The sequence below is a fragment of the Lotus japonicus genome, chromosome 4 (assembly GCF_012489685.1).
Source record: "Lotus japonicus ecotype B-129 chromosome 4, LjGifu_v1.2".
Lineage (NCBI taxonomy): Eukaryota > Viridiplantae > Streptophyta > Magnoliopsida > Fabales > Fabaceae > Lotus > Lotus japonicus.
This window is the reverse complement of record NC_080044.1, coordinates 65117294-65187974: the sequence shown is the minus strand read 5'-3', so window position 1 is coordinate 65187974 and position 70681 is coordinate 65117294. Positions and strand designations below refer to the sequence as shown.

Sequence of the window (70681 nt, the reverse complement as noted above, 5' to 3'; positions counted from 1 at the left end):
AGCTCGGTCTTGTTGGGTATTGGTTGTTCATGTTCTCCATCGCTCGCCCTCCCCTCCGACGGAGCGTTGGGCGAGATGGATTCCTCCTAGGTCAGGTTTCGTTTCGCTCAATACAGACGACAACTCTACAGGGAATCCGAGTCCCTCTGAGTTTGGTGGTGTTGTGCGCTCATCTCAAGGTACTTGGATGTTTGGTTTTGCTGGGTATGCGGGTCATGGTGATAGCCTTCGTGCAGAGCTTTTGACAATTCTTCGAGGCTTGAATCTGTGTTGGGAGCACAGCTATAGAAGCATGGAGTTATTCATGGATTCTATGCTTGCTTTGGGGCTTTTGACTTCTGACCATCCTCCGCTTCATCAGTATGCTTGCATTATTAATGGCATTAAGAGCCTTCTTCGCCGAAGTTGGGTAGTCCACTGCCACCATTTGCTTCGTGAAGGGAATGTTGTTGCTGACTACTTGGTGTGTCTACGACGAGAACAACCTGTTTTTGGGAGTCTCCTTTGGTTGGGGTCACATCCTTGTTGCACGCTTATGCCCATGGTGTTGCCTTTTTGAGGCAGTAATTTCTTCTTCTGTTTTGCTATTCTTTTGTTTCTTTTATAATAAAAAAACCAGTCCTTTAGTTTTTCAAGTGTAAACAAAAAAAAAATATTCAACATGTTTAATTTTAAATGTAGAATATTGACTGAACACTTATTTTCTCTTCTCAACTCTTCAATTATAAATGACAATTGAAAAAAATGTTAGAGTAATTTTGGAAAGCTAATAACACTAATTAAGGTCAGACTCAATGTAAATAACCAAAATAACCGAAGTAACGAATTGAAATAGTTGGTTATTACAACTCGTGAGACTCACTTTAGAGGGTATAATCTTGACAAAAAAAAATAAAGAATAAAGATTGGTGTACATTTAAGAAGTGTAGATCACTAGAGAAAGATAGGGAAAAAGAAGTGATAAGTGTGATATATAATGTTACTAGATATTATACCCGTGCGTTGCACGGGTTTCTTTACAACATTTTTAACATTAAATAATAATGATTATAGTTTAAATTATTACATAAATATTAAAATATTTTTCAATAAATATTAATAGAGTTCAACATTTCAATCATTTCAAAAAAAAAGACTTTTCAATAAATATTATTAGAGTTCTCTTTGTAAATAAATTAATATTACTCAAATTTAATAATTAATATTTAATAATCAGCATTGGATCATTTTAAAAATATAAGATATTTATTTATTTATTTAATAATGTGAAATATAATACAGTCCATTTGAAAAAAAAATAAGCAATAAGTTTTAAATGCCATCAAAAACGTTGTTTTACCATTTTTTGTACTTTTTACTCAGAAAGTCATTTTTTGGGAAGGGCAATCACAATTTCCCAAACAAATTTACACATATTAAAATTGAGAAAAATAAAGTAATATCATATTTTTCAACTATAATAAGATATAAATTAAATAGATTAAGTATTATGTACGTTGTAAATTTATATTTATTTAACTTTGGTCGTAATATATCTATTAACCTTGCTCAAAATTGTTATTACTAATATATTATAAGATCATAAAACTATATTGAGATTTGTTCGTCAAATAAAACACACATACATTATAGTTAATAGTAAATACATTATAGTGTCATTTTTCAATTTAAACAATTTAATTTAAATTATTTATTGATAACATTATTTTATCAATAATCAAGTTTAATTTTCGTTATTTTTCCCTGATGCAAAATTCAAGTCAATTTTTATGTTTATGAATATTATTATTCAATTTAGGTTGTTAAATTACTTTTGACAATACAATTTTTCACTTTTTTATTTTATTATTTAATATATTAATTACAAAGAAATTGCTTCCTTTATTTTAATGCAAAAGTAGGAAGATTTTACAGCTTAATATATTTAATTAAAATTTAATGATAATTAAATTAAAAAATAAATTACTATGGCTAATATATTTGTTAAAAAATATTTTTTTATCTAATTAAATATTTTATTAAATGATTATATTAATGTGTAGTTTTTGTATATTAGAGTGTCTTGTTTCATTTTTTTTCCGCTCTTTTTTAAAGAACTAAAGTGTTATATTTCAGGAGTCTTTTGTCATGTTCTATTCTAACTTATACAACAAACATGTAAATTTAGTTGGTAGTTGAATAAATAATTGATCTAAAAAATTTATTGATCAATTTTTAGTTTAGTTTAATGTATATAATACAAATAATTTTTTTTAGTTTTTTGGTGTATTTATAACAAAATTTCAATTGAGTTATACATTTTTGTAGGTAGTTGAATAGCTAATGACTTAGAAAAATTGATTCATTTTTTATATTTTAATTTAATTTATTTACTACAAAGGAAAATGTTAATACAAAGGTTAATTAAAAGTAACTTTTACATTTTAGTAGGTAGTGTAAAAAATAATAATAAGTTTTATTTGTTATTTTTTTAAAATTCCTCAACTTATGATGGATAATTATTATAAAATTATTTTTAATTTTAATATATAACAAATTATAAAGTCTTAAAATTAAAAAGAAGTATAAAAATTACTATTAACTATCTAATATTTTTTTTAGGAAGCAGAAATAAAATTTAATATTTTTGTTAATGTAAAGTTAGTCAATTTCAGTTAAATTTCCCTTATGTAGTAATTAATAATTAAAATTAAAATAATATTAATATTTAATTTAAAATATGAGAAATTGAAAAGTTTAACAATTACTAATTAATAATTACTAATAAGTGGATGTATATTGGAAGTTGAATAGAAATTTCTTTAACTTTCTTTCTTTATTGCATTTAATACTTTTAACTCAAGTGAGCTTTACATATATACTAGGTATTATACCCATGCGTTGCACGGGTTTTTTTAACATTTTTTAACATTATATAATAATGATTAGAGTTTAAATTATTACATAAATATTAAAATAGTTATTATTTTAAAATAAAAATAATAATTGTGTTCAATATTTCAATAATTTCAAAAAAAAGACTTTTCAATAGTATTGGAGTTCTCTTTGTAAATAATTAATATTACTTAAATTTAATTACTAATATTTAATAATCGGCATTAGATCATTTTATAAAATTAATTATTTATTTATTTAATAATGTGAAACATAATACAATCCATTTGAAAAAAAATAAGCAATAAGTTTTTAATACCATCAAAAAGTTGTTTTACCATTTTTTATACTTTTTACTGAGAAAGTCATTTTTTGGGAAGGGCAATCACAATTTCTCAAACAGGTTTACACATGTTAATATCGAGAAAAATAAAGTAATTTCATTTGTTCAACTATAATAAGATATAAATTAAATAGATTAAGAATTATGTAATAAATTTATATTTATTCAACTTTGGTTATAACTTTTTTCTACTAAGCTTGCTCAAAATCGTTTTTACTAATATATAATAAGATCATAAAATTTTATTGAGATTATTTCTTCAAATAAAACACACATACATTATAGTTCATGGTAAATACCTTATAACGTTATTTTTAAATTTAAACTATTTTATCTAAATTATTTATTGATAACATTATTTTGTCATTAATCAAGATTAATTTTTTGTTATTTTTCCCTTATGCAAAATTCAAGTCAATTTTTATGTTTACAACTGCTTGGAGGAGATTCTCTTTACTCCTATCTCACGACTGTCTCTCCGTGCTCTCCTTTGCTGTGTTCTCTTGGCTTGTGCACCTTGTCCTTGGTGGCTTTTTTATGTTCTTTTCAAGCTACTTTTGTTTCCTGCTTTCCTGGTGTAGGTTTCGTATGTTTTGTAGCTTCTAGGCAGCTTGCTTTCTTATGTTTTTTAGACTGCTCTGTTTCTGTTCATTTCAATTTCTTTGTTATATATGTTCATTTCCGTTTCTGTTTACCTCACTTGAGAGAGGGTGTTCTCAAGATATCTTTTTATCTAATATATTTCCATTTTCTAAAAGAATGAATATTATTATTCAATTTAGGTAGTTGAATTTATTTTGAAAATATTTAATTTTATTATTAATATATTAATTACAGAGAAATTTGTTATTGCTTCCTTTATATTAATACAAACGTAGGAAAATTTTACTGCTTAATTATTTAATTAAACTCTTTATGATAATTAAATTAAAAAATAAATGATTGTGACTAATATTTTTTTTGAAATATTTTGTATCTAATTAAATATTTTATTAAATTATTATATTAACTCGTATCAACTTTCTTACCTCAAATAAAAGTGTAGTTTTTGTTTATTTGAGTGTCTAGGTTCGTTTATTTTTTCACCATATTTTAGAGAACTAAAGTGTTATGTTTCAGGAGTCATTTGTCATGTTCTATTCTTCCTTATACAACAAACACGAAAATTAGTTGATAGTTGAACAACTAATTGATTTGAAAATTTTATTGATAAGTTTTTAGTTTAGTTTAATGTATATAATACATAGGTTTTTTTTTTTGTTTTTTGGTGTATTTATACCAAAATTTCAATTGAGTTGTACATTTTAGTAGGTAGTTGAATAGCTAATGATTTAGGCAATTTTATTCATTTTTAATGTTTTAATTTAATTTATTTAATACAAAGGAAAATTTTAATTCAAAGGTTCAAAGTAACTTTTACATTTTAGTAGGTAGTGTAAAAAATAGTAATAAGTTTTATTTATTGTTTTTTAAAAAATCCTCAACTTATGATGAATAATTATTATTAAATTAATTTTAATTTTAATTTTAATATATAACAAATTAGAAAGCTTTACAATTAGAAAGAAGTATAAAAGATTTTTTTTTGGTACAATAGAAGTATAAAAGATTAATATTAACTATCTAATATTGTTATTAATGTAAAGTTAGTCAATTTCAATTATTATTATTACTTTAAAATTTCCCTCATTTGTAATGAATAATTAAAATTTAAATAATATTAATATTTAATTTAAATATGAGAAATAAAAAAGTTTAACCATTACTAATTCATAATTAATAATAAGTGGATGTATATTGAAAGTTAAATAGAAAATTGTTTAACTTCATTGTTTAATCATTAATGCATTTAATACTTATAGCTCAAGTGAGCTTTACATATATATATAGATATAGATAGATGTGATAAAAAAAAAAAGATAGAGAGGAAAAAGGGTGTCCCGAGGTGTCTGCACTGTATAGTGATTTATAAACCATTGCTGAAAAATAAATGATTGAGATTGAAATTATAAACTTACACATATATAGAATGTTACGGTGTTCTTTATATTACAACCGTTAATTTTTCAATCAATAGTTTATCTTTTTCTTTTAAAAATGAGTCTTTGAGAAGAAATAGAAGAAAGAAATATAATAGATAATGTGATAAGAAAAAAGATATCATATCTTTTAATTGTTGGACGACAAATTAGCGCAAGAACCCAATTTTCATATTTTGGGAGACGACGGACAAAATTCATTTATTTTAAACAAAGTTGAGTCAATTTGCACATTCACAATAGACCAGGGGGACTAAAAGTAGCCAAAATAATTCAATAATGTTATCTTCACACCTCTCTTTGAGGTGGAGAGAGGTGGAATGAAGAGAGAGATAGAAAGAAAAGAAAAAGTAAAAGAGAGAAAGTATTAGATGTGATAGATGATAAGAGGAGAGAGATAGAAATAAAAAGAGGTGGAAATGAAGTGTTTCAAAAATGAGGTGTGTATATATCATTACTCAAAATAATTTTCCTTGTCAGACAAAAAAAATCACTAGTTAAACATAAGATATATTTAACTAATTTTAAATTTCCAATATGTTCAATAATTTTCATTGATGTGTTATTTATGTTTTTTTTTATAGGCTGATGTGTTATATATGTAGTATGTAATGATAATCAGTGGCGGACCTTTTAGGAGACAGGGAGGAGCTCTAGCTCCCCCAAAAATTCTAGAAAAAACTTTTAAAATGGATTGTAGTTAAGAAACTTATTCAATTAATTCAATATATACGTAAAAGAAGTATTTATAATGAAAATATTTCTGATGGTCTGGTGGTAGGAAATTTGCTTTTAACTTTGTTGTAAGGGGTTCGAACCCTGCCTTCCTCTATTTTTATGATATTTGGACATTTTTCCCTTTTTAACAACTAGTTTCAATAGCTTTTGACCAAAGTTTGGTTGACTTCTACAAATATTTAAGCTTATTTCTTTTATTGCTCTTTAAATATTTATTTAAGATTTCATCTACTTTTTTCCTCCTTATCATTAAATTTAATGATAAAATGAATTTCAATGATATTTTGTTTTTCTTTTCACAGACAAATGAGAGTTTGTGTTTGCGTGTGTGAGAGAGATTAATTTAATCAAAATAACATACAAATATGATAAATTTTTCTCATGAAACTACCCATTAGCGTAAAAAAAAACTTTTTTAAAAATAAAATATTTAATCATCTTATTTGAGCTCCCCCAAACTTTTTCTTCAAGTTCCGCCACTGATGATAATGTAGATAAAGATATGGGGCGCAGCAAGCTCGCTCAAATTCAATGGCTCTTTGAGAAATCAAATCACAACCACAGACCAACTTAGCAACTTACAATCTGAGTCAAACCACATATTCCCCGCTCCTTCCGTTGCATCTGAGTCAATGCCATATGCTGTGAATGAATAATAATCAATGTTCCATCCTTCTTCAACCCTTTCTCTTTAGTTACAACCTCAAATTCTACCTCCAACTCAATTGTATTGAGTGAGTAACATTGTATTTGTGTATGTATACGTACATGCATTCCTCTGTGCTTGTCTCTATACATACATTGTTTTCCTTGTTTCACAAATAAACCATAGCATGTTTTCTTATGGCAGAAGTATTCAACTGTGTCTACGGCATAACATAAGGCCGTTGTGCACCCAATCAAAACGCTCCACCACGCCGTCGTCATCTTCGTTGAGTTCCTTTGGTGGGTTCGGACATAATGGTGACAACAATTTGGAGTGGTTTCTTAGATCAATCACTTCTGGGGTTGTGGTTGTTGGCTCCACCTTAGGCTATTGGTATTGGTCTTCTTTATCTTCTCCAGCATTCGCTGATTATAATGCAACTGAGGAACAGCTCCAACAAAATTCCCAAAACAGATCCAAGTTCCTCTTTAATGGTAACTTAATGCACCTATTGCCAGTGGATTGAAACCATTTATGACACATGTTTGAATATGTACATTGATTAAAATTGCATTCACTTGAATTGATGATAAGTTACACTGATTATGTTATTTTCATGATCTTCAGTTGCAATGCCAAATATTTTCTTCCTAAATTGGCCTTTAATTCATGATCATAGGTATTATCATTGGATAAATAATAGACTCACTAGCCTGTTAGGATTGGACAAAACATGATGGATATATATATATATATATATATATATGTGAGATTGGTGTATTTTAATTGTTAAATTTATTTGCTTTGGCGCTAACACTTGGATTTCTTGTGTTTCTCTTATGCTGCAGATGGTTATAGAAGAAGAGTGTTCTTCAATTATGAGAAACGCATTCGCTTACAGAGCCCTCCTGAAAAGGTGATTAATCTTGTTAACATGAATTTGTATAATGGTCAGCTATGTTGTTTTTGTTTCTTTGGATTAAAAACCAGTATCATACTCCAGGTTTTCGAGTACTTTGCAACGGTTCGAACCCCTAGCGGTGAGGTTTTCATGACACCTGCAGATTTGATGCGTGCCATTGTTCCTGTCTTTCCTCCTTCTGAATCAAACCGAGTTAGAGAGGGTTTTCTAAGAGGGGAGCAGGTTCCTGGCCAGTTACAGTGTGAACCTTCAGATTTTTTCATGCTCTTTGACACCAACAGTGATGGACTCATTTCTTTTCCAGAGTGAGTAATGAATATTTATAGTCTCTTCTATTTGCTTTAACTATGAACCATATTTGTTCAGAGCTCAAGGGCTATGTAATGTTAAATAATATAACCTCCTCTTTCTTGACACCAGGTACATCTTTTTTGTAACACTCCTCAGCATCCCAGAGTCAAGCTTTTCAGTGGCTTTTAAAATGTTTGATATCGACAATAACGGGGAAATAGACAAGCAAGAATTCAAGAAAGTGATGGCGTTGATGCGATCTCAGAACAGACAAGGAGCTAACCACAGAGATGGACGGCGCCTAGGTGTGAAATCTTCAATAGAAAATGGGGGTCTCTTGGAGTATTTTTTTGGCAAAGATGGAAATGCTTGCTTGCAACATGGAAGATTTGTTGAGTTCTTAAGACACTTGCATGATGAGGTATGTCCTCCCAATCTAATGATTTTGCAGCACATCCTTCTATGATCAACAACATTTAGGTGACAAGATAATGTTTTAATTTGCAGATCTTGAGATTAGAGTTTTCCCATTATGATTACAATAAAAAAGGGACCATTTCAGCCAAAGATTTTGCCCTGTCCCTGGTTGCATCTGCAGACATCAATCACATAAACAAACTGTTAGATAGAGTTGAAGAATTAAGCAGTGACCAGCACCTAAGAGATATAAGAATTACATATGAGGAATTTCAAGCCTTTGCAGAACTGCGGAAGAAGTTGCAATCCTTCTCTCTGGCCTTATTCAGTTATGGAAAAATTAATGGGGTGTTGACAAAGAATGATTTTCAGAGAGCAGCATCTCAGGTACTAATAATATATCCATATGCTATAAAATAAATGTGCAGAAGTAAGCTATTCACTAATTTTAATTCAGTAAAAACATCTTATGGTATCATGTTATATTTAATGCAGGTATGTGGCATCTGTGTTACAGATAAAGTGGTTGACATAATATTTCATGTGTTTGATGCTAACCGTGATGGAAACTTAAGTGCAAGCGAGTTTGTGAGAGTGATACAGAGAAGAGAAAATAAGTCATCAGGTGTTGGCTTTGGAAGTTTGATATCTTGCTGTATGAATTGTGTCAGTAATTTGTCATCATCTAAACTTCAATTATGATGGGACACATTCAGAAGCATCCATCTTCACCACTCAGAAATTAAAGCGAGGGTGTGATATGCAGATTTTGGTTCCCAGCCGAGGCCAAACGGGTCATCCTACATTCACACAATCAAGGAATTTGATCCGTTCAATCAAAATCCGGCTCATATATTTCATCAAGATCGAACAACAGAAATAAGCTTAAAATGTGTGCCGTTCAATCAAATGACTTAAATTTCCTGTCTGCTTGAATTCCTTACATAAGGGAATCCAAATTCACATGCATCTTCAGCATGATGCGCCTGCTGTCTACTCAGATATGTACAGATTGTTGGGGTTAAATCTTCTTGTGAGGATACCTGTCATTCCGGCTGCCTTAAAAATATTCTTGCTTCCCATAATTTTTGGTTTCTTGGGCCATCTTACCCCAAGTGTTAATGTTTGTAATATAAAATTTAACCTATAGTGGCTAGATTAAGTCTGAAAATTCTAATTACATCTCATTCTTTGTAACTTGGGAACATTCTAAATATTTTAGCCCCAGATGAATGAGTGTGTAAGTGACATTAATTCATTGGACTTTTCGAAAAAAAAGTTGCAGAAAGAAGCTCAAAAGAAAGGTTTAATTATTCAAGGACAAAAATAGTATTAAGATCAGTTGGTAAAACATTCATGTTTCAAAATCCTAGTCGTTTGACAAAAAAAAAAAGGCTTTGACAATGATCTTATATCAACCCAGTGTCTAGATGGAAATGACCTTTCTAGTTCATCGCCAACCGCGACTTAGACATAAGCAATAATAATTTCAGCACTTAAGATTCTCAGGGAGTTCAAAAACTTCTCAAATTTGGTATCATTTCACCTTACCAATAATAAACTTGAAGGATCTATTCCGACATGATTAGTAGAGCTTACGAGCCCATTTGGATGCCCGTTAGAAAGAACGAAAACAAGAGAATAATACACCCCGGTGCACTTTTTGTTGAAGTAGCAACGATGTGTTACTTTCCCGTTTTCATACCTTCTAACAGGTATCCAAATGAGCTCTACATCACTAGCATATATAGACCTCTCAAAACAACTTGGGAGAGTCTATTCCAGCTCTAGTCAAAACTGCAAGAATAATACATTTGAGCAAGGACAGGATAAGAGACTTCAAGGACACCTCTTCAACAGTGATGCTCCTTCTAAGAAACAATGCACTAAGTGGCAGGCTGGCAGCACTTAAGATCTTGGTGATAACAGTTTTTTTTAGAATTCTCCTTTTGAGAAGGTAATGACTTTACAAGGAGACAGACATGATGAGACAACACTTGACACTGTTGTTGAAAATCTTATATCTTTCCAGTAAAATCATTCTGGATCCACTACCAGTTGTCTGGGTAAAATGCCTTTTGAAATCAGTGTTCCTTGAGGCGCTGTGTAGCAATGAAAGTACAAGGGATCATGTGCAAAAATCATGTGCATAGCTACTTATAGTAGTATTTTAACTCATCAGTACTAGAGGCAGATAATTTTTGTTATCACAGATTTTCTTTCCATTCATGAACTTTAGCCATGTGAATCCTTCAATCACTTAACTTTTGTTAATGAATAATAAAAGTACAAACACTTTCACCATTAAAAAAGATAATTTACACATCTTGCTACTAATCTCCTTAACTAGAAGCTTAGCCAGTTTTAGAAAAAAACTGAATGATTCGTACCAAAAGCTCCATGTAACAAAGACTTCCCAAACATGTTCACTAATCAAACAAGTAGATCATCCATTAGTTATGTAAACAGAGGAAGATTCGCACCGGATTCCACAGCATTCATCTTCTCATGTTCGCCCGACTCAAATGCAAAGCAAGCGCATCCCTTATCCTCAGTGCATTCTTATCCACCACACCATCAAAATCAACAAAATCCGCTTCCTTTTCCGCGCAATTCACGCCTTTATCCGGCATAGGCTCGTTACACTTAACAAGAAAATTATGCAACAAACTACCAGTAACAATCACAACAGGTAAATACTCAGCACACTCTTGTTTCCATCTCCTTGAAGCTGACAGAAGCTGCCACCGAGCCCGAAGCCTCTCAAACGCATCGCCAACCAACTCCATCGCGCGACTATGAGCACCGTTAAATGCCCTTTCAGCTGAACCAAAACTATCTTCCTCATTCACCCTGTTATATGGAGTTAACAGCCAAGGCAACAATGGGAAACAAGAATCTCCCAGAACATACTGAGGAATCAACCGACCGTCGCTGAGCTTATACGACGGCCCTCGCAACAACTCCTTCGATTCCTCTACCCCAAGATAAAGCCTACTCTGATGCAAAATGGTTTCAGGTTTCATACTACCAGGCCACCCAGCTGAAACATCTAAGAACCTCCCTTCAGAATCCACCAATGCTTGAACAATCAAGCTCCCATTGTTACCGAAAAACTCGCCATCAATCCCAAACCTAGCCAACCCCAGAACCCCAAAACAGTTGGGAAGTGAACTCCAACCGAAACCCACCACCACCCTCTCAGAATCCGTGCGAAGCTCGAAGAGATGCCCCAGGCTCTCAGTAACCGCCTTGCACACGGCAAAGAAGGCGCGGCAGGCCTCGGGCTGCGTAATCCCGAACCGCCGTGAAACCGCATTGTACCCGGCGCCGTGGGCCAATCGGAAAATTGCGGCGGCTAGGGCGCAATCAGGGGCGATTTGGGGGAACGCGGAGGCGAGGGAGGGAGTGAGGAGATTGACAAGGCGGAGGAAGGAGGGCTTTGACATGCGAAACGCGTCGACCCATCGGGAGTCCGGGGCGAGGAGGAAGCGGCGGAACCAGCTGTCGCGTTGCGGCGGAGGGAGGGGAGGAGGGTGGTGGAGGGGTTTGGGGAGGAGAGAGAGGATTCTAGAGAGAGAGTGAGAGGTGGAAGCGATGAGGGATTCGAGGGTGAGAGATTGGGAAGGGAGAAGAGCGAGATCGTTGTGAGAGAGGAAGGAATGTGCAGTGTGTGTGACTCTGGAGATTAGATCAACCAGGTTTTGAGGGTTTGATTGGTTCAGAGTTTGGGGCTGCTGCGGCTTCTTCTTCTTCTTTGCCTTGCGCTTTGCGGCGGCAACCATTCCGGAACTTGACGGTGTGATGAGAATGGTTAAAGTGGTGGAAATTGAAAATGAAAGTGAAAAAGCAATGTTTTAGGATAGCCATATATGTTTGATAATTAAATTAATTTATATTTGGTTTCAAAAAATTAATTTATATTTAAATTTTGGATTTGCATTTTAGATTTTAGAATGAAAAAAAAAAAAGCAAAAGAAAGAAACTATAGAACAAATTACTCTAAAGCATCTTGATACCGGAATGCAGCGATATCGACGAGCGGCAGCCTCCATATTCGAACGAAAGAGCTCTCCTGCGTTGCTTGTCAAGTCAAAGCATCTGTACCAAGTTCTTCTCCCTTGAGATGTGCATCAAATGAAGTTCAATCCAATATAACATTGCTCTAATCCGAATAATGAATGTAATACATTAGGGATATATAAGAAATAAGAAGAGAAAAAAGACAATCCCCGAACCTTGAGGAATGGAGAAACATTTGTTGGGAGAGATCTGCCCACTTAACGTGATCTCTTAGCCTCTAGGGATTAGTTTCATGACGATCTCAGAGCCTCGGAGGAGTAATAAGTGCTTGTGAGTCTTTATACTATTGAGTGTTCTATGAATTATGACTCTTTTAACTACTACTAGTACTTTTAGAACTAATTATTAGAACTAAAATAGATTTTTTTTTTTGAACTTAGAACTAAAATAGATATTTATCTTGATCGTCTTTTTTATAAGAACTAAATTGAACTTTGTGTCTTATTAATTACTCCCTCAGTTTCTAAATAATTGTCCACTTAGAAAGAAAATTTTTGTTTCATAATAACTGTCCACTTATAATTCCAATGAAGCATTAATCGGTGTTTTTCTATATAGTGCCCCCATAAGTAAAATAAATGATGAGAGATAATAGTGCATTTTAAAGGGTAAAATAGGAAATTACATATAATGTTTTAAAAAGTTAACAAAATTTATTGCATTCTTAATATGCGTGCATCTTCACTAAGTGGAAAGTTATATTGAAAGGGAGGGAGTATTTTCTGACACTATTGTCCTTAATAATTTTAAACTAGTAAAATGTGTTGCTCATTGATTATATTCTCTCTCATCCTACTCATGAAGACTAATTACACTTTCTTATGTTACTTACACATAATATGACAATGGTAATTTCGAAAATTTAACATTAATTTAGAATAAATTTATTACATTTAACTACTTTTCTTAAATTGTACTACTTTTAAGAGGCTCCTTTGGAAGTTTCCTCGAAAATCCAGGATGATGTTGTTGCCTCAATGACTTCTTCTTAATTGAATGAATCAATTTCAAAAAAAAAAAAAGGCTATTGGACCTAAAGAATCTTAAATTACTCGAGAAAAATGACTCTTAATTTTTTTTATCTAACGAGGTATAAAATTGTTAATAATTGCCTAAAAATGAAACTCCCTAAGAGCATCTTCAATGCAGGGTTCTTAGTTCTTATTTTGGAGTTAAGAACTAAGAACTTTACCATTGGAGGTGCTGACATGGACTCCTTAGTTCTTAAAAATAAAAACTCAATTCTTATATAAGGAGTTTTGCTTTTTGAGTTCTTAGCTTAAATATTAATTATTTCTCTCTCATTCAAATTACTTTATTACTTTATGAGTTTTGTTTTATTATTTTATGAAAATAAAAAGTATAAATAATGTGGTTGGTGTGACCAAATGAATAGTGGTAAGAACTAAGAACTAAGAACTCATGATTGGAGCAAAATTGCTTGAGAGTTGCTTAAACACATCACATGTGGCAATACGGGCCCACATGAATAGTGTTAAGAACTAAAAAATAAGAACTAGCATTGGAGATGCTCTAATATATGTGTATAAGGTATGTGCATTTACTCAAGTACATTAAGATTGAGTTCTTGACCCACGGGGGACTATTATGGAGGTGATAAAGATCAAGATACCATTCGTTTAAGACTGTGTTTGGGAAAATTTTAAGATGAAACCAAAACATGAAGCTAATGTCCTATATAGTTGTAAAAGAAAAAAAAACAGATAAGAGAAGCTGACAAAAAGGTGGCATAACAAGGTTGCACAGAAAATAGCCACATTAAATTGAATTACATAAACGTAACTAACCTACATGTGTGCCTATGGCACATTAGTACATTACAGGTAGGTACAACTTGACATGAAAATATCATAATCAGGGTGGAACAAATATAGTGAACAATGAACATGACCATGATGCATTTTGGAGTTGCTAATATTATTGGCATTCACATTGATAACAACATGGCCATTCCCTGCACACTCCTCAGCATGACCTAATTCTTCAACCACCTGTACATCTGTACTGCATCCATTGATCAAGAAAAAAGAACAGTTCTTCACTTCTTCATGATACCATGATCATATGGATTTCTGAATCCACCACCTGGACCTCTGAGGTAGCTAGCTATACCGCATTGCATTCCACTTTTCATTTGATGTGATATTGCATGAAATCTGGGGAAAGAAAGAAAATACAAGGGGGGGGGGGGGAACCATGCATGAGTCAGAACAGAGGAGAGAATTTTTTCTTTTGCCCTCATACTAAACCCACCCCCTAAATGAGGCTTCCATGACATACCTGATGAGCCTGAAGGGAGTAAGAGGAGAGAATCGGCAATGAGAAACGATATTGCACCGACGCGATTCATACCACCGTACTTAATCCATGCCCAAAATGAAGAAGGAGCAAGTGGATCAGTTAATAATCCTGTACTCAGAAATTTAGTTTCTATCAGCAATTTGAATTGTAGAGAAATTGACAACGCAACTCTCTATCTCAAGATATACATACTTGTAAGACAAACTCTATCGGTAACCAGCATTGTTGAAACTTGGAGAACAAGAAAAATAAAGAAATCCCATTTGTTCTTCTGTAATCATAAAGTGTAATAAATCATATCAAACTTGTCTACCAAGGACAAAAACTCACATTAATCTAAAGGACAATGATTATCAAATTGACAATTTATCCATAATTAATTAGTTAATTACCTTGCCGATGCAACTGGATAGATTAGGACAATGATGATCAAATTGTTCCACACAACGATCACAGGTGGAACAATGTTTCGCTCGGAGAGGCCTGACAATCTAAAGAAAAAACAACGTGAAATTGTGTACAAAATAATTTGAAGCAAGGATAGATAGACAATCTAAAGAAAGCTAGAAGAACCTTGCATGTTTCACAAAGCTGAGACCAATTTCCAGCTAGCAAAGCAGGATTATTTATCTCAATCTTCAAAAGGGAGAGTTTAGATATTAAGCTGCAGCTAGCCTTCGTGCATGGTTTGGAGTGTTACTTTTAATTGTTAGAGTCAAGTCCCACATCGGAGAAGTCAAGGTAAAAGGGAAAGTTTATAAGGAGATGAATCCATAAACCTAATGCCTTAAGGTTTTGGGTTAAGATGTGGCATCGATATCTCTTGGTGTCTTGCTCCTCGGCCCATGAGCTCCCCTGTCTCCCCCAACAAGTGGTATAAGAGCCGATGGAGTTGAAGTCCAACATTGTTTAAGTATGGGTAAGGAGAAGAGTTTATAAGGAGATGGACCCATAAACCTAATGCCTTAAGGTTTTGGGTTGCTCCTTGGTTGGTGTAGCCATTGTTACGACTCCTTTTGTCGAAAGTCTTCCTAGCGGTGTGGCTAGGCGGCAGGTTTCGTTGACGCGGTGAAGCGAACGACGGTGCAAGAGTGGATAAGCTTCCGCGGAGAGGGGCTATGATAATGTGGTGGTGGCTTGCACTTGAGAGAGAGATTGTTGAGAATTCAAGTGCGAAGTTGGAGTCTCACATTGGTTAAGTATGGGTGAGGAGAAGACCTAATGCCTTAAGGTTTTGGGTTAAGACATGGCGTCGAGATCTGTTGATGTCTTGCTCCTGTCGGCCCATAGGCTATTTTGGAAATTTTGTTGGGGCTGTTCCTCAGTTGCATTATAATCGGCGAATGCAGGAGATGATGAAGAAGACCAATACGTACCAATAGCCTAAGGTGGAGCCAACAACCACAACCCCAGAAGTGATTGATCTAAGAAACCATTCCAAGTCACCATGTGTGGACCGACTAAAGAAACTCAATGAAGATGATGATGGAGTAGAGCGTGGTGATTGAGTGGAGAATTGCCTTATGCTATGGCGTAGAAAACAACATGCTATGGCTTTGTTAAGTTTCAAAAACATGACAGACAACAGAGATAATAATGTATATAGATAGACATACACAAATACAATGTATGTGAGTCAGTTAATCAGGTTGGAGATGGAATTTGAGGTTGTAATAAAGAGAAAATGTTGAAGAAGGAACACAACTCAACACAACACTGATTATTATTATTCATCACACCACATGCATTGACCCGGATGTGGTCTAAACAGAATGCACGGTAAATGTGCATAATACTTTGACTCTGATTGTTAACTAAACGGAATACAGTGAAATTGATTAAACATTTTTTTTCTAGGACATGTACGGGAAAATTTACAATGGACTAGTTTTGTGTGGTGGAAACTTAGACCATTACCTGTTGACCCACAATAGTAGGTTTTTTAAAAAAAAAAAAAAAACATATTTTCTTAATCTTTTTAATTAATTGTTCATCATTCTGATTAATGGCATGACTAACCCTAGATCTCATTGAACTTCTCATCTTCCTCCCTCCTCTCCCACCATACCCACCCTCAGCCCCACCCCACCCCACCCCAACTCAACCCAACCCAACCGAAACCCCAACCACCACCCCACCTTCAACCTCGAATGGAGGCATCTCCGTCTCTACCGTGCTCTGTCGCCGGAGAAGACTTCCGGCCAAAACTCCGGGGAGCTTTTTTATGGAAAAAGGAGGGCATTTTCTTGAAGATCTTCACCCCCTCTCTTCGAATCTGAAGTCGAATCGGAGAAAAGAGGCGCGATCTGGGTACGGAGACCACAATGTTCGCGATCTGGGCTTCTTTCTTTCTTCATGCGATCTGTTTCTTTCTTTCTTCTCCCCTTTCTGGTGCTAGTGTTAAATTGGGGTTGAGGTTAAGGGTGGGGGTGGGGAGTAGGAGGTTTGGGTTTGGTTTCGGTTGGGGTGGGGGTGGGTTTGTTTGCTTCGGTGAGTGATGACGCTCCGGTGGGTTTGGGTTTCGGTTGGGATGGCGGTTGGGGTTGTTTCGTTTGTGCTGGTTGGTGTTTATTGAGAAATGAATTTTGTTTTTCTGGGTTATGTAGAACCATTGTCATGCAACTCCAAGAAGTTTCGATCTGGGTGGTTATAGAAGCTCCGATCTGGGTTCTCTAAGTTGGGATTTGTTTGTGGGTCTCGATTTGTTGTTTGGTTTTTTTTTTCCTGGGTCTCGACTTCACCATCAAAGTTTGTGGGTCTCGAATGTTCTTCAGTTTTCCAGGATTTGGTTTCATTTTAATCTGAACAATTTTTTTGGAATAATTTCAGGTTGTGATAATTTCTCATAAATTGTTGTAATATTGAATCTGACATTTCATTCAGGTCATGTTATACTTAGCTGTGTTAATTGTGTTTTACTGTTTTGCGTTTTGGAATTTGGTGGTTGAGGGGGTTTGATTTTGGAAACCTGGTTTCTGGAGGTTGATGATGAAGATAAGAAGGATTTTGGGAAGAAGGATCTAACCTAATTTTGTATTTTATCATTTTTAATTTTTGTGATTAATAAATATGTATTTTTTGTTTTTTTTTTTTAAACTGGGAAACCTACAGTAGCAAGTCAAAAAGGAGGTGGTGCAACTATAGACCACAAAAAAGTGGTCCATAGTAAACGCCCCCGACATGTACACTTACATTTTAAATTAGTATATATATGGGTAGGAATACAAATAAGAGTTGTCAAAAAAAAAAAGGAATACAAATAAGACGTGAAGAGGATCTTAAGAGAACTATTATGATTATATTTTAGGTGTCTCCTCTTCATCAAACATTCTGCAATTAGATCATAATGTTAAATTAAATACGTGCGTGCATGACATAAACAGTTGATGAACACATTCACTAATTAGGTAAAAACAGAGATTTTCGGCGGGGTGATTAAATTATATGAATGACTTCTACTATCAATGAACTGGGATTCTTGGATATTTAAAATAAAAAATCTTGAGCCATTAATATCATTCTTACTTATTACCAGGCCGGCCAAACACTAAACGAGACCTAAAGCAAATTTTAAAAGTGAGGTCTTTTTACCTCAAGAAATATTTATTTATTAAATTTTTTGGGGTCATTTTTACTTAGTAGAAAAATTGGAGGCCTTTTTTTTACTTGGTAAAATAAATAAAAAATTGAAGGCCTAAAGCCCTTGCTTGGGTGGGTGGCTTGGCCTTGAGCCGGCCCTCCTTATTACCCGTCTATTCATTTATGTAATCAACAATTTTAAGTTATTCAAGTTCAATAAACCATCTGTGTCCTTATCGGAAAAGAATTTGATTCTTTTTGTTTTATCAAAATTTATTTGTTCTTTTAGTCTTTTCTGACAATTTCTCTTTTACTGTAGTGGTGTAAACTGCAAACTATTCCAGACTGTAACACCTTGCAAATGTGGTGGTTCACAAAAACAGGATCCGTTAACAACACTAATTTAACCTATGTGAATTGAAATTGTGTGTCTATTTCTCTTCTTAAATATTTAAATAATTCACTTATTTAACAAGTATGAAAAAAATAAACATAAAATTTTAACTTAGGGAAGCTTCAAAAAAATTATAATTGAGAAGATCCTATGCCAGTTTTCATATTTTTCCAAAAATGAGGTGTGGCGACTACTAACTAATAGCATTTATAAAAAAGAAAATCGATTTTACCGAATTAGTTCTACAACATTAATTTTAACAATTGACTAGTAAAATTAATCTCATGTATCAAGAACTTGATCTACTTGCCACAACAAATACACACTTATGTGTTAACACATAATAATTTCAAGATTTTAGAACTGAATTCTATAATATTATCCTACAACATCATTGTTTTTATCTTATGAATTAAATGATTGTTTATGCTAACTCAACTACATATCTTGCCTAATGATTAATCATCTAAATCCAACGTGTGACAATATGAGGGTCACGTAAGATAGTTGGATGAGAACTACATGAAATTAAATCATTAATAATTATTTGTTGCTGATTAAATGTGGATATATAGGAACAATTTTACACTTTACAAGAAACGCCAAAATTCAGCATCTACTACAAACCAACACCGAAGAACGTACAAAAAGATGGAGTTTGCATCTGGCTTACTGGGTGCGTTTTGTTTGCAATAATGATAAAACAAAACTACAAACGTGGAAAAAATGTTGGAAATGAAAATTACAATACACAAAGGTTAAGTATGTTTTAAGTCCATGTAATATATGATCGCATCTAATTCAGTTTTTAGAAATTTTATTCACAACTATAAAATCCACTTTTTCTTACTTAATTAAATGACATTACATATGAACTTTTCACATCAATTTTGATCCCTCTAAATTTCATTCATTAGCTTTGGTCGTCTCTAATTACCCCTTCTCCCCCTCCCTCCTCCCCACCCACAACTTCTTTTCGTCGTCACCATTGTTTTCAGCGAACGAAACATTCATCACTCTCCACTTATCCTTAATTCAAATAAAAAATAATAATTTTAGGGATTATTATGAAAAAACTTTCACGGACTAATTAAGACGCCCCCCATATTAAAGAGACATGAAACATATTTAAACTTAATTAATAAATATTTATATTAAAAAATTTATTTTTATTCCTTAATTAGTGATGTAAAATGTGAGAGAGACTTGTATAAAGAAGAGAAAGCAAAGAAAGAAAAAGATGATAGTGTATTAGATTTAAGATTCTGAGCTGAGTTGTTGAGTTGAGAAACAAGCTTACGTTATCTATCTGGATTCTGTGCTGTGCTTTTTGTGGCGTTAACGTCAAGATTGTGAAAACACAACACATTCTATTCTATTCTATGTCTTGTCTTTCTTCTGCATTACAAAAGGACAACGCCGCAAGACTTGTCTTTGGAGTTTCCTTCCAAAGTTTGCAGCTTTTTCATTTTCCCATCAATTTCCACCCAGATAAGTAACTCTCTTCTCCCAAGTTTTGATTTTTCCTCTAGTTTTGCACACAACCAGTCTGGAATTTCCTTCTCTGAGCTGGGATTCGTATTAGCAGAAAAAAAAATCCCATTTTGGAGACAAGGGTATTTTTGTATTGAATTGACTCTTTTCAAGCCATTGTGGTAAGAGGGTAACCCAAGTCAATCTTCATAATCATAGCACTGCTTTGAGATTTTCAACTTGTTTCCTAATAGCTACCCATTTGTTTGTTGTATATTATGCATCATTTTCTTTGTTTTTGGATCCTGTCAAGTTGATTATATTTGAAGTTCTTTGTAATTGGTTTTCTTGTGTGTGTATTGGACTGAACCTTGAGTATTGTAGTAGATAAGAGAAGTGATTACTTGGTGTTGGATTGAAAATGGGGAACAAAAAGAAGCAAGTAGGAGAAGCAAATGAAGATAGAGGATATGACAATGATACTATGGTATTTATATCCATGTCTCAAGAGTTGAAGGATGAGGGGAACAAGCTGTTCCAAAAGAGGGATCTCGAGGGAGCTATGCTAAAATATGAGAAAGCCCTCAAATTGCTTCCGAGGAATCACGCTGATGTGTCCTATCTACGGAGTAACATGGCTGCGTGTTACATGCAGATGGGGATCACGGAGTATCCGAGGGCGATTCATGAGTGCAATCTGGCTCTTGAAGTGACACCGAAATACAGTAAAGCTCTGTTGAAGAGGGCAAGGTGCTATGAGGCTTTGAATAGACTGGATTTAGCTCTGAGAGATGTGAGTGCTGTTTTGAAGACAGAGCCGAATAATGTCATGGCATTGGAGGTCTCAGAAAAGGTGAAAAATGCACTTGAGGAGAAAGGATTAAGAGTGAATGATACAGTAATTGAGTTACCTCCAGATTATGTTGAACCTCCTAATGCTTTGCCTCCAGAAAAGGTTGTGAAAGAGAAGACACGAAAGAAGAAGAGCAATAAAGAGGAAGAGAAGCCACGTGATAAAAAAGTTCTAGAAAAGCAGGCTGAGGAGAAACTTGAAGAGAAGAAGTCTGAGGATCGTATAAATGTAGTAGAGAGGAAGACCAACACGTCCAAAAAGAAGAAGGCCAAGGAAAAATTTTATGAGAAGAAGGCTGATATTAAGGAAGTTGTAGAGGAGAAAAGTAAGGGTAGAAAGGAAGATGTACCTAAGAAAACAGCAAAACTGATTTTTGGTGAAGATATAAGATGCGCTGAATTGCCTGCTAATTTTAGCCTCTTGCAGTTAAGAGAAGTTATTCATGACCGATTCCCAGGCCTAGGAGCTTTTCTTGTCAAATACAGGGACCACGAAAGTGATTTGGTCACAATCACTTCTGACGAAGAATTAAAATGGGCTGAAACAGGATCTCATGGTTCTATTCGCGTGTACGTAGTAGAAGTTACTCCTCAGCAGCAGGATCCATTTTTTGAGAACCACAAAGTAAAGGAGGCGAAAATGGTTGGCATTAACAACGTACCTGAGAATGGTTGTGTGGTAAAGGCAAAGGAAGTTATTAGCTCATCTTGTATTGAGGATTGGATACTTCAGTTTGCCAAACTGTTCAAGAACCATGTTGGGTTTGAATCTGACAGATACTTGGATTTTCATGAACTTGGGATGAAGCTCTATTCTGAGGCTTTGGAGGAGACAGTTACAAGTGAAGAAGCTCAATGCCTATTTGACATGGCAGGAGATAAGTTTCAAGAGATGACTGCTCTGGCATTGTTCAACTGGGGAAATGTGCATATGTCCAGAGCAAGGAAGAAAGTATATTTCACAGAAGATTCTTCTAAAGAGAATCTATGTGAACAAATCAAAAGTTCATATGACTGGGCACAGAAAGAATACGCGAAAGCAGGAGAACAATATGAAGCAGCCATTAAAATAAAGGCAGATTTTTATGAAGGGTTTCTTGCACTAGGACAGCAGAAGTTTGAGCTAGCAAAACTTTCTTGGTATCATGCACTCAGTAGTAATGTGGATTTAGTAACATGGCCTGCCACTGAGGTTCTTCAGCTTTACAATAGCGCTGAGGAAAATATGGAGAAAGGAATGCAGATATTGGAAAAATCAAAAGACCAACACTTGAGTAAAATCTCCGATTCGAAGGATGTTGGATTAAATTTACAGAGCATGGAGTTGGATGGCCTTTTTAAAATTATATCCTCAGATGAAATTGCTGCACAGGAGGCAAATATGAGGTCTCAAGTAAATCTTCAATGGGGTACCATGCTGTATGAACGCTCAATTGTAGAGTTCAAATTAGGGATACCAATATGGCATGAATCTCTAGAAGCTGCGTTTGAGAAGTTTGAACTTGCTGGAGCTTCTCCTACTGATATAGCTGTGATGTTGAAGAACCACTGTTCAAATAATACTGCAGTAGATGGTATGTTTTCATGACAATTAGAAACTTTGAGCTTAGTAGATATAATGATAGATATTTACATATACTTACTTTCTCTCTAACAGGTCTAGCATTCCAAATCGATGAAATAGTACAAGCATGGAATGAGATGTACAAAGCAAAGAAGTGGCAGAGTGGAGTTCCTTCATTTCGATTGGAACCCTTATTCAGAAGGCGAGTTTCAAAAATTTGTCATGACTTTGATCTTGCATGAGTTGTGTCTCTTTCTTCAAGTATTTGAAGAATAACAGTGGCAACAGTCACATGGGATGCTTCTGTGCCAGAAATACTATTGTCATCAGAAGGTAACCGGGAGTCTGACACCCATGATAATGTTCTTTTGATTGATTTTATCAAAGTAGAAGCACTTGAATGAAATATTCTGATTGATTATTCCATGAAGCTGAGTACATATATATATACAAGAGTTTAGGGATAGCTAAATAAGGAAAAGATCTATCCTAATAAAAGATAAAATATACTAAATATATTTATTCCCTATTTATTTTATCTACATATCTCAACACTCCCCCTCAAGTTGGAGCATATAAATCGTATGCATCCAGTTTGTCACATATATATTTTATCCGGGGACCTCGTAAAGACTTGGTAAAAATATCAGCCAGCTGATCTTGAGAGCAAACAGAAGAAGTCTTGATAGTACCACAAAGAATCTTCTCCCTAATAAAATGACAATCAACTTCTATATGTTTTGTTCGTTCATGAAAAACCGGATTAGAAGAAAGATGTAAAGCTGACTGATTGTCACATACTAAGTTCATAGGAGTAATCGCACAAAACTTCAACTCCTGAAGTAAGTGCTTCAACCACAAGAGCTCACACGTAGTATGAGCCATAGCACGATACTCAGCTTCGGTGCTTGATCTAGCAACAACAGTTTCTTACTCTTCCAAGAGATGAGATTTCCACCAATAAAAACACAATAACCAGAGGTGGATCTCCTATCACCTGCATCACCTGCCCAATCCGCATCTGAATATCCAGTAATACTAGTATGACCTCTATCAGTATAAACAAGACCTTTTCCAGGCGACCCTTTTATGTATTGAAGTATCCGAATAACAGCCTGCCAATGACTCTTACAAGGAGAGTTTAAAAACTGACTGACAACACTAACAGAGAATGATATATCAGGCCTGGTCATTGTGAGATAATTCAACTTTCCTACTAACCTCCTATATCTTCCTGGATCAGAATAAGGCTCCCCCTGGTTAGGCAGAAGCTTCACATTAGGGTCCATAGGAGTATCCGCAGGCTTGCAGTTAAGAAGGCCTGTTTCTTCCAAAATATCAAGCGCATACTTTCTTTGACAAATAGCAATGCCAGACTTTGACTGAGCTACCTCAATCCCAAGAAAGTAATGCAAAGATCCAAGATCCTTAGTCTGAAAATGCTGAAACAGGTGCTGCTTAAGAGCTTGTATGCCCTCTTGGTCATCACCGGTGATTACAATATCATCCACATAGACAACAAGATAAATGAACGTCTTTGAGGATGAACACCTAAAGAAGACTGAGTGATCCGCTTCACAACGAACTAACCCAAACTGCTGAATAACATTGCTGAAACGGCCAAACCAAGCTCGGGGTGATTGTTTCAGACCATACAGAGACTTTTGCAATTTACAAACTAGTCCTGACTCCCCCTGAGCAATAAACCCCGGTGGTTGCTCCATATAGATCTCTTCTTCCAAATCACCATGTAAGAAAGCATTTTTAATATCCAGCTGAAACAAGGGCCAATGTCGCATAGCAGCCATGGCCAAAAATAAATGGACAGATGCCATCTTTGCAACTGGTGAAAAAGTATCACTATAATCCAAGCCATAAACCTGAGTGTACCCTTTGGCAACAAGACGAGCCTTCAATCGATCAATATGTCCATCAGGGCCTACTTTAACATTAAAGACCCAACGACACCCAACAATAGATTTCCCTGCAGGAAGAGGAACAAGCTCCCATGTATTATTAGACTCTAAAGCTGTCATCTCGTCAATCATCGCTTGACGCCAACCTTTGTGAGATAGGGCCTCCTGTATAGTCTTAGGTACAATAATGGAAGATATGGTAGAAACAAAAGCGTAGTATGCAGGGGACAAGCGATGATATGAGAGAAAATTATAAATAGGATGGGGATTACGAGTAGAACGACTACCTTTCCGAAGGGCAATGGGCAAGTCAACAGGATCCGAAGCAGGAGAGGAGGCTGGATGAGGAACCAAATCACATGTCTCATTTCCTGCAGAAACTGAGTCGTGGGGCTCATCCGTTACAGTACGTCATGGGCGACGCTCATAAGTAATGCGATAACGAGACATATCAGGAGCTGGCGCTGATGGAGTGGAAGTGTCTGCTTGAGGAGTAACGACCGAAGATGGTGACATAGACACTTGAGGAACAGGTAAAACCACAGGAAAGATATCTAGATCAGATTGTTGACCAGTTGTAACAAAGTAAGGTGTATCTTCAAAGAACGTGACATCTGCAGAAGTGTAGAACTTATGTGTGGATGGAGAGTAACACTTATACCCTTTTTGAACACGAGAGTAACCTAAAAAGACACATTTGACAGCCCGAGCAGACATCTTATCACGACCTGGTGAAAGATCATGAACAAAGCAAGTACAACCAAAGACACGAGGCAGAACACAAAATGAAGATTCCCTAGGATACAACATGGAATGAGGAATCTGATTACCCAAAACAGATGATGGCATCCGATTTATCAAATATCCTGCAGTCAAAACAGCTTCACCCCAAAACTTTAAAGGTGCATTAGCATTGATCAATAAAGTACGAGCCGTATCCACAATATGTCTATGTTTTCTCTCAGCTACCCCATTTTGTTGGGGTGTATGTGGACAACTAGACTGATGTATAATGCCATGAGACTTCATAAAAGAGTTAAAGGAATCAGAAAAATACTCTTTAGCATTATCACTTCGCAGAACACGAATTTTCTTATCAAATTGAGTTTCAATTTCATGACAAAAATTTTGAAAGATACTAAACAACTCAGATCTATCTTTCATTAAAAATATCCAAGTACACCTGGAGAAATCATCAATAAAACTGACATAATACCTATATCCTAAGATAGAAGAAACACGACTTGGACCCCAAACATCAGAATGAATGACATCAAATGGATGTAGGGCCCTTTTATTGACACTACTAGGAAAAGACGACCTAACATGCTTCCCAAGCTGACATGACTCGCATTCCAAAGACTCTAACTGCGACAAGTAAGGCACCATCTTCTTTAATTTGTCCAAACTCGGATGTCCCAGACGACGATGAAGTAAACTCGGAGACTCAGCAGCAGCCGCACAAATTGCAGAAGATGGTTGTTGTAGATAATAGAGACCATGTGATTCAGATCCTGCTCCAATCATCCGTCCCGTACTCCGGTCCTGTATAAAGAAGGAATCAGAGGTAAAAGTTATGGCACAACCTAATGATTTGGTTAATTTACTGATAGAAATAAGATTAAAAGCACATCCCGGAACTAATAGAACAGAACTCAAAGGTAGTGTAGGAAGAGGAGATGTCTGCCCAACACCGGTGGCTTGTACTTTCGAGCCATTTGCAAGGGTAACATGGTGTGTAGTTTTGGGTGAAGATAAGTTAGAGAAAAAGGAAGGATTACCAGTGAGATGATCTGAGGCACCGGAATCCAAAACCCAGGATCCAACAGGTGTAGAATGAGAGTAACAAACTGTAGAATTACCGGTTTGAGCAACAGTTGCTGACGAAGATGATCGTTGAGCGCCCTTCAGCTGGAGATATTCCTTGTACTCATCAGCTGAGAATGAGTGGTTCTTTGCACCATCAGATTCAACCTTGGACTCCATAGACTGTGCGACATTAGCAGTTTTGTCTGGAAACCCAACTAGAGAGTAACAACGATCCTGTGTGTGTCCATCCCTCTTACAGTAAGAACAATGGAGATTTCCTCTACCTCCTCTTCCACGTCCACCACCTTTACGACCACGACCTCGACCCCCTGACTCAAAAGAATTTGATATGAGAGCAGAGGAATCAGAGGCTGTATGAGATTCAAGTCTAGCTGAAGTGGCAGATGAAGGAACACGAAGTAAACGATTAATAAGCTCCTCCGCTGTAGGAATATTGGGATTAGTAAGGGTCTGGTTTCGAACAGATTCCAGATCCTTATGGAGACCATGCAAAACAAACACCATGAACATATTGTCAAGTTTCTCCAGCACCTTCTTCAAATCGTCATTAACCAGCATTGACTTCAGCTCCACAATGGTAGATTGTGCCTTATTCAGGTAAGACGGCAAATTAAGATCAGTCATCTGGAGATTTGCCAAATTACGTACTGAATCATACAACCGCTGAATATCATTAGCATAGATGTCCTGTGCCTTTTTCCACACATCATAACATGTTTTGTAGGGACGAAAGTCAACAATCAGTCTAGGTTCAATTGCCTGGTATAATAAAGAAACAAGTTGATAATCAGCCTTCTCCCATTCCTTCTTCTCAGAAGCATCAATATCAGCACACTTTTTAGTAAGGTGCTCGGACAAACCTTGACCCAAAAACCAGATCTCAACAGCATTGGACCAATCTAGATAATTTGCCTCATTCAACTTCTCAGAAGTGATAACAGGAGTCCCAGAAAAAGCAAATGAGATGAGACTCTTCTTCTCACCCTTGGGAGACTTATCCTTCAGCAAATCCTCCATGAAGAAAAAGAACAAACAGAGACAGGGAAAACAACCGCAACCAAACAAATCCAAACACACTTCAAACGAAAGGCTCACTGACTGGAACAGGCCAAAAAACAGAAACAAGAGACCTCAAACACAGAAACGAACCACAGAAGAGGAATCCTGGAATAAAAACAAGCAAACCCAGAAAAATTGTCAGCGGCGACCGGCGGCGACGGCAGCGGCTGGCGGTGGCGGCTGATCACGACACAGTGGTGGCAGCAGCGGACTATGGTAGCAGCAGCCAACAGAAGTGGTGGCGGCCGGTGGTTGCTTCCGGAATTCTAACTGGTAAAAATAAGGGTTAGCCTACGATGGCTGAAACCCTAAACTAAACTAGTAAACCAGAGGGAGACTTGAATCAGAAAGCTCTGGTACCAACTTGAATGAAATATTCTGATTGATTATTCCATGAAGCTGAGTACATATATATATACAAGAGTTTAGGGATAGCTAAATAAGGAAAAGATCTATCCTAATAAAAGATAAAATATACTAAATATATTTATTCCCTATTTATTTTATCTACATATCTCAACAGAAGCTTTGGTTGTCTACAACATTTAATAGTCTTCTTGATCTTTTTTTATATATCAAATTCTATGACTGCATCTTGCAATCTTAAATGTTTTGGCATTAAGGATTCCACTATTTTCTTGCTTAAAATTTTGTAAAACAGTTGCTTCTGCAAAACTATTTTGCAACACTGAAGTTGCTCAGTGTATCCCCTGACTGCAGTGTTGACTTAGTGTCTAAGATGGTTTGAGATGATAAGATGATATTTCTAATATGTTGTTCATGTAAAATATATATATATCTTTATGATTTTTCATTTAGGTTGCTGATTCTGACCATGAACGTGAAATAAAATGCTATTTCAGCAAAACTTTTATTTGGTAAATATAACAGCCTTTCTAATAGAAGTATAGAACTACTACTAAGAGCTATTAAATATGTTTATAGCCCAAAGTCAACTCTTCTTTGTGGATATTTACAAAATAATATTTCAGAGAACTTATCATTCAATTGAGTTAATTTGCTCAAATGAGTTAGTTGAATGTATTGGAGCCAACAAGTTAGTATAGATGAGTATTTTTCTAATCTTTTCTTCAATGTGATAGAGTGAAGATTAGTTGCAAAAAAGATATTTTTAAATATATATAGCTTGTGAAGGAATTCATTGCATTACAATGTAGATAATTATATGTTGATAGAGGTTGATCATTGTGAAATAGGACTACAGCCCTAGACAAACTTGACCTTCCATTATGAAAGCTCATATCTTGGAGTCACTCAGCTGAAGGTTTTAATAAAGATTAATCTCAGCTCTAGGGCTAATCTCAACACTATACCTGTGGTGATATCTGTTCAAAGATCAAAAAAGATAATAATTTGTTGGCTAGGCTGGGCTAGGCTTTCTAAGGCCTGAACCTTACTTTCCAAACTTAAGGCCGAGTCTAGCCCGTAGATCTTATGTAGGCTATATAGTATTTACAAGGCTTCACCTGACCTTTTTAAAAGTCTCACTTGATCTGGACTGAAATTCTATTTAACAGTCTATTGTTAGTATTAGGCCTAAAGACTTTTCAAATGGCTTACGGTCTGGCTTCTTTAGTTAAAAGAGCTTTTAAAAAAACACTGGCTGGATTTATTTAGTAAACAGGCCTAGTGAGGAATTGGGCTCCAATTTTAGGAGAGTCTATGAGAGTAGAAGTAGGAGAGATATAGAGGATCATGACATTGATAGAGGCTGCTTTACTGTTAATTTAACTAAGTAGTTGATAGTTTTCATGGTTAGTTAGTTAGTTAGGACTAAGAGGGTCTGTTATAGGAATAAAAGGAGAGCAAAGAGAGTAAAAGGGATCCGAATTGTAATTTGGGAATTGTGGAATGGGACTAGACTCTCGAATTACTCAGTAACGTTTTGCACTTATTCTTGCCTTGTTCCTGGGATTTTGTATACTGGAGCAGATTGGAGAAATTAGGGGTTCTACACCCTAAACATCAAATCCTTGTGGCACCAATCCTATCACCATGCTTGGTGTATAGGCTAGACTATAGGTCCCTTACAAGCAATATGACATATTTCAGCTCCTGGTTGGCAACCATGTCTAGTTGCATGGTAGTTGTAATAGCGATGATGTATGTTACCCTGTCTTGAAAAATTGAAGATAATTGAGAAGAATCATAGATCAGAGAACTGCATTTTGGTGTATTGCATTATTTATATGGTTAATTTTCAAATTTTTCATGATACTGAAATTTATTTCTACACTTGGACCTATCAATCTCATCTTAACTACATAATCTTGCAATTGCATGCTATATTGTTAATATATACTATCAAACTGATAGGCATTGTTAATACTTAATCATCATATACTAATAATGCCTATCAGTTTATCAATTTATCATAATGACTGCAGTCTGTAGGCCGTCCATTTTTACATTTAAGACCCTGAACTCTTTAAAATTTTAGGCATTTGTAGTGAAGATATATAGAAGCACATGTAAGGAGGGTTGACCGGATGGAAGAGACTCAAGTAGTTAAGGGTAGAGGCAGACCTAGGAAAACTATTCTACTGCAACTTATATAATGCTCTCAGAAACCTTTTGTTTTCTACATGTCTTATGTATACCATTGCTTAGTCATATTATTTAACCCTTCTTATTCCTTCCTATCTGCAGGTTATGCTTTCTACTTGTATATTTTGATTCAACAGTATACTCAAAAGAAACTATTCTTTCATTGTGCTTACATGTTCCAAGAACACATAGGTCTACAAGTTCTTCACAAGCTGGGAAGATGGCGTTGCAGGAATGACCTTTTACTCAGTTTCTGCATTTGCTCAAGTTGACTTCCCTTCAATTATTGGATATCTAGTGGTTTGTAGGATATTGAATTTGTACCAAAAACAGTGAAAACGATATGTTGTTCATTTTTGTTGTTTTCCTTCTTGTTTCATTTATTATCCATTTGAAACTAATCTATATTGAGTCAGTCTTTCTGAATGAGATCTCCTTGTACTGAAGTATTAAACGTACCAGTTGCAACTCATACTCAAAGGCAAAACATGTGTGAAGTTTTTCAAGAGTGTTATGGAAGTGTTCATTCAAACTGCAGCTTATCTGAATAATGCATATTGAACATAAAGTTATTTATGCATTTTGCAAGAAATTTCAGTACGTTTGCTGACCCTGCATTTTATATTATGCGCTTCAGAATACATCCCCATATGTATAGTTGTGCATTCATTGTTAAAGTGGCTGCACCAAAACTCAACCGGTCATGTATTTAATTTACAATTATGCTCGTAGGCTACTCACTATGTACACCATAAGCTTTATTATTACATTTTTTCAATTGGCAATCAAATTGTGATTGTTATTATAATATAAAGAGAAAGAATTCAAGTTCTAGATATGATCAAATATTCTGATTTTTTAGATCAATTTCATTTGCTATTTTATAAGATTTCATACATCAAAATTTAAGAAGTGTAGGAAAATTGCATTAAATTCCCCTTTTCTTAATTACAATATGAGTCCCACTGGCTCTGCTAGGGTTTCGACGAAGGTTTGGCCGGAAGAGTTCAGAAGGCATGGAGGCAAAGGAGTGCGGTCTTTAGAGAGGGGGGAAGACAAGCGTCAGGGTGGATTTAATTTATTTGTTGACGGTATTGATGATTCAATGACGTACCATCAACTTAGGCAGGTTTTTGCTCAGTATGGAGCGATTCAGAGACTGTTTTTGCAGCTCAGACGGCGGCTAGGTCGAAGAAACCGGTTTGCATTTGTACGGTTTAGAGAGGAGCACGCAGCGAGGGAGGCAATCAAGGTCGTCAATGGTGCTTTTATCAATCAGTCATTGTTATCTGTAAAGATGGCTATGTATGAGTCTCGCTCGGGAATGAAGGGGAGTTGGAAGAGGAAGGCGTTAAGGTCCGGGAGCCCGAAGATGGTTTGGACGGAGAAACATGGGATGCAAAAACAGGGGTCAGGATCTCACAGTAGACATGAAGTTATGTACAGTTCAAAGGAAGAAGATTGTCCCAGTTTGGAAACTTTAGCTGAAGCTACTACCTTTGGAGTTTGTTCTGTTGAGATGATACAAGATTTTCTTGATAGGAATGGCTTTGATATGATACGAGTCAAGCCATTGGGGGCGAGGCAGGTGATACTAGAATTTCCAACGAAGGAAGACATGGCGTCAATTTTGAGCGACGGTAAGGACTTTTTGCAGCAGAAGTTCTCTTCTGTTGAGCCATGCACCAATTTGACAAGAGCACGCAGCCATTTGGTTTGGGTGGTGATAAGGAATGTGCCTGTTTATGTTTGGAGTTACGATTTCTTTGAGACTGTAGTGGCGCCATTTGGAACGGTGATTTGTGTCGACAGCCCTGTGTCGGCACGGAATCGTTATGATATGGCACGTGTTCTCATCGAATCCTCTACTCCTTTGAAAGCTTGCTGCGATGTATGTGTTTTTCAGGATGGGGAGGAAGTCATGATTACTGTGGAGCCAGACGTGGGGTTGAGTTCACCTTCTTTTGTGGCATGTTCAAAAGGGAAGCCACCGGTGAATTCAACGACGAAGATGGTGCCTGATGAGGGTGACAACGGAGCGGAGGAGCGTTTCAGATCGAATGATGATGGGGATGCGTTACAAAAAACTCTTGATGATTTGCGTGAAGCAGGCTATGAGGAGGAGGAGTTACGTGAGATGGCACTTTTCAAAAAGTATTTTGAAAATGAGGAGTTACAGATGCCAGTTAAGCAAATTAACTTGGAATCAAGGGATCAGTTAGTTTTAACAAACAAGGAGAAGGTGGAGGCTGTTTATGATGGTAATTCTGATAATCTATTCAATTTAATTGAAGGGTTAGATGTCAACAATTTGGAGGGCGACAAAATTGGAACGGTACAAGATTTAATGGGGGTCGGTTACTCAATTGAAGAGTTTGCAGAGGTGGAGGCTTTGGAAAAATCACAAATGGGGGAGAGATTTCAGGAGGAATATTCTACTCCATTAAATGCTATTGTTCCATTTTCAAATGTTTGGTAAAGGAATCATAACATGGGGCCTAGAATGGAATTTAAAGAAGGTCAACCATTATATAAAATGGGGGAGGCGTTTCCAAATTGGTCATGACATTATAATGGGAATTAGATTTCCCACCCCCTGGTTTAGAATTCCCACCCCATTTAAAAGTGGGGAAAAACCAATATTTCCCCTCCGTGTTTTAGTCCGAATGTTATAAATTCGGACTCCTCCGAATGTTCAAATGTCGGACGCAGTTAATAATAGAACAAAACTATCAATTCAGATTCACATTTGGCACGGGACAGAACATCAACTATCGGAGGTCTCAAGAGAAGCGACCCAGAGGCACCCAAATCGACCCACACATCACGACCAAAAGCGACCAAGAATCATCTGTGTTTCAAAACCGACCACACTGAGGTAATTTGTTGGAACCCACGACCAAGAATCATTTGTATTTTGATGAGTTGGTGTTGTGATTTCAAATTTAGGGTTTCAAATTTAGGTATTTCAGATTAGGTTAGGTTTCGAATCCCTTTTTATGAGTTGATTTTGTGAAATTTCATTTGTATTGTGATTTCTGGGGTTTTTGGGGTTCTGAGGTGCGAATTTGGGGATATTTGCACTCCGAATCTTGAAGATTCGGAATGGTTCAGGACTTCAAGATTCGGAATGGTTCAGGACTTCAAGATTCGGACTTGAGAGATTCAGTACTGTCTCTATGACAGTAACTCCTATTGCTTCTGTTATTGTTTTTCATGATAAGATGAATGGGGTGAAGATAATTTCCATGCTTTTGGCTATCTTAGGGTAGTGGTTAAGGACATAACCAACTTGAGATTTCACATTTGAATTTCATAACATTATTTGAATTGTATTGAAATTTCATAACATTAGTTTACTGTGTATACTTGTGGATTGCTTCAACTAGTTAGTTACTCATTACATAGCTATTAATCTGTTTTCCTTATTTTTTCTGATAGATTATGGCGAGGACAAAGCAAACTAAGAGGGTATCGTCTGAAGAGTTGGCCGATCGTCGTGCCTATCTCCACGCTTCTCATAGGCGAGGTGATCATGATACAGATGTGTCGACTTCTCAGAAGGGGGCTAGGAAGGGGGCTCCGAAGGCGACCACTGAGGTTCCTGCCCCTGCCACTGAGGTTCCTGCCCCTGCTACTGAGGTTCCTGCTACTCAGGTTCCTGCTACTCAGGTTCCTGCTACTGAGGTTCCTGCTCTCTCGACGCCTGAGGTTACTGCTACTGAGGTTTCTCCTCAGTCGACGCCTGAGGTTACTGCCAACGATACTGTTGAGCCTTCCACCTCTTCACTTGATATTGATGCAGTTGAGGAGCCGGAGTCGGAGTCGGGGTCTGAGTCTGAGATTGAGGGTGAGGATGTAGAGGTAGAGGATCCGAATATGCCGCCGCTCCAGAGAGATCCACCGTTTCCTGGTGGGCCGGTTGAGTTGTCACTTCTGCAGCATTACCCGGATCACATAGCGCCGTGGACGTGGCATACCCTACTAGGCACCACTGACCCCCGTTATTCTAAGCGAGGTGATTTGAGGCTTGCCACTGCTGGTACGAAGCTCGGGCTGATGACGTGTGAGGGGGACAATTACAGGGAGGTCCGCTTGATTGTGGAGAGGAGCGGACTGTATCCACTGGTCAGGTGCAGCTATGTAGAGACGGATCCAGGGCTTATATCGGCCCTTGTGGAGAGGTGGCACGAGGAGACTAGTAGTTTCCACATGCCATTTGGGGAGATGACTGTCACCCTTGACGACGTCTCCGCTCTTCTTCACATCCCGGTTGGTGGGAGATTCTACACTCCAGGAGTGGCCTCGAGATATGATGTGGCAGAGACCTGCGCTTTGCTGTTAGGGGGGATGCAGATTTGTACATGGCTGAGTTTGATGTGAAGAGGGGTCCGACTATGAGGTTCAGCTTCTTGCGAGACCTTTACCCGACAACTGTTGCAGGTTTGTTTCATTCATTATCTGAACTTTTTCCAACTATTATTTATATTTACTTAATCATAATTCGTATTACATTGTAATGTAGAGGGGCGGTACGAGCATGCAGCCAGGATGTACCTGATGCATCTTGTTGGCGCGACATTGTTCGCCGACAAGAGTGGGGGGCACTCATTCTCCGCCCGTTGGATCGGCATGCTACAGGATCTTGAGCGGGTGTCGGAGTTCGCGTGGGGCGCCATGGCCCTTGCCACGTTGTACAACCAGCTTGGACAGTCTTCTCGCAGCGGGGTCAAACAGATGGGCGGTTACACTTCCCTGTTGATGGCCTGGGTCTTTGAGCACTTTCCAGACAGGCTCGTTCGCCGGTATGCGAACCCGGCTTACACAGAGGACCAGCCCAGAGCTCGTAGGTGGACAGAGTCACGGTCGGGGCATGCTAGGCTTGACGAGAGGCGAGTACTACTTGATGAGTTGACGGCCGACGACGTCACTTGGACTCTATATGAGGTCCACAGGGAATGGCGACAGCGGGATGAGAGGGCTTTGTTTTCAGGCTACATTCGGTGTCCCTATCCCCCTGCTGTGCGACCTCATCTTCCGGAGCGGGTCATGCGACAGTTTGGGTTATACAGACGATCCCGCGCCACCCTAGTGAGATGGATAGATCTCCCGCAGCTGAGGCTGTTGATGCGGCATTCGCAGATTATGTGCAGTACTTGTTCCCTGAGGGCGACCCTGCTATAGAGGAGGGACAGGCTGTGGGCGGTTACATGGATTGGTACGCTAGAGTGTCTCATTGTTTCATCATACCGGATGAGAGGAGGATTGATCTCAGTGCCGTGGTAAATTTGAAATTTTATTTCTATTTTCTTTATGCACTTGTGGTTTTCTGTATGTGATTTACTAACAGCGTTTTTTTTATTATATACTTTCAGGCTGCTTTGCGTAGGGCTTTAGAAGTCCTTGAGTTGTCACTTGAGGTGGATGATGCTTTGCTGCCAGGCACACAGGCCCGCGCTTTAACGGAGAGAGCACTTCGCATCCTCCAGGACTTGGCTGGGACACAGGGCATTGCTTACGCTGCTGGGAGAGGAGGTCTGGGAGCAGGTGGCCGAGCAGGTGGCCGAGCAGGTGGCCGAGCCGGTGGCCGAGAGGGCGGCAGGGCAGCAGGTGGCCGGGAGGGCGGCAGGGCAGGAGCCAGGGGAGGTCGTCGGGGTAGGGGAGGTCGTCGGGGTAGGGGACAGTAGGGGACATTAGTTGTATGAGCATTTTGTTGACATTACTATTACGATATTAGGGGACTATGTATTTTGCACTACTATTTCGGATTAGTATGAGTTTTATGTTTACTTTAACGTATATTTTTTTTTTATTTTTCACTTTTACCCTAAACCCTAATAATTTGTGAGCTTTATGTTCACTTTAACATTTTTTTTTTCTTTTTCACTTTTATAATCAACCCTAATAATTTTTAAAATCTATTACTTTTATAATCAACCCTAATAATCAACCCTTGTAATGGAAGCCAAAACCTGGCACTCAACAACACAAACCCTTGTAATGAAGTTTAATCTTTAAGATATAATCCGAAACTTCAACCTTCGGATCAGTATGAAACTTCATCCTTCGGATTAGTATGAAACTTCAACTTCCGGACACCTCTGACAGATTCTACCACCTTTTTCAGCACCATTACTCCATAGCTTCACCTACCTCACCACCATTATGGCCTGCATAAACTCCTCAACCACCAAACCACCCCCCATTACATTTCACTTCTGATCACCCTCACTCCCTCACTTCCTATTTTCTTACTACCTCTCAACCCCCCACCACCATCATTGCACCACCAACAACAACCTTCATGCACCACCAACAACAACCTTCATCAACCAGCACCACCTTGGTATGTATCATTGCATCCATTATAATATACATATATACGTTTGTTCATATTTTCTACTATTTAAATTTCTCTTCATTTTTTGCCACCACCATCACTTCAACTTTTCTGCCTCGACATAAATCCGAATGTTCAAGTCTCGGATTAGTACGAAAGTTATAGTCTCGGATTAGTACGAAAGTTACAGTCTCGGATTAGTACGAATGTTCATTATACGGACTGTTAACCAGTGGCAGATTGGTTTATGCAGGCAGTATGACGAGCACATTTTTCTATGATGATGAAATGCTGCTTCTAAAACAAGATAATGATGTCAGTGAAGGAATGTTGCTTCAACAACAAGATAATGTTCAGCCTATAAGTGTGGATACCACTCATTTATGGTTGACCGATCAGGTATTCATTGCGTATACCATAATGACATTATTGTTTAGTGATGCTTGAATTGATTACTAATTTTAAAATGATATGTTACCACTGTACAGATATTTGAAACTGTTGATGACCTTAAACAATGGGCTAAGAATGTTGGGAAGGACAATGGATATGCGATTGTGACTGGAAGGTCTGATTATTCCAGAAAAGGTGGAAATATGTATATTGTTCTGCGGTGCTCGAAGCATGGTGTGTATACCCCGTACAAGGACCCTAAGTCCTTCAAGTACAACTCCACCGGATCACAAAAATGTAATTGTCCTTTTAAACTTAAAGGACGACCTACGGAGGGTGATAGAAATTGGTGGCTGAAAGTGTTGGAAGGGGTACACAACCATGAACCAGCTAGATCTTTGGTTGGCCATTCCTATGCTGGTCGACTAACAGAAGAAGAGAAGGTTCAAGTCGACAACATGAATAACAATTGGGTCCCACCGAGACACATGTTGGCCACTTTGAAGGAAAATAATCCGGGTAACTTGTCTACCATCACTCAAGTGTATAATCGCATCAAAAAAGTTAAAGAACTAGACCGCGGGCCACTTACAGAGATGCAATATTTGCTGAAGAAGTTGGCAGAAGCCAACTATGTTCACTTTGAAAGACATGAAGAAGATTCGGGTGTCATTATGGAACATTTCTGGGCTCATCCTAATGCTATTAAACTCTTCAACACATTCCCTCACGTGGTAATCATGGATTGCACATACAAGACAAACAAATTTCAAATTCCATTGCTTGAAATGGTTGGCCTCACTTCTACTGGTCTGACTTACTCCATTGCATTTTGCTACATGACTCGTGAGCGCACACCTGACTATGTTTGGGCCTTGGAGTGCATGAAATCTCTACTTGCTGACCCTGCCCGATTACCTGGAGTGATTGTGACTGATAGGGAATTGGCTTTACTCAGTGCTGTTCGGAATATTTTTCCTGAGGCTACCCATTTACTATGCCTATTCCACATAAACAAGAATGTTGAGGCAAAGTGCAAATTGTGGGTTGACACCAAGGATTTTAAAGCCTTAGTGATGCAAAAGTGGAATGAAGTGGTATATGCGGAAACAGCTACACAATTTCAGGAGGAATGGAGCGACATGTGTGATATGTGTAAGGATCATCCAAGGTTCACCACGTGACCAATCACTTTGTACAGGTATATCCTCAATTAAATACATATCTTCTTTTTTATTAATACACTCTCTTGTCACGTTAAACAATTTATATTGAAATATATCTAATTTTACTATTATACTCTTAAATGTAGCTGAAGTTGGTGTCTGGACATCCTATGCCGCCAATTGCTCCCCAATGGGAATACAACGTTGAAGAACCCGAGTCCGAATGGTGTAAACCGTATAAAGAGCGTTTGGATAGATTTATGGCTGAACACACTGTTTGGATTGGTCCTCGTGTTATTACCAACTTTGATTTAACAGACATAACAGAAGATTGATAATATGATTCATGTTTGTAATGTTGTAACCATGTCTGTAACCATATTATTAGCAAGAATATTTTCCTACATGTATTAAGACAATGCTCCAGTATTGTAACGAGGTCTGTTTGTCCCATATTATTGTCACTGCATTTTCACGTTTCTGTTTGTGACAGTATCTGGTTTGAGAGGTACGAATCTTGAAGTTTCATATTAATCTGGGTTTTCAACTCTCGGACGTCTTAAAAGGGGGGGTGGTAAATTTAATTATGAATCAGTCCGGAACTTATAGTCCTGGATTGATCCGAAACTTAAAGTCCTGGATTGATCCGAAACTTATAGTCCTGGATCACCCTTACCAAGCAGCAGAATGCCTACACAACCAACTCTGACCACCATCAATTACAATCTCAACCACCATCACTGCCTACACAACCAACACTGACCACCATTAATCTTCACCACCAACCCCATTACTCATTCATCCTACACCATAAATCCCTTTACTTCCTATATTAGTCCCCTATGCACCAAAGGCATCCTACACCATTACATTACTTCCCTTCTTCCCTTGTTGCAGGAAATAACCAAAAGAAATGGAACAAGATCCACCATCAACCTTCATCCGCCCTTGCAAACGCCAAGACAACCTTGCCTCCAGCTCTCGTCCTCTCATTCCCGGCCCAGCTGGCGCCGTCCAGGCCGCCATGATTCACCGCAGATCCACCGACGACAAACCAAACATTTCAACCCAACAATTCGTTAGGCAAGTCCTCCAAGACGGCCACGACACCGATCCCGATTTCCAATCCAATGCTTGGCTTTCAGCCCTGCAATTAAACGGATCTGCCACTCCTCTGGGCGCAATCACTCACCATCATGAAAGAGTAGATCACGTCATCGGTGTTATCAAATCCTGCAATCCCAATGGGTTTGGAGATGCAACAGTTACACTCAAGGTATTTCCTTATTCCTCCTTATATTTCAGTGAAATGTTATATTCATGTTTCTCTCATGACATCTGAGATTGAGATTCAGGACCCTACGGGCACTGTTGGCGCTAGTATCCATCACAAGGTCTTCACTGAAAGCGTATTTGCGAAAGACATAACTGTTGGATCTGTTCTGCTTCTCCAAAAGGTTAATCTATAGGCAACTTTAACATTTTAAGCTTCTTTGGACAACTTGGACATCACATCGTTTCTTCACTTTGCTTTCAGGTCGCTGTGTTCTCTCCTAGAAAGTCTAATTGTTATCTGAATATAACCTTGTCCAATGTAGTCAAGGTATGATAATCTTCTTCCACATCTAAAATAAAGCATTTGAATCTTTTCCACATCTACAACAAAGCATTTGAATCTGTTTTCATTATACAGGTATTTCCAAAGGACAGTGCACCTCTGAAGGTATGAAAAACGGTAGAAAGGGGGGGTTTGAATAACGTTTTCAAGATAAAGCTTCCACCTTAAAGATTTTGACAAATCTTTCGAGAACTTAAGTGCTAAAGATAAGAGATAGAAAAGCACACAAGGATTTTATCCTGGTTCACTTGATAAATCACTCAAGCTACTCCAGTCCACCCGTTAAGGTGATTTCTTCCTTCTTAGAATGAAGGCAATCCACTAATCAGGTAAGAGTTACAACTGCACTTGAAACCTACAAGTGACTAACAATTACACTGACTTAGCTCACACTAAGATTCACTCTCTTAGTCTTCTCTAGGATCCGATCAACCTTGATCTCCTAAAGGAACTAAACAAACTGTTTATCAAAGAATTGTTTACAAGGGATTTTCTTCTAAAAAGCTAATAGTAAACTCAATGAATTTCAGATGAAAGAAAGCTTAGAAGAATTTGAATATGTCTTGCGCGTATGTGAATGCTTCTAGCCGCTTCTTTCAGTCTTCAGCCTCTTTATATACTCCAAGGATTAGGGTTGAGCGTTGCATGGAAAATGCTACCGTTGGAGGGCAGTTCTGGAAAATCCAGCTTCTGCTATGTCTGAGACTGTTAGGTAGGTCGTCAGGAAGGTACAGTTGCTTTTGTACTTGGATAGCGACTTGACCTTTAAACCTAGGAGACATCTGATCAGGGGAATGCTTCATATTGGAACTTGTGAAGCCGGTTGATCAGAGTCAGAGGGAAAGCCCAGATCCTCTGACCATTGTTTCTTCTGATTCTGAACTCAGAGGGAAGAACATGGTCTTCAGAGTATCTTGCTTCTGGACATCAGAATTTCACTAATCAGCTTCTGGATCTTCAGAGTCTTCTACACCATCAGAATATCTGAGCCTTCAGTGTTTCTTGGTTATCAGACTTTCTGGATCTTCAGAACTTCTAGTGACTGAGTCCACATCAGAGTTTGTATAACTTCAGAACTTCTGAAGCTTTTTCACTGTTCATACTGAACATGGTGAATGCGAAAGCGTTGCTTGGGTCGCTCTTTAACACAGTGCTTCTGATTTGTGTGAGATTGAGTTGAGGTCAGAGCCTGTAAATAGCACACTCAGAAAAACACGTTAGAGTACCACAATTGTTCATATCAAAAGGTTAACTTGTAATCATCAAAACATAGAGTTGTACTACTAGATCAAAACTTGATCTTACAACCTCCATCTGGAAGCTTCACAAACATAACAGAAGATTAATATTAGTTCTTTACTAATTCTATATTAAGGACTATTTGTCTAACTTTTGAAATGCTGAACTTAGATTATGTATTGTTATTTTGCTTTACTTTTCCAATGCTTAACTTGGATTATGTATTGTAATTTTGTTTAAATTGGATTATGTAACTTTTCAATTTTAAAGTCATGTTATATTTGCTGCAATTGGACTATAGTCATGTTATTTTAACTGTAACTAAAGAATCCGAACTTTTAACTCTCAGACTAGTCCAGAACATCAACCTCTGGACTGGTATGGAGGTTTAAGTCCCGGAGGGTATTCCCGGCATTTTTTTAAAAAGGCTAGGGTGGCAATTCTAAACCAGTGGGTGGGAAATCTAATTCCCCATTATAATGCTTGCTTTAATTGGGGTGAAGGATTTGTTTGGCCAGCTGGACAAAGCAATGTTTGGATTAATCCACAAAAAAAGGCTTCTAGTAGTGGACTGGGATTAAAACTTTTAACGGATGGAAAGGGCCCAGGGGATGTCGTGTGTGGCAGTATTCAGCAGGAGGAAATAAAATCAAATAATACCAAGAGAAGTTTTAGAGAAGTGAAGGCACTAGCTCGTAAAAGGGGTCAAGGAGGGCACCACAAAAAATTAATCACATGTGTGGATGTTGAAGAGGGCGAGAAAGATAAAGCAACATTCGTGGCACCCGATGTGGTGGAGAGTGTGTATTCAGATGATGAAATTTTGGCTAAAATAAAACAACGAAGAGGGCGAAAAAGGGTAGGAGGGCCCGGTGCTGCTGGGGGAGGTCGAAAAGTGGTCAAGCCTAAAGCAAAGAGAGGAAGACCGAGGGGAAGCAAGAACAAGTCAAAACAACAGGCGGCAGTGGATTTAATGTGTTCTGACGATGAGTTTGATTTTATGGACCTGGATTCAAGGGCTCGACAGACATGGAAGGTTGGGAAACAGGTGGGGGTGGTTTACAATGGTGATGAAGAGATGATGATTCAAAGACTTAAGAATCAGATCAAATTAAATCATCCTGAGTTGCAATGATGTTTATGGGGAAGGTTGTGTTTTTGTGACTGATGAAGGTCACTTGGTTTGTTTCCTCGAGATTTATTTGTGGTGGATGGGGGTTGCGGACATGTGATTTTGTTCTCTGTGGGTTTTCACCTATGAACTTGTTATATGCTTGGTTGGTGTGGTTTGGTTTCGAGGGTTCGTTGAAACTTATTGAATTGGTGACTAATGGGGAGCTGGTTTGCTTCTACTGTATGTTGAAGGATTGTCTTAAGCTTTATAACAGATTGGGCCACGTAATTGTTTTTTGGTAGATAAGGGTTTGTCTTTGTGTCAGTTCAATGGTGGGTGTAATGGTTTTTTTAGGGGGTTTTATTCACTTGATGATTTGAGTACTCTTTTTCCTTTACTAGGTTTTTTCCCACTGGGTTTTCCTAATAAAGGTTTTAATGAGGCTCTGTCCCAAGTGTGCTTCCCCAAAAGTAGTTTTTTATGTGGTTTGATTTTTAGCTCTCATGAGAGGCTTGTTCTCATGGTGCTTTTCAATCTCTTATCCAATAAAGTTTATTTTGCTGTCAAAAAAAAAAGAAGTGTAGGAAAATTGAACATGAGGAATAATTTCTTGAGAAGGGTCATTTCAGTTGAAATTATATCTGTGCGGAGACTTCTGTATATGCACAATAAAACCAGTCAACATACACAACTCTGTTCTCGGTCTAATACAACTGAAAATTTACTTCATGATACTACCACAATGACGCCGTCACTCTGATTTAAAGTTTAAACGTCTGAATTACATGCATCAGAATGTAAAGTTATTCCATAATGCACGGACAACATAGATAGCCCCACTAGACATCTACATCTAAGAGAGAAAGTAAAAAAAGATTTATGTACAATTATTCTCAGACAGGGGGATACAATCACAACCATGCAAAATAAAGCATAAAGCATATTTACATTCTACCATGCCTAATATTATGTCTACATTTTCTAGAATCACCCCATATCTTATATTACTTATTATTATAATTATCCAAAACAGTAGCTAATATGTACAGAGAATTGTTCACTAGGCAAAAGATCAGAACTCTCTTGTTCTCCTGGTCTATTCTGGCCGAAAGCTTAGCAAATTTGGAAGCTCAGCTGACTGAAGCTTCTTAATTTCAGAAGCAGTAACCTTGCACGATTCCAAGGTAAGAGAGCGTAAGTTCTTTAATGGCTTCAAATGGCGCAGTCCCTCGTTGGTTATGCGACAATTTGAAACATTCAGCGACCTCAGTGCAGTCATGCCTGTATTCAGATAAAGATAAACAGAGTTCATTGATGTTGAAGAGAAGTAGCCGCAAGGAAGATATGATGTAATGAAGACTAGCAGAAAATACCAGATATCAATTCCAAAGTTCTATCTGTCAAGTTGCCATTCTGGGACAGGTTTAGCTGGGTCAGGGAGACAATTTCTCTTATGTTTTTAACACCTGCATCACTTATTCCTCCACCGCATATTTCAAGGGATTGCAGTTTCTTGAAGGCTGTATGATAAGAAGGAAAAAAAAGGAAATAAGACTTGAGCCAATGCAGACCCCTATTTTGCAATTATTTCAATCAGCTTTAGTTTTGTTTAATATTCTAAATGAAATGAGAAAAAAAAGCTGGTGTGTAATGGGATTTCTCAGTAGTACTACCTCCATTTATTATTGCTTTTGGTTCGGGCCATTATATTGTTTACTCTCGAAGTATAGGCATACAAAAATAAAAGAAACATGGATTCATTCAGTCCATAAGTATAAAAGAACCAGAGTTTGTTGCTGATTTCATTAAGTTAAATGATAACATTGTGATGGCTAAAAGGAAAGTTAATGAAACTTGATAAACTCACAAGAGTTTCCATTAGATTTATACATCAATTCCAGAAAGGAGCGTGTAAGATAAGATGATCATTATTGTCAACAAGCAGAAAAAATTCCAATATAAGCATTGAAACAGAAACCACATGTAGTACTACCTCCATTTATTATTGCTTTTGGTTCGGGCCATTATATTGTTTACTCTCGAAGTATAGGCATACAAAAATAAAAGAAACATGGATTCATTCAGTCCATAAGTATAAAAGAACCAGAGTTTGTTGCTGATTTCATTAAGTTAAATGATAACATTGTGATGGCTAAAAGGAAAGTTAATGAAACTAGATAAACTCACAAGAGTTTCCATTAGATTTATACATCAATTCCAGAAAGGAGCGTGTAAGATAAGATGATCATTATTGTCAACAAGCAGAAAAAATTCCAATATAAGCATTGAAACAGAAACCACATGTAGAAGATACTTTAGCTTGGCACCACTTGTTTGGTTAACCTTTAATAAAGACTGGTTTGACCAGTTCAGCACTTCTAGATTTCTCATATACGATAAATGCATTTAAAATAAATATATAATAAGGATCAGAAGCATAACACCGCATGTGGATGTATTATTCTCTTGAACAATTATACCATTTTCATAGCATATCATACGCAGCCCCAAACCCGTATTATAAACATCAAATATCCCCGAATAAGGCCATGGGAAAATGCTGAGAATCTGATTGTTACTCATTATTAGAGAATACCAAGTGTGACTCAAAGAAGTCCCACATTGTGTATATAAGCTAAAAGAACACACACATCCATTACCTTAGGCTTCGGGTTTTGTGGTGGTGTGTGGATGTAACTTATGAATTTCGAATACTCATACATTCCCATTTCAAATGTAGACTACTTAAATAACTTAATTATATTTTACACGAAGTTATAGGATGGACCAGTTTTTAAGTGGTCCACCGGTGTTACACTGTTACTACCTCAGGATCTTCAATTAAAAAATCATTACAACGGCTACAATCAGTGAATCACCGGTGGAACACTAAAAAAATGCCCCACCCTATAATCTCCCATATTTTACAAGTTACTAAGTTGTAATTTGCAATCAGGCATCCTAAATCTCAAGTAATCTATGGTTATGCCAAAACGAATGAAGGAAATCAACAATGCTAAAATTGGGATATACATACATCGTAAATATGCAGTTCCAGAGTCTGAAATACGTGCTCCAAAGAGATCAAGTGTTATCAATCCACTCAGACCTACACAAGATAAGAGCCATCAGACAGCTAGAATTGAAGCTATTAACAGAAGCAAAATTAGTTACAGTTCCCACGGAAGTTAATAAAATATTAATATGGGCAATGAAAGAGGAGAAAATACAATATATCTTAGAGCCGGCACCTCATAAAAGGGACATGATATTGGTCAGCTCGAAGCAGTATACCAGTTTAGTACAGTTTTGTATGAAGTTTACTATGTCCACGGCTGTACATAGTGCCAAAATATAAAATTTAATTTCAACCAAACAAATCCAAACAAAAAATCTAATGGTTGCAACTGGCAATATGTTGTGGTTGGCGTACTGCCATGGCAAGGTCTGGAAGGACCGGAATCAAATCAAAGTGTAGAGCTAGCGATAGGTTTAAGTAGAAGTGTTATGCTTTAGCTAACTACTATAGCTTTTGGCCTGATGGTAAATGCTCAGTCCAACAATTAATATCAGAGCCAAGGTCGTGAGTAGATTCCCAAAAGGCAAGGCTCAAACTACTGGCTGCAAGTTCTGGAAGGGGGTTTCATAGTTGTAGGCCAAGTGGGTCAGAGTTGAATCATACTGGGGGGCACGCTGAAGGTATACTATAAACTCTCCACGCTAGGTTCTCGAAAGGGGGTTGTTGGGTACCGGCATACCAGCCTGCCTAGCCAAGGCTTATGGTCAGAGCTGGATTCAACCACGGCGCTTTTGGATGGGCTTAAGTAGAAAGAGTTGTGACCTTACTAACAGATATAACCGTTAGTTTGGTGGAAAGGACTTGATCCAACACAATACAATAGCTTATTTATTTTCTATCGAGTGTGACAAATATTCCGTAGGTAATACAAATGTCATATTTTAGCACATCTTGCGTACATAGGTTTTTTGCTGATTTTCTTACATCGATTAATAAAAAGAAAAGCATAATAGAAAAAATATTCAACCATTAGCAGAATATATTAGATGATCCCACCCAGAAAATATGGAGCATATGGAGAAAAGAGGGAAAATGAGAGAAAGACAAGAAAATAAATGTGCAAATCACAAGTGATACAAAAGTGGGAGAGGTTAAGGTTTGGTAAGGTGACTCAATATAGATGAAATCATTCAGAAAAGACACGATAGGAAAATGTTCTAGCAGTGGTTCTCTCAACTATCTTAAACCTTTTACTAAAGATTTCCAATCTCAAAACTCAATTTTGCAAAATATTTTATGTTGCAAACCCACACTCAAGGCCCAGATTTGGCAAAGTATATGAGAGGAGGCCCAAGCAAGGGACAGCTGTACCTGAAGATCCACCTTCTAGAAGCTTGGATCCCAAGATAACCGACTAATGAGGTGGCAACACCCACATGGGTGAAGGGGGGGACCATAGGGTATCAACCTAGGGAATATATGTTAGTTTTGGAGAGAGAGTGAGGTAGGCAGAAATTAGTCTGGATTGGGAGAGATTGAGCACTCTCGAATTGCTCAAGTTATCTTGTTATTTTCCTTCTTGTATTTCCCTAAACACTGCTTCTGGGTTCATACCAGAGGATTCAGTGCCTTAATAGCATTCAGTTTTTTTCTTTCCCATTACAATTCTCTGGTACCTAACATTTTACAAAGAAAAATAACAAACCATAATATTCAGTCAAAGAAGTTTGGGCCATGTTTAATGAATTATTGATTAATATTGATGTTTCCTCAACACTAGGCACTGCCCTCCATAACAAACACATACAAAATCGTTCATGCAACAAAAGCATTGACATTACAGGTGAAATCAAATATAAGAAACACATGGCTGGTATATGAGTACACAAGGAAGTGCTTACTAGTAAGATTTGCAAGTCCAGCATCCGTAATCTGTCGGGCATCCAGATTAAGTGATTTTAGATTAGTCAATCCTGCCAGCCTTTTCAGGCCATTATCTGTTACTGAGGTAAATGACAGATTTAAATCTTCCAGTTTGTTCAAACCTGGAAAAAGCAAGAATCATAAAATCAACACATGCATTTGGAGCACTCGCTGTAAGGATCGCTAACATGACATAATCAGATGTGTGTGTGAGAAAAGTTTCATATATAGATAGTGCTCGAGGAAAGAAATTGTAAAGCCATAACAACAAGATGTTTTGAATCAAATTAAAAGGTCACATGTAGCAACCGCATCTTAGCACTGCAGGGGCAAATTGGTAATACAGAAATCTTTCAACGTATCAGACAACTGTCTATTATCACATTCCAAGATTGAGTCTCAAGTTTAAAGCAATAACTGTAGATTAAAGCATGCAATGTCAATTTACTAACTAGAAGCTGACAAAATGTGAAAATAACAAGGTGCTGAAAAATATGGTGAAGCAAAAAATACCTAGTCAACATAGTACTGGCACTTAAATGATTATGTCGCAGTGAAACATATACCAACAATTTTAGACACATACTAATGTTGAACTCATCTGCCATCAAATTCATATTAATTATTGAGTTCAAATTCTTAATAGATAACCATAGGATTGTATCCCTCAACCTGATATATAACGAAGCCCGCTGTTTCCAACTTCAGTGTCAGACAATACTAAGCTCTTCAAGAGAATGAGGCCTGAAAGAAGAAATATTCAGAAGAATAAGAACCTTCTCCCCCTTTAAAAGAACATTATGACAGGACAAATTAAGTCAATTAAGGGAAATTTTGACAAGAAAAAGCTGAATTATAACCGTCAGACCAAGCATAATGTATAGCAAACACAAGGTCAAGGCCAAATTCTTGCTTAAATTCTGATTAAAATTTAATAGATCCGAATTTAAACCATGTTTTCCGATTGGTTTATGCCAAGTTCCACCCAACTTCTATGGTCTCACAAAATAGGAGAATTTGAATCACGTTGCATCAAGGTATATAGCCTCATCCCATGTATCTCCAAGCACAGATCAATATAACATTGAAAAAGTACAAGTCTATATAAACTTCAAGCAATGCAATGCACATTCAAATCTATAAAAGAGGTAATGGGAAATCTAGTTGTAAACCTGTCAATTTAGCAAGCCCTTCATCACCTATCTTACAAGAATCCAGATTCAAATACTCCAGATTTGTCAAACCTGCCAAAAAACAAAAAGGAAAGATCCATCTTCAATGTGTTTGGCATTTGAAAAAGGGAAAAGAAATAGAAGAGATAAAACCAAAGAAAAACTGTGAAAGTCAAGTTTGAAGCACCTTTAAGATGAACTAAGCATTCATCTGTGATCTTGTTAAACGCCAGACTTAATCTCTTCAAGCTTGTAAGACCTGCAGGAAAGGGGAGTGCACAATATAAAAGCAAGTATTGTTGCCTATAGACATTGACATGGGAAGCCGTCAAATTTGGTCATGATGTATGAGAGTCAAAGTTACCAGAAAATTTCTCAAATCCATCATCAGAGAGACCACATCTGTTGAGATTTAAGCATGCCAAGGCAGCTAAGGCTGCGCCAAAAAAGAACTATATGATTAACGAACTAACCAAGAAAATTTTGGAACAGTAATAAGCAAATACGAGTTTCCAAGTTCAGACATTGTCTTTACTGCTCTAGCTTAATTTGATTGGATGTTAGGCATGTCAAATCCTTAATTTCCCAAATAAATTTGCCGAAAGCTCATGCAGTACACAAACACTTTGAGAATAAGGAAAAATAATGAAATGACAATTCAAAGAATAAAATAAGAATATTTTATTACCAGAAATAGACTCTAAACATGCAGCAGTAATATTGCATCCTTCAACATTTAATGTGGAAAGCTTCTGCAAACCTGTAAAGAGAGAGAGACCACATTGAGAACAGAAATCATAATACATATAAGCATTAGCAAACTGCTATAATGCTTTTACAACTTATTCAATAAACTAAAACTCCATTTTGATTATAAAAAAGAAAAGCATATTTTCATTTGAGAGTGGACATTGAACACAACTAGACATGTTCTGATGTGCATGAAATAGTAAAAACAGCTCTGGACTATAGTCACGTTATGATTATGACAATTATTATCATGGAAAATACCTCTTAAATACGTGATCCCAATATCAGTAATACTGCTGTTGGAAATTTGTAACTCCTTTAAATTCATAAGCCCTGAAACATTACACGCTAACAGTCAAGTCAAACAGAAGAAGGCCTAGCTTTTAGCCTCTAAAGTAAAAGCAGAAAGAACTGACAACAATCTAAAGCAGATATAGTCATAAAAACACTAAGCCTTGTGATCAATACCTGAAATAGCCTTCATGTCTGAATCCATAACACATTTACAGCATCCAACATTAAGAGACTCAAGCTTTTTCAGAGCTGTATTCAAACAGAAGTCAAAGTAAACTAAATCTATAGCACAGTAACGCTGAAATCAAGTTTTAATAAAAGGGCCCTCTAAGAAGGGCAGCATCTGATAATATCTAAATAATAAGTTTCCTTGAAGAAACCATAAAGCCAATGAAGGTTTTCTCCACTGGTAGGATCGAAAGGCCTTGACTCCTTCCGAGGATCAATTCTAATTCATGGTCCTCCATTGGTAAGTCATTATTTTGTATCCTTCATTGGCATGCCCTGATCTTGGACCCTTTTCCCCCTTAACATTTTTGCACAAGGTTCATTGAAGGAAAGTAGAACTCATCATTCCCATTAAGCACTAACTACAGCACCAATAGTGATGATAATTCATCTTACAATATCTTTTAGAATAGTTTGTCTTTAAGCACTTTATAATGCTTAACAGGAGTTACTGATTCAAAGAACGTGGAAAACTCATCATATGCATATGAACTTTACCATGAATAGCGAATGAAATAAGTATCTATAGTGCTTGGAGAGTCAGGCATGAAACACAAAAGGAAATTCCGCGAAGTTATATAGAATGACAACCATATTCATCTTCTAGCCAATTACTCCAGCCAATTACTCATACCTGATACCTAACTGTATATTAATGAACAGCTAATTTTTTTTCAGATCACAAGATTTTTAACAATGCAAACATAACATAGCGAACAAGTTATCTTTTTATATGTAATTGATCAAGATATCAAGAATAGAAACCTTTAAGATGAACAAATCCACCATGGATCTCTGAACACCTCTCAAGGTCCAACTTCTCCAAATTAAGTAAGTTAGAGAAAGCACGCATTCCATCAGGTGTGACAGCGCTGCTCTTCCTGATGCTCAATGAAGTTAAGTTTGAAAGACCTATGCAAAAAAATTGCATTAATTTTTATGTTAATCAAATAGAACTTTTAAACCTAAAGCAAGTTAATCATAAATTCCTAATCCATTTGATATCGGAACAAATAATATTTTTGTTCTATTGAATGTACATATCGCCAATATTACATAATGTCCAATGAGAGGGTTTCATTTCAAAATTAAATTTCCTTATTTAAATTAAAACTACTACAAGGAAAAGTAATAATAATTGATCCCTAAGAATAACTCTGAACGGTATGCCACACGCTGTCATGGCCAATGAGACAAAAATAAAAATGACAACGAGAAAATTCACATAAATAAAACCAGCCTTCAAGAAATTTCTCTGATAAAGGTGAATTCCGTTTCAACATGAATGAGTTTCTCCAATTTTGTAATGTAAGATATACCAAAATCTTCATGACAACAGATTCCGTTGTTTCATGTGTAAGAGAAAGACAAAACAAGTATACATGGTTGACAGGGTAGATACACATAGAGTGCCAGGTAGGCATTCAATATCATCAATCTCAGGACAAAGTCTCATCTCATTTGAATAATTAGTATGATTTTACCATGTTCACGAAATAACTAACGCATTCGGGTTAAAAATTCAAATCACAGAGAAAATGAGTAACTCTAGTACTCTACCACTAATGTATTTCAGCCCATGTTCTGAAAACTGGTCACAATAATTGAGAGCCAATGCTTGAAGATTGGAGCAATCCTTTAAGAGTCGCAATCCATTGTCTGTCACGTCAGAACCAGAGATATCAACTGAAAGTAAAGAAGACCCTTGCGACGAGATGACATCCATCCAAGCATCATTCACCCCAGGATATTCACCCAAGTAAACATCCTGCCATCAAAGTACAAACAACATAAGCAAAGTCATCTTTGTAACTAGAACTTGCAAGTACTTAAACCTAATCAACACTTACAATTCCACAAAACCACTAATACTGTACCTGAAGAGCACAATCTCGAAATGCATTGAGAGACGCCTCTGTTAGGCAATGAGAATCCACCAATTCATTGAAGATTTGCTGGCTTATATCTCTTGGAAGAATCGAAAAGGAATTATATTTATGAAAATCCTGTTATTACAACTTAAAACATAAGGATCAAGTACCGAATGACAACAATACCCCAAACAACAAAAAACAATTAATCAGTCCAAAGAAAACAAGTACCTCACGTATCTTATTTATGCATAAATCCATGAGGGAGGGGCAGGTACCCCCTCCAGGAGAATGATTCGCCATAGACCGCAAACTTCTTGCTCCTAACCATTTCGAGCTGCCACTCCTACAATACCTACCCGAGACTCCTCTGCGAAAATCATCTTCGATAACTTGCTGATTTCTCTTCCTAGAACATATACCCCCCATTTTTTATGATCACCAAATGCATGCATGGAATGTGCCAAAGAAATTCAAGTTTCCATTTCAGAACAAAATCCCTTTATACTTAACTGCATCAAGTAATAATAACTAAATTAAACAAAAATAAACAAATATGTCAATCTAACTATATTAATCACATCATATTGATCAAACAGATAGAACAAGAGAAACTCATAAAAATTCAACTATGATTTCATCACACTTGATTTACACGCTACAATCACTATAGCAGGTTCACTTACAAGAGAGAAACTCAAACACCATAAGCAGAATCTACGCAACCTGCAAATCCCTAACTGAATAACCACTCCTCTAATCAAACTACTGCAAACGATAACGATGATTCCTTCCATGAAACTTTCCATTTTTGATTCATTTATATTGATTTTTTTGAAGCTTAAACAGAGAGTGAGACTCTCTTTCATGAGATATTTTCATTTTTCAGCTTTATTTATTTAATAATCAAAAAGCGTGAGAGAAGAACAAAAAGTGCAGATGAATCAAACAAAAAACGAAACGTGTGATTGGTTAGGTTTGATGATCAGAGAGCTTTACAGTTTTCTCTGAAATTCTAGAAATGGAAAGGAGGTGGTGACTGGTGAGTGAAATGAATGGCGGTGATGTCTTCACCGTGATCGTGAGCGGAGGAGAATCGGAACTGGCGCCATGGAAATGGAAACTGTGAGTTTTAGAGAGAGAAAGTGGAGGAGAGAGAAGCAATGAATGAAGGTGGTGTGTGAGAGAAGAGTGATGATGATGGAAGAAGAAGAAGAAACAAGAAGAAGAAGAAGGAGAGTGAAGCCACCTGATGAGTGACACGTGGCAGTGATGATGAATGCAATGGAATGGAATTGGGATAAGAACAACAGTAGAGAGAAGTGTGGGGTCTTCTCTTCCATGCGGGTCCCGCGTTCGCCCCTTCCGCTTTTCTCTGTTCTGTTGGATCGTTATGGAAATGGCTTCTCTTTCATTGTTGCTATACGCTGTCGTTTTTGTTTGTCTATTTTATCTTTTCAAGTAAACATCATTTTCATCTCTAATCAATCTACATAAATAAATAAATAAATACAACTAGTTCTTCTTCAGTCTTTTTTTATTTATTTTAAATTAAAAAAATTAAATCCAGCGGAATCCTCGACCACTGTTTTATGTAGAATCATCACAAGTAGAACCTAACAATATCTATATCCATATATAATCAAATTATTGTCAAGATCCTTACAACTTGTCATTTTCTATATGGATTGGAAAATAATAGTGTATGGATAATAATAAGAGAAATAAATAAAGTAGATAATGCTAAATTAGTTAATAGCAAAATAGTGTATGGATAATTAAATATGCAAAATTGTTAATAGCAGAGAACACTGTGAAGTTGTATGCATTTTATTTCGATTTTTCAGAAATTGTATTTATGTAATTTTTAATTGTTAAAATAAACTACTACTCCACTTTTTAAGACAAGAAAACAACAGAAAAACAGGCCATGCAAATCATGCTAACCCTTTTCTATTAACTAGGCCTGGGCTAGGACCGTAGGCAAAAAAAAAATCCTCAAATTAAGCAAAGGCTATTCAGACCAAAAGAAAAAGGAAAAGCAAAAGTGGCCTCATATTGTCAAATTTCATTATGCTATAAATCATAGTAATTGACCAAAGAAAAAAAAAAGAAATCATAGTCAACTGAATTTCTTTTTATTTTATTGTAGAAATGATTATGATTATTAGTCAGTGATTCAGCAAGTTTTTCCACTTAGCTCAAGTAATCTATAACTTGTTGAACCAGCAACATGCATTACAAATATTTTATAGCTAATACATCCATTGTATTTTGATAATGATAATTTAATTTGAACTGCTACTAACATATCTGTGGTTAAACTTGTAATCAATCTTTATCCATGATAGCTATTGAGAAAAAGAAAATGAAAAGGAGTAAAAAATATATATTACTTGGATGGAAAGTAAAAGGTTATAATCATTTCTTTTGGCCAAAATTTTCTTTCCTTTAGGAGAGAAAAGTGAAAGAAAAAATTGCATTTATTTCAAATGAATTTGTTATCCTTATAATATAATAGTTGAGACATAGGTACAGAAGTGAATATACAACTTTAATAAAATATAACTATGTGTCTTGTTTTCTTCTCATGTGAGGACAAAAATATATCAGAGTATTATCACTTATTTTATCTCGTATATTAGAGATAATAATATAATTCTCTTATTTGCTTTCTTCAACTTATTATCTCTTTAAACATGAAATTCTTGATGTGTAATGTATGTCAAGGATCAAATCATCAACTATATGTAACTTAAAAATAAGCATGAGCCAATGTGAAAGTATTTGAACAGAACTATTTTCTAAATATACATGTATTTTATGGTGATTCCGAGGCTTATTAGCTACAAAAATGGAAATCGACTCAAAATATATAAAAAGTGGGGAAAATAGAGAAGAGAAGAGAAGCTGACTAAAATTTAACGTAAGATTGCACAAAAAGAGCCACAATAAATTGAATTACGTAAACTAACCCAGACATATCTATGATACATTACAGTTAGGTACAACCAGACATGTAAATATCATGATGAGGGTGCAACAGATCTAGAGTTCCGTCCAAGGCCAAGACCTAAGCCCACAGGAGTGCTGTCATTTCTGGTTTTGCCTTGGTTAGCATGACTACAATTTGAAGAATGAACATGACCATTAACATGACCATGATGTGTTTTGGAGTTGCTATTATTGGAATTCACATTAATAATATGATGACCATTCCCAGTGCCCGTTGCATGTTCAGAATGCGAATGTGAGTCTCCATTTGCTAAGTTTGAGTTCCTTGTCATGTGCATCATTCCAACACCCTCCTCCGACTGACCTAATTCTTCAACCACCTCCACGTCTTCATTGTATCCATTGATCAAGAAATCAGAACAGTTTTTCTTGATACCATGATCGTATGGATTTCTGAATCTACCACCTGGACCTCTGAGGTAGCTATACCGCATCACATTCGCCATTTCATTTGTTGTGATATTGCGTGCAATCTGGCGTAAGAAAAAAAAAGCAGGGAAAGAAAATGTGTCAGAACAACAGAGGAGAGAAAATTTCTTTTGCGCCAAAACCAGTAAATGAGGCTAAAACAACATACCTGACTAGCCTGAACAACTGTCAAAGCAAACACGCCAAAGAAGAGGAAAAAATCAGCAATGAGAAACGATATTGCACCAACGTGATTCTTACCAACATAATGAATCCATGCCCCAAACGAAGAAGGAGCAACTGGATCAGTTAATACTCCTGCACTCAAATTTAGTTTCTATCAGCAATTTGAACTGCAGAGAAATTGACAACTCAGCTCTTTATCTCAACATACACATACTTGTAAGACAAACTCCACCAGTAAACAGCATTGCCGAAACTTCAAGAACAAGAAAAGCAAAGAAATCCCATTTGTTCTTCTGCAATCATAAAGTGTAACAAATCAGATCAAATTTGTCTACCAAGAAGAAAAGATCATGTTGATCCAATCAATAAGAAAAAATGAAATCGCGTTTTCAAAATTAAAGGATATAGAGAAGGGGATGTAGTGAGATAGAATTAGCAACCACCGTGTTCACTCTAGTAAAAAGGTGAGACAGGAAACAGGATATGCTCTCACACTAGATATTGTAATAAAAAATTCAAATTTTTATCTTAAACAGCTATATATTTTATGGACAGCTATATTGCAGAAGCAAACTAAACAGTCACTAGTACCTCCACTCAGTCAAGACTGACCAATCTAAACCGCCTGCACCATATAAATTCCAATGACAATTGTATCACCTAATAAGCACTTGTCTATGGTACTAAAAGTTGCATTAATGCAACTATTGATGAATGGTGTGCTACACACTTGAAGTTCATACAAAAACAACAACAAAAGCCATGTCCCAATAAACTTGAAGTTCATGAAGAGCATAAAAAGAATAATATTTGCAAAGGAAATCAGAGGGGAAGAACCCAGAGGTCAACTAACCAAATGTCTGAGACTAATCTATTTTTCCCAAGACTTATTTCTCATTGAAGTAAATGACAGAATAGAAAGCTTAATAATATATTCAATTGAATCCAAATGCAAAAGCGTGTAAATTGAAAATTAACCCAGAATTACCTTGCCGATGCAATTGGATACCCAAGGACAATGATGATCAAATTGTTCCACACAACGATCACAGGTAGAACAGTGTTTTGCCCGGAGAGGCCTGACAATCTAAAGAAAATGCAACATGAAATTGTCTACAAAATAATTTGAAGCAAGGATAGATAGACATGTAATTTGTATGTCAGTGTGTGCAAGATATTGATCATTGTGTACTTCACAGCAAGGAGACAGACATTCTAAAAAAAGCAGGGAGAACCTTGCAAGTTGCACAAAGCTGGGACCAATTTCCAGCCAGCAAAGCAGGATTATTTATCTCAATCTTCAAAAGAGGCTCCTGTCATAAACCATTTGATCTTTTGAAGTCATTAGCATATACATGTAATATACATTTAGAACCAATAAAGAGATTGACATAGGTAAAAACTGCAAAAGAAAATCAAGTTAATCTTGCACGTGGGGGATGGTGCAGAAATTGAAGTACAGATTCAGTGGAAAATAGTAAAACTCACATCATCTTTCATATTCTGAGTGTCATGCGCATTCACTCTGATATAACCCGGATCCTTGCTGTAAAAAACAAAACAAAAAAACCAAGGGAGAAAGATTAAGAAACACAATAACATAATAAAACAAATCAAAAACATTTAAAAAGAAAACGTAAAGTATTAAGAAACAAGTTACAATTAAATATTCACAGAATCAACATCTGGACAATGAACTACTATAGTATAGGCTATGCATGTCCGTTTGCAGGTCAGTCACCATACATTTATTACAAATCACCATCATAGATACAAACCAGTATCTCTTGAGAATGAGCGCCATCAATATTGTTATGCGAGAACTTGAACAAATAGGATAAGAAAGGAATTTTAGAAAAGGTTCCATTAGACATCAAACGGTTACAAGCATAATTTCAAGAAATATTTCCACCTAAAAAGAATCTAACTGGAGAATAAACCAAGAAGCCAGCAGCAGTGGTTTGGAAGAGAACATATTTCAGTCAAATTCACGAGACCCAAAAACAACCATATCACCGCTATCCTAAGGGTAGCAAGGAAAAGGAGATTATTAGACTAGACATGAAAGTACCATAAAATACAGCATGTGGATAATCTTCGGCATATAATCGAACAACTTGGAGGTTGTTAACCTTTTGCATAAAAGCTAGGTTAAAATACATGGGAAACATTCCTCCATAGACTCGCATGGAAAAGAGGATTAGTTTCATCAAACACCATTATGTGATTACATGGCTACATAATAAAAATGTCATGGTTCAAACCAACCAAAATCCACTAACTTTAAAACCCTTTCATATCATATATAACTACCACATAATAAAAAGAGAATACACAGAAAATCCTATTGAGATTATACATAACATATATAGAAAATCTATGAAAGGTCTCTTGAACCTACAAAAAAATTAATCATAATCAAATTAAGTATGCAGAAATAAGCTCTGGACCGTCCCTATACATAGGCCTATGGAATATTCGTGAGATGCTGTAAAGTTTTGAAGTCTATATTCTTACCTGCTACACTTGTAAAACATCACCAATCCAGCAGTTGCAAGTAACACTCCAAACCATGCAAGAAGGCCAGCTGCAGCTGTCAGCTTTGGCATATTTGATGCTGCAGAAAAAGTGCCAGAAAAGATAGAAATAACAGTAACCATTAAACAATAGGCATAAATATGCATGTGCAAGTGCTCACACGCACACTATTGATTTTATATGTGGAAGTGGAAATGGAAGTCAAGGTATATACCCAAGATGACTGAATTAATATAGGTGACCAAGAGCAAAAAAATTATGAACCAAAGTACAGGAGCAAGTCCTAATTTAGCTATCTTCCCAAGGCGGGTGTTCCCATCACAACGTTTGTCGAGCAGCCTTCGGGCATTTCCCTACAAAACAAATTTAGCAAGAAAAAAAGCTTCTTATCCATAATAGAAGTAGATGCAATACCATTACTTAAAAGATACCAAGTAAATACTTTGCTCCGAACTCTCAGACAACCATAGCCACACAAAAAATAACTAAGAGTCTCTTCACAATGGGCATGAATTTATTGTGTAACAACTATGAAATACCTGAAGATGCAAGAAGATATTCTCATATTCAGCATTTGCACTTTCAGCAATTACTTTTTTTTTCAGAATAGTAGGATTTTGTCGAAAAGATTAACAGTTAAAACGCCATATAACTTTAGTACCAATAGCTTTGAGAAGTCATCTTCTTAAGATCGGAAGGTGTATTGATTAGAGATTGGAAACAATAAATTTTTAGAAAAAATCTTTAAGGCACAATCAACATTTATCACTCACTCATCTAAACAATACCTTTTGAAAAAAAATTTAATATGTAGCAGTAGTGATTAAAAAAGATTATTATTAGTGATCAAAATGTCAACATGTATTATGGCAGAAGCCTGTTCATATTGCTAATACTGGAATGAAAAAGAATGTCAAAGAGGATTAGTACATTAACAGTAACACTTAAAGTGTATTTTTTGGTAAGGGAATCAAACGTAAAATCCCACCTAGCACCTATTCTACAAATTCAATGAACATGTGCTTTCCAAAAAGACCTGCCAGTCCAGTTCCCAAAACCACAAGGGAAAAATTGAAAAGAGGGATGTCAAACTTCCATCCAAATGTAATTACTAATAAATTAAAACAAGTTGGTTTTAAAACACCTACAAGGAAAAATGCAACTTGTCTGTGATTCTTATCAGAAGCAAGCTGGGCTGGTGTAAGGCCAGTATTATCAGTCACCATCAAGTCTTCCTTTTTGCCAGCCTGTACTAACACAGTACAGGCCTCTAAGTTACCCCTAATAGCAGCCCAATGAAGAGGAGTACAACCTGAATAAATGGAAGAAAATAAAAAATTATAAAAATGCTTAAAAAATCAAAGATCAATTCTTCATTTATATCAGTGTATGAATAGTTTCAGCAAAATAAAAGGAGCTCACAATAGAGCATTAGAACATACCCTCTTTATCCTGGCGTCCCCTATGTGCATCAAGAAATAAGAGAAGGCGTATACTATCGGCAAAACCTTTGTAAGCAGCCCTAGAAGTGAAACCCGAAGCGAAGAATCAATCCATGCACTTTAAGAGTGACGTGTTATACACTTATTTCACTTCAACAGAAGTGCAAAACCACTCAAAATTTTAGTTTAAAAGGGAAATGGATGTACTAAAACAGATAAATAGCACAACAGAAACTAAATCATTAACATTATACATAAAATCAACCAATTACAGAAAAACATTCACAGGGAGATAATAGTGTAACCTTGTATGCTATAATCCTGACTCCTCAGAAACAATAAAATGAACAAGAAAAACTAGAAAAAGACATGACCAATATGTTATTAAGAGAATTCCAATTAAAAAGACAATGACCAATGAGCATTGGTGCAAATGTAATATACTTCATGTAATCATCCATCTGCCACTTGGCATACTAAGTCAAACATCATCCTTCATGATGTTCATTATGGGTAATTTTGCAAGGACAATGTGCCCATAGAATTAACATGATGTTGAAAGCATACATCATCATCATATTAAAATAATTATCTGACAAAAAGTAAGAGCTTCCCATATTTTTCATTGTATGCTATTGTTGGATATTGCTAAATATCCTAATAGAGACCACAGTCAACCACCGCCGACAATCGTTATCCTTGTTGCTGGTTTTGGTGAAGGATTGCATTGTTTAGATCTCCGGTGTAAAAGATTAGCTATTATCCTGATTCCTCATAAACAAAATAAAGGAACAAGCAAAACTAGACAAAGACAAGCAATATGTTATTTAGAGATCATTCATCATAATGTTCAATATCGGTAATTATACACAGACAATGTGCCCATAGAAATCACATGATGTTCATAGCACACATAATCATACTAAATTAATAAACTGACGAAAATTAAGAGCTTCCAATTTTTCATTTTCAATTTGGGCAACTTAGGACCAACTTCCTAGACAATGTATTCTTTTAGTTTCATATCCTTTTTTTCTTTATGACCATTGACCAAACCAACTACACTTGCAGTCTGCTTGAGGAAAATAACAGACATAATAAACCAGTGAAAATATGCAAGAAGTCACACCATGGCAAATGGGTGATTGACTGCAGAGCAGAGTGTAAAACATTCATTTCAGTATAAAAAAAAGGTTGAATTGCAAATTATTGATTACCAGTGCAAGGGGCTTCTCCCATCATTATCAGGAACATCAGGATCAGCATTCCATTTGGAAACAACATGGTAAAGGTAAGCTGTCTGACCATATTGAGCAGCAACATGTGTTGTCTGCATCCAAGTTTATTACGATTAGTTAAATTGAAATTTTTTAGCAGCACTCCCGTTCTTAATTAAAATTCCTAACCCCATTTATCTCTCGAATAAATGGAAAAACAATCACAGCAATCTGACCTGATACCCATTCATGTCGGCAGCATTCACTCGAGCACCCTCTTGGAGTAAAAGCTCCGCTACCTGGATAGCACCCCGAACCGCACTCCAATGTAGAGCTGTCTGGCCAGTATGATCTGTGGCATTTACATCTCCCCCATGCTGCAAAACCCAACCAACACAAACCGAATTAGTTAACAGTTAACACCAAAACCACCAACCAATTATGTATGTATACATATATAGAAGATATAATTCCATACTTATTCTCATGCCGAAATTTGAAAATTGAATTCATACACATTGAATTGCAACATAAATAAATTAACATATTCAATCTCCATTTCCATAACAGGCACATGAGCAACCAGCTAAGCTAAGGTGCCTATACAAGTTTGAACAAGCAAGCAAACGCGCAATTCAACAAACCGATCAAAGAACCTCAATGATGTACTGAGCAGCGGCAGCGCGGTTATTGAGAGCAGCCCACTGAAGCGCGTAGTAACCCAAGCCATCAGGCTCGGAGACAGGGCAACCATCATGCTCGACCAATCTCTGTAGCTTCTCCAAATCGCCATAAGCCGCGGCGGTGTAGACGTCATTGCGGAGTGTCTCCTCGGCGGGGGAGGACGATGATGACGGTTGCTGGTGATCGTCGTTGCCGCGGGACTGGTGCACCTCGTCGTCGTCGACGACCTCGATCTCGGATGACATGGTTGCGCCGGAGAGCGTTGACTTTCGATTGGGAAATTGGGGGAAATGGAGGATGGATTGATTGAATGATTAGGGTTTTGGTGAGAAGGTGAGAGGGAGGGTTAGGGTCATGGCCGTCCCTGTTGACCCTCTGAGGACGAAGGAATCAAAGAATGGAAATGAATAACAGCTTAGATAATGATGATTGATGCAATTGCAAGGCCACTTGGATGGTGTGGCTAGCCTATTTTTTTAATTTTAATTTTTGCATAAATATATATTCTCTTTTGCATATTCCTCTAATCTTTATTCACCATTTGGCAAGCAAGTGTGTATTTGTAAGCAACTAAGTAAAATAAAATACACTAATTGAGAGAAATGAAAGATGTAACATAAGATATTTTCAACATTTTGTCTCACGGTTAGAGCGCACTAAATGCTAGGAGGAGGTTAGTAAAAAAAAATTCATTTATAAAAATTGAGAATTGAAACCTAAGAGCTATTTAGAAAATGAACTGTTGAACTGTAATATAATTCATTTGACTTTTATCTAAGCTCATTTATAATGTAGATATTATGATAACAAAATATTAAAACATAATGTAAAAAATAATATTAAGGGATCTAAAAGTGTGAGTTATCCTCAAATTATTATTATTATAAGAGTATCCTTAATGCTAATAATTTGGGAATTATTTATTGGTAAGTAACTAGATAATATTTTTCTTCTCATTGAAGTAAGTCTGTGTGGCACTCCAAAAATGTCTATAAATAAGATTTAAGGCTTCGATGAACAACCAAATCTTAAAATAGCATTATTTCTCTCTTTTAACCACAATATAACCCCCTAAAAAAAACACAATATAACCGTTGAACATACAACCCAAAATGAATTACACATAAAAATACAATAATATGTGGAATCTATTGTGTGATCCAACAACAAAAATATATGAAACTTCTATTGGAGTAAAAATTACAAAAGTTGTTCATAGTAGCTTAAATCTTATGTGATATTTTAGGTCCAGAAAAAAACATTGTCAAATAAACATGTAACCAAAAAAAAGATAAACAACTTCCATCGTGAATGCTCTAATCCTACAATATCATCGTGAAAGTTATGAGATCTTTTTTTGTTGCTTTTGTAAAATCCAACAATATCATCGTGAAAGTTATGAAAACTTCTTTTGTTGCTTTTGAAAAAATGACTTCCTCCATCATCATGAGCCTTCTTCATATATTTTTTCAGCTTTCCATCTCGAATCATTTGCTTGATCGTATCCTTTAGTTGGATACGTTCGCTAGTGTCCATGACCTTCCTGGAATTCCTACAAAAGGCGTCAATTGATCTTCCTAAATCTTGAGCAAGATGAACTTCTTATCAAGCTTGATGGTGTATGGTAGTGAGCAAGCAGATGTCGCGACAAAGCTCATAATGGGTATTGTGGATGAGGTACATGCAAAAGACACTTTAACGCTCAAGTTAGTTCAATATCAAAGAGAGAAACACAAAGTCCAAAATAAGCAATAAGATAACCAATGAGTTGTCTGAATTTCTTATAGTACTATCAAACATGTGTAATTTCTTATAGGTCCCGTTTGGAAACACAGCTTAATTAAGCGCTTATGGTCATACCATAAGCGCTTATTCATAAATTATTTTAAAATATTTATTGAAATAAATTGAAAAATAAGCTATATATAAGCATAAACTCTTTTTCATAAGCTATCATGATTAGTTTATGAAAATAAGCTCAAAACAGCTTATGGTAGGTCATGAGCTATTTGCATAAGCTCTCCCAAACACTGACATAAGAGCTTGTGCTATCAGATAAGTTCAAATAAGCTCTTCCAAACAGGGTCATAGTACCATACATATTAATCGTGTAATTAAATGTGAGAACCATTTGCTAGTCTATCATTCTGGTGGCATTGATGTTTTAACCCTAATTGAGTTAGTTTGACCATGGTTTTAACAATTAGACTTTGTTAAGTGCTCTTTGAGTCTGAACATTTTCCTACTTTGAATTGGAGCAACAATCCCTTTACCCTAACTTTTGATGTACCAAAAAATAAGGAAATCAATGAAATGGGAAACCTAACCATCAAAGTTTATTCTAGACAATCTTTAACCGAAAGAATATCAATAATCAGCCTAAATATTGAACTTTGTAACAGAAAAGGCAAACATAGTTCAATCCAAAATGTTTGAAACACAGATAGAAATTACTACTTCATAAGCACACTTATACGTTTGAGCACAAAACTAAGAACAGCCACGAGTGACTTTTTCATATACTCCTGAACATTATCAATCACTTATAAGCCTGTAAAAAATCGTTTGAATATCAGAATTGAGTTGAGTACAACATCAGCAGACTTTCATTTTAATCTATAATGGATACAAACACAGCCTTTCAAAAGAATACAATGTTAAAACAATAGAAGGAGCTGAATAAGCTGCAGTTGCCCATACATTCTGAACATGCATGCAATAGATATATCACCATATATTAAAAAACTTTATTAGAGTCTAGAGATGACACAGTAGCAGTAGAAAATAGGGAATGTCATGTAGGGAGGAAGTCTTCTCTTTACTATAAGATGACATAAACATTGTATCAATCAAAAGTCAAAACCATAAGCAACATTCAGGGCTCATATGCTCTGTAAATGCTCAGAAAACTTACAACAATAACTCATGGATCAACTTCATGTCTCCTTTACAATTGAAGTAACATTCTTATGAAAATCTGGTATATAGGCAATTATGAAATAGCAGTAACACCAAAACCATAGGCCCAATGGGCAAGTAAGTTTAGTAATATAAATATTGAGATAAAAAAGGGTATGAAGCTGATGAACCTAGCACTCTAGCAGTAATGGTATAAACCTGCATATGTGTGATAGATGAACACATGAATCACAAACGAGACAACATCCTAGGAAAAAAATGATCTTAATACAGAATGTAAAAGACCAATAATCATTTAGAACTTAGACATAAATTTTAAACAAGATCATAAGACAAATACATAAAAACGAAAACAAGAAATTTGAACAGAAAACTATTACAATTCAGAAAGATTGAAACATCAATCACTGTGGCAGTTTCCCAGATCGAAAAATTGCAAACTTGGACGCCACAGAGTATGAATAATCAATTCCATTCTCCTTCAAGAGATCCTCAAGGAGACGCTTAGCTTCTTCAGGATCAGCACTCTCACACTCAATCTCATACAAGGTTCCAAAATCAAACATGGTTTCATCCACTTCCAACTTCAAATCCTTCCATTCATACACATTCCTCACGTTCCGAAAACCCCCCAAACCCACGAACCCATTTTCACCCGCAACCCCAAACTCCTCCTTCACCCTCCCCAAAATCCTAGACTCCACCGACCCCAACTTCCCCGGCTCCGCCACACAATCGCGACCGACCTTCGGGTCCAGATCCTCCTCATCCTCCTCCACGCGGCTCACGCCGTCGACCAGAACCGCCTTAGCCTTGAGCGAAACGACACAGCGCGAGTCGTCGTTGTAGAATCGGAGCCGGAGAACGGCGCGCTTTGAGGAGAGCTCGGCGGCGGCGCCGTCGAAGAAGAGATTATGCTGGCGGTGGGTGGTGACGTGGAAGGGGGCGAGCAGGGTGGTGACTTGGCGGTGAGCTTCGGCGTTGGGGAGGCGGAGCTTGACCTCGACCTCCATATCGGAAGGGGAGAGAGAAAGGGAGCGGACGGAGAAGGGTTTATGGAGAGGAGAGGCCAATGCGATGCGCTTTGGAAGAGGGATCCTCGGCGCGATCGAACTGACGAATGAGAGTGGCGGCGCCAGTGGTGGTTGCTGCGGCGGCGTTGGCGGTGGCGTTACGGCGGCGATGTTCCTCGATTTCTTCTTTGTCTTCGATCTTGACTTCGATTTTCGCAGGTTTTCTTCTCAGCATCTTGCGACTGTGGCCACAGAAATCAGCTTCCTATGATATGATCCCTCACCCAAATAAAAAGCCCTTTTTTTTTGCTTGAATAAACAAAAAAATAGATGATCGTAAAGCCCAATATGATGGGTCATGCTTTGACCCAACCCATATAAGCACTTGTTTGCTCTACAACAAATAATATTTTTATTTTGAAAAAAATATAGAATCCTTGTAAAGGTGCAATTATACTAAGAGTGTATTTTCATGATGGTAAGTGAATTTTTGGCTTTTTTGAAGTCTTGATACTTTTTATGCTAGTAGATTGTAAGTTGTTATTGGTCTCACTCTAGCTTGGGTTATGAGATATTGTGATATTATTTGTGCGTCTGACTATAAGGATGTGGTGGATGTTATGTTAAGCACGATGGATGTTCAAAGTTATTGGATGTGTGATTGAATCCGAAAAATTAGAAGCGTGTTAACTCGAGAATGGAGGATCTCTATCATTCATGTTCCTCGTGAGAGCAAATTGATCGTTGATGCCTTGGCGAGACAAGTAACTCAAGATACAAGTCATTTTGCGTTTTGTAAGTTCTCTTCTTCTAACCCAATTGAGTTGTTATGTTAGGATTTTCTTATTTAGTTTGTGCTTCTTTTAACTTTCCAAATGTAACAAAAAAAAAATATTAAGAGTGTATTTGTACTAAAATATGTAAAATGTAAACTCACTTTTATATATTTGAGTAACTTTCACATTTTTTGTAGCGATGATATTTTTTTTCAATAGTTTGTTACAAAAAATATCAATCCAAACAACAAAATGATGGTGTTGATGTCGTCTCAGCTCAACTTCATTGTAGATTTAGGTGGTCCACTCGTTGTTTTTTGTCCTTAAGGTTGGGTTCTTTAGTCGTCCTTTGTCGCAGTTGAGTTGGTGGTTCTCCGTTGTCGAGTAGGGGGGGCATGTGGGGGCACTTTGACATCCAAATCAAAGATAGTTATGACAAGTGATGTTAAGGTAAATTGTGCGTATCTAACGAATAGTGTCACACACTATTTAAAGAATTATGTTGATTGTCAGTAACTGTCATGTAGCGGCAACATTCCCTGGTGGGCTTAACGTAGGACACAAAGGACTGTTGTATCGTAAAAGTGGACGTCCTCTCTCATCTCATACCTCGTTGGACAACACATACAGACTTCTTAGTTGGTGCTTATCTATTTCCTTAGCCACGTTTGAGGTTCTAGACCCTTCTCCTATTAGAAACATCTTCAACGAACTTTGAGGATTGGTTCTAGATCATTCCATACAAATATTTATCAAGCATCTCTGTTAGGGGGTATGATTCGGGTCAAGTCGCCCATGGTCGTCAAATTGGGTTGACTCCATCTGTCTTGATCAACGAACTCTATGAATTGTGCGTTGTGGTGGCCAACTGACAATGAGTCGAACTATAGAGATCTGAGTCAGAACAATTTGTATTGAGAAGTTGGAGAAAAGATGAAAAACAATAAACAATAAAATAAACGTATTCTGAATCTCAACTTATTTAAGTTGAGTTGCTTATAAGAGAGCAGTTGCTTTAGTGAATTATATGGTTAATTAGTCAATTTGTTGCTTGCAATTAGTTGTTGATTTTAGAGTGCTCATTCTAATTAGGATCTAAGGAATTAATGATTTCCACGGTTCTCATCCGTGGAGCATGATGAGAGCACTATTGTTCAATTATAAATTGAAGTTCAGCGATGGATCAACTATGACTACTTTTGCAAGCGATTCCATTACATAATGCATGAGAAATATCCTGGTCCTTTTTCTTGATTACCAGTACACTATCTTCAAAAATAGCTCAAATAAAAATGACTATTTATGTAGAGAAAGCAATCAACAAAACTGACAAAGTGCACTGGCTTATAGTTTTGTTGATTGGCAAAGAAAGAATCTATAGACAAGTGCGGTGAATATAATTATATAATTGCACCATTTGCCTACTTGTTACTATCTTGCTAGAGACTATTTCACTCACTGCCTTGTAACAATTAGGGGCAAGATCCTGATATTGAGGATCATGAAAGCATGCTATGATTCCTCCACACCGCGTGCAAGGCTGTTTTTACTCCCATCTCTTTCTCAACTCTGAAGGTCCTGTTCATTGATCTGTTCAAGCATCATCATGCTTCCATCACTTTTTTTTTCGGAATAAATTTTAACATTCAAGAGTTACTCACAATCCAAAACTAGTCTTAACTTTAGAATCAATTGTAATTTTTTTTACAAACATGCATTACATAGTAAATTACGGGACCAAGTATCTTATATATGGACGTGCATTTACATGGGTTCAAACGCGAAACTATCTCGTCAAGACTAGAACAATCTCGTGTGTAATCTAATACGCATTTTGTGATAACTTTGTTAGACATTTTTGTTTCCTTGTTGGACGATTCCCTTAGGCCTTAACTGAGCATCTCGATCCCATTAATTATTATTTTTTTGGTCATCCATTAATTTTTTATTTTACTAATAGCTAGAAATTATTGGATTTGGACTTCGGACCAGTAGATGAAGAAAGCTTTTAGTGTCCCAAACCCACATTGTCCATTTGTCATGACGCAGAAGAAGCCTACGGCCGGGGATTTCCCTCCAAATCCAAGGCTTCAGTTTATATTGGCTAAGATTGACACCCCCAAAAAAAATGTTCATAACATTGCATAAATGACTTCATGAAATAATTTCTTTTCCAAATTTTAATTTAAATGTTTTCATCAAATTAATTTTAATGATAATTTATAACCATCTTGTTTATTTTTTAGACTTGATTATTCATTGTTGTTGCCAATTGTAATTAAATGAATGACCATATATAAAATATGTTCAATTTTCATGGGTGAAGATCAAACTCTTGACTTCATACTTAAGGGATGAGATGATAAACACTGTACCATGATATAATATGCCTGTAAGTAAAGTTAATATATATATGTGTGTGTGTGTCAAACAAGTGAAGTTAACTTCAAACATAAAACTACTGCAGATGTCATTGACCCAAGTGGGCCTCAACTGCTCAACATGCATTTTAAACTGACAGATTTTTCCTTCGAAGTAAAGTTCCATTTTTGGTACCAAACAAAATTGAGACCTATACTTGTTTACTCTTCTTGAACATAAAAATACTAATTAGTGAGTTGGTTATTGGGCAGGTATATATATAAATCTAGCTAGTGGGCTCCCCCAAATTAAGTTTTCCCTTTTTGGTCAAAAGATTAAAAAAGCTAATCCAATAGAAAATGGAAATGATGGGTCCCAAAACACAGCAATGTACTAAAATACATTTCACATACAACATTATATATGTTGCTGTTATATATTATCTATTATATGAATATGGATATGGTGCAGTGGGTGACAGCAGAAGAAGGTAAAGGCAAAAGGACCATGCATATATATTTGAATTGTTGCTTTCAAGGTTAGCTAACTCAGAATGAACTAATTCTTCACCAAACAATGGGACCTTCTTATCTAATCTAAGAAATAAACATTGGCTGTGTTTAGTTGAGTAGGGTTTGCTCCTATTCACCATAATCAGCAAAGTGTCAATTTTGGAACACACAAACACAATGTAGTGGGCAACAACAAATCTGGACCCAATTAACCAATTCTATCCATCAATCAATCAATCCTAGTTTTATAGATAAGAGATAGAAAGCCCTTAAGTCCACATGCTCACATGCCCACATGGATTTTTATTTTTTCCATTGTAGCAGCTCAACTAATTAATGTTTGAGACTTCAAATTAATGATAATGGAGTAGATAATGACTGGTTTTCTTGGCATCTATAGTTGACATGCTTTGTACTTGTACATGATTAATCTAGAACCCTTGAAGGTGGACCATTCCGTAGTTAATAAAAGATTTTAGAGTTAAGCTAGATAATGCAACTACATGCATACATTGAATATTTGAAGGAAAAACTTTACGGTTCACAGTAGTAGTAGTCCTAACAGGATTACCTCATTAGTCATTAGGAGTGATATAGACAAACAAATAAAATTCCACATTATTGATTACATGTATACACCGGTCCTGCAAAACAACAAACAGTTGGTGGGCACGGCACCATTTGAGGACTTATGTATCTGGGACATTAGTATTGCCGATATTTTATCGGAAAATAATGAAAGACATCTATTTTATGTGAACATCATTTAAACATACATTTTTGTGACAGTTCTTAACCTTAAAATATTGTGGAGTTAAAAACTGTAACAAACATATCAAATTAAGGTGAGTTTTGTTTTTAATTAAAATCCCTTTGGCAGTTGACAATAATGCAATAACTAAGGTGGTTGTAATAAAATATTTACATTTCAAAAAAAAAATATAATTCAATTTAAATACACAATTTTGTATTTTGCGGAATCATTTGAAATATTTTTAGTTGCATTCAAATTGCAAATCATATGTAGCCACCTAGTAACATGTGCATGCATGTACACCAAAAGACAAATTTAAAACAAGGAATTATTGTGTTTTACTACATTTTTTTAATTTAGTTCTCGATCTTAATTGTTAAATGAATATCAGCTGGGGCTGCTGGGCAACAGACGTTTAGTCAACCCCTTAATACGTTGGGAAATAGGGAAAAAAAAATCATAAAGAAAACTAGAGTCTATATACATTGTGATAGTATTTTCGCATGTAACAAAAGAAATACATGGTAGTATTAGAAGAAAGGAAATGTACTAAAATAATTAAGCACAATGATTAAAGTGTTTGGGTTTGCAGTACTAAATTAAGATCACCAATGAGTAGTTCAGTAGTTAGTTTAAGTGACACCTGTTTAATTTTCTCTTAATAATATCTCATGTTTGCATTTTGTGGATGAAAAAGACGAGAATTAATCTTACCATAATTTAGATATTCCAACATCAAACAAGAAAATAACATATTAAAAACATATTTTCACCAGGAATCTCAGCCATAAAAATAATAAAACAAAATATATATAATTATAAAAAGTTGATGTTTTAGATTAATATGATTATATGAACCAAACATGCATTTTATTTAAGCTATAAAAATGCTAACATATATAAGACAACAAAGCTTGATAGCAATGTCAACCTCAAAGATGGCATGCAATGCAAGTGGTTACACGCAGAACCCATCAAGTTAAGCCGTCCTCACCTAGTCCATCCCAAGTCCATATCATTACCAGCTACTCACTATCTTACACCAGTAACAGCCCACAAGAATATTTCGAAGCTTATTTGATCGATGTTCGTAATCACTCCAATATAGGTACAAACAAAATTGATTACTATATAAAGATAATTCAAGCCTGACAATCGTATCTACAACCCCATCACCATCTCTGCCTCATGACAAGACTGTAAAATCAAAATTATGTATAATTAAAACGAAATTAAATGCAAGACACGAGTAGCCAATACTAATTTGGATTTAGAGCTGTCAAAAAATGATGCTGTCACCCATATAATCAAATTGTAACTGTTAAATTTAAACCCATTGATTTTCATTCAACCACGTTAGTTTGAGTTTAATCACTATGTATTGATAAACGGGGTAAAAAAGTTTTACGCAATTTTTTTTTAATAGGCAAATGTTAGCTGTTAGAAATTTTAGTAAATTAGTCTCTCATCCGGGTTTGAATCCGGGACCCTTCACTCTTCATCACACCCAACTTTTATGTCCCTACCTCTTACCACTTGAGTTATCTTTTGGAAACTTTACGCAATTATCTAATTAGAATCCACAAAAAATGTTATGTCATAATTAAATTTGAATTTAAAATATTATAAATGAAAAATAAGAAAACGTAGTTTGATACATGTGTAAAAATTTTATTCTGACGAAGCACATATAAATTAAATCCTTACACCATATTTTGACGACAACAAATCAATATCCAACCAACATTGTGATAGATCTAAAAAAATCCATGAACAAGCCTAATTTGTTGTCCAATTATGTCTAGATAATTTAAATATA

At 36.3% G+C, this 70681-nt stretch overlaps 8 protein-coding genes across 10 annotated transcripts; 4 read left to right on the top strand and 4 right to left on the bottom strand.

Moving 5' to 3' along the window:
• Positions 1-6481: 6481 nt before the first annotated feature.
• LOC130712646 (calcium uptake protein, mitochondrial-like) lies at positions 6482-9685 on the top strand. The gene is made up of 7 exons (XM_057562468.1): positions 6482-6728; positions 6845-7134; positions 7489-7556; positions 7644-7867; positions 7983-8274; positions 8361-8657; positions 8766-9685. Exons 1-7 carry the CDS (start codon positions 6643-6645, stop codon positions 8970-8972), a joined length of 1464 nt encoding a protein of 487 aa, XP_057418451.1. The 5' UTR covers positions 6482-6642; the 3' UTR covers positions 8973-9685.
• An 829-nt stretch (positions 9686-10514) lies between these two features.
• On the bottom strand, positions 10515-12117 carry LOC130712647 (protein ALP1-like). Its single transcript, XM_057562469.1, has one exon. The coding sequence runs from the start codon at positions 12053-12055 to the stop codon at positions 10769-10771; it is 1287 nt and encodes a 428-aa protein (XP_057418452.1). The 5' UTR covers positions 12056-12117; the 3' UTR covers positions 10515-10768.
• A 7776-nt stretch (positions 12118-19893) lies between these two features.
• Positions 19894-30592, top strand: LOC130715805 (protein PHOX1). The gene is made up of 3 exons (XM_057565926.1): positions 19894-22547; positions 22631-22870; positions 30013-30592. The coding sequence occupies exons 1-2, from the start codon at positions 20543-20545 to the stop codon at positions 22777-22779; spliced, it is 2154 nt and encodes a 717-aa protein (XP_057421909.1). The 5' UTR covers positions 19894-20542; the 3' UTR covers positions 22780-22870; positions 30013-30592.
• A 2046-nt stretch (positions 30593-32638) lies between these two features.
• Positions 32639-35526, top strand: LOC130709901 (uncharacterized). Its single transcript, XM_057559031.1, has 3 exons — positions 32639-32788; positions 33352-35192; positions 35286-35526. The coding sequence occupies exon 2, from the start codon at positions 33355-33357 to the stop codon at positions 34291-34293; it is 939 nt and encodes a 312-aa protein (XP_057415014.1). The 5' UTR covers positions 32639-32788; positions 33352-33354; the 3' UTR covers positions 34294-35192; positions 35286-35526.
• A 3010-nt stretch (positions 35527-38536) lies between these two features.
• LOC130714415 (uncharacterized) lies at positions 38537-39488 on the top strand. The gene is made up of 3 exons (XM_057564315.1): positions 38537-39085; positions 39165-39266; positions 39347-39488. Exons 1-3 carry the CDS (start codon positions 38723-38725, stop codon positions 39416-39418), a joined length of 537 nt encoding a protein of 178 aa, XP_057420298.1. The 5' UTR covers positions 38537-38722; the 3' UTR covers positions 39419-39488.
• A 3027-nt stretch (positions 39489-42515) lies between these two features.
• On the bottom strand, positions 42516-52244 carry LOC130714978 (uncharacterized). 2 transcript variants are annotated; one of them, XM_057564965.1, is made up of 16 exons: positions 52037-52244; positions 51269-51549; positions 51044-51172; positions 50727-50934; positions 49932-50078; positions 49113-49187; positions 48906-48977; positions 48583-48654; positions 48259-48330; positions 48082-48153; positions 47895-47966; positions 47395-47466; positions 46701-46844; positions 44818-44889; positions 43154-43300; positions 42516-43061 (listed from the first exon to the last, which is right to left on the bottom strand). In XM_057564965.1, the coding sequence occupies exons 2-16, from the start codon at positions 51464-51466 to the stop codon at positions 42877-42879; spliced, it is 1737 nt and encodes a 578-aa protein (XP_057420948.1). In that variant the 5' UTR covers positions 51467-51549; positions 52037-52244; the 3' UTR covers positions 42516-42876. The 2 variants fall into 2 exon arrangements, with proteins under 2 accessions (XP_057420948.1, XP_057420949.1); XM_057564966.1 differs by lacking the exon at positions 52037-52244 and adding an exon at positions 51724-51984.
• A 1725-nt stretch (positions 52245-53969) lies between these two features.
• On the bottom strand, positions 53970-60967 carry LOC130711145 (protein S-acyltransferase 24). Of its 2 annotated transcripts, none has more exons than XM_057560641.1 (13): positions 60500-60967; positions 60080-60220; positions 59844-59956; positions 58627-58706; positions 58333-58496; positions 57399-57537; positions 57164-57263; positions 56135-56192; positions 55882-55959; positions 55635-55733; positions 54861-54939; positions 54630-54778; positions 53970-54525 (listed from the first exon to the last, which is right to left on the bottom strand). In XM_057560641.1, the coding sequence occupies exons 1-13, from the start codon at positions 60770-60772 to the stop codon at positions 54064-54066; spliced, it is 1935 nt and encodes a 644-aa protein (XP_057416624.1). In that variant the 5' UTR covers positions 60773-60967; the 3' UTR covers positions 53970-54063. The 2 variants fall into 2 exon arrangements, with proteins under 2 accessions (XP_057416624.1, XP_057416625.1); XM_057560642.1 differs by having other exon boundaries at positions 60488-60630.
• A 2727-nt stretch (positions 60968-63694) lies between these two features.
• Positions 63695-64716, bottom strand: LOC130714061 (triphosphate tunnel metalloenzyme 3). Its single transcript, XM_057563916.1, has one exon. It carries the CDS (start codon positions 64457-64459, stop codon positions 63851-63853), a length of 609 nt encoding a protein of 202 aa, XP_057419899.1. The 5' UTR covers positions 64460-64716; the 3' UTR covers positions 63695-63850.
• Positions 64717-70681: the final 5965 nt, after the last annotated feature.

Excerpts from the sequence above, each read along its gene's own strand:
- LOC130712646 (XM_057562468.1), top strand. The coding sequence starts at position 6,643 with ATGAATAATAATCAATGTTCCATCCTTCTTCAACCCTTTCTCTTTAGT. Across the intron at positions 7,557-7,643 it reads TACAGAGCCCTCCTGAAAAG|GTTTTCGAGTACTTTGCAAC; the intron begins GTGATTAATCTT and ends ATCATACTCCAG. Across the intron at positions 7,868-7,982 it reads GGACTCATTTCTTTTCCAGA|GTACATCTTTTTTGTAACAC; the intron begins GTGAGTAATGAA and ends TCTTGACACCAG.
- LOC130712647 (XM_057562469.1), bottom strand. The coding sequence starts at position 12,055 with ATGGTTGCCGCCGCAAAGCGCAAGGCAAAGAAGAAGAAGAAGCCGCAG.
- LOC130715805 (XM_057565926.1), top strand. The coding sequence starts at position 20,543 with ATGGGGAACAAAAAGAAGCAAGTAGGAGAAGCAAATGAAGATAGAGGA. Across the intron at positions 22,548-22,630 it reads AAATAATACTGCAGTAGATG|GTCTAGCATTCCAAATCGAT; the intron begins GTATGTTTTCAT and ends TCTCTCTAACAG.
- LOC130709901 (XM_057559031.1), top strand. The coding sequence starts at position 33,355 with ATGGCGAGGACAAAGCAAACTAAGAGGGTATCGTCTGAAGAGTTGGCC.
- LOC130714415 (XM_057564315.1), top strand. The coding sequence starts at position 38,723 with ATGGAACAAGATCCACCATCAACCTTCATCCGCCCTTGCAAACGCCAA. Across the intron at positions 39,086-39,164 it reads ATGCAACAGTTACACTCAAG|GACCCTACGGGCACTGTTGG; the intron begins GTATTTCCTTAT and ends ATTGAGATTCAG. Across the intron at positions 39,267-39,346 it reads CTGTTCTGCTTCTCCAAAAG|GTCGCTGTGTTCTCTCCTAG; the intron begins GTTAATCTATAG and ends CTTTGCTTTCAG.
- LOC130714978 (XM_057564965.1), bottom strand. The coding sequence starts at position 51,466 with ATGGGGGGTATATGTTCTAGGAAGAGAAATCAGCAAGTTATCGAAGAT. Across the intron at positions 44,890-46,700 it reads TGGACTTGCAAATCTTACTA|GTCTGAGTGGATTGATAACA; the intron begins GTAAGCACTTCC and ends TATCTTGTGTAG. Across the intron at positions 43,062-43,153 it reads AACTTTGGAATTGATATCTG|GCATGACTGCACTGAGGTCG; the intron begins GTATTTTCTGCT and ends ATCTGAATACAG.
- LOC130711145 (XM_057560641.1), bottom strand. The coding sequence starts at position 60,772 with ATGTCATCCGAGATCGAGGTCGTCGACGACGACGAGGTGCACCAGTCC. Across the intron at positions 59,957-60,079 it reads CCGACATGAATGGGTATCAG|ACAACACATGTTGCTGCTCA; the intron begins GTCAGATTGCTG and ends ACTTGGATGCAG. Across the intron at positions 55,960-56,134 it reads CTCAGAATATGAAAGATGAT|GAGCCTCTTTTGAAGATTGA; the intron begins GTGAGTTTTACT and ends GGTTTATGACAG.
- LOC130714061 (XM_057563916.1), bottom strand. The coding sequence starts at position 64,459 with ATGGAGGTCGAGGTCAAGCTCCGCCTCCCCAACGCCGAAGCTCACCGC.